Here is a 60,948-nt window from a genome sequence, read left to right as displayed (position 1 = left end):
AGGCTACAGTCCATGGGGTCACGAAGAGTCGGACACAACTAAGTGACTAACACTTCCACTTTTTCAAAGGTGTTTCCACATTACTCAGGTTCCCAGGGGTTCCCACCAGTGTGAATTCTCCCATGTTGAAAGCTGTGTGGGTTTTGAGTCAAGGTCTTCCTGCACTGCTGGCACTCGCAGGGTGTCTCATCAGTGCACGTTTGTGCATTTGCACATCTGCTGAGCTGGGCTGCACTGCGAGATCTCTCTGAAGGCCTTTCCACCTCACACCAGTTACGGTTACGAGTTCTCTCTCCTCTCCTGCTGTCAGGCTGCCATTGCTCCATGGAGGGACAGCCACGGGGCCATGTTGCAGCCTCAGAAACTGGGTTGTGCTTTGATGGCCTACTCAGTCTATATTTATGGACGGCCTCCTATGTGTCTTATGGCCTCCCTTTGTGGTTCAGCTGGTAAAGAATCTGCCTGTAATGCGGGAGACCTGGGTTCGATCCCTGCGTTATGAAGATCCCCTGGAGAAGGGAAAAGCTACCCACTCCAGTATTCTGGCCTGGAGAATTCCTTGGCCTGGGTCACAAAGAGTCAGACACGACTGAGAGACTTTAACTTTCACTGTGTGTCTAAGCTAGATGCTTTGGGCAGAGGACTTGCTTGCTGCCTCAAGAAATGTGCAGTGCTGTGGAACTCAGACCCGTATCAAGGCATTTAGACTAGGACTCAAGAGGGAGTGGTCCTCAGGCCTGTGCAGGAGGTCCCTGTGCATTTCTCTGAGGAGAGGGTCCCCAGCTTCTGTCAGGGGTCCCTGCTTTATGGGAATTAGGAGTCCTGGATCTTGACTGGAAGCGACTAGGGTCTGAATGAAGGTGTCCCCCCCGGGTTGGGCTGGGCTTGGAAGTTGCACCTTGGCACTTCTGGGGCTGTTCTTCCTCTGTTCTCAGGCATGTTTGGAGGAGCTGCCCGAGCACGATGACGGAGGGACTGAGCTCACAGGGTGTTTACACCTGGCCCCAAGTTCCCTCCCCTTCCCCACTGGGGTGGGGCTCACCTCCTCCTCCTCTAGAACTGCTTCCCTCAACTGCTTCCCGCACTCCTGGCACTTGCAGGGTGTCTCACCGGTGCACGTTTGTGCATTTGCACATCTGCCGAGCTGGGCTGCACCATGAGATCTCTCTGAAGGCCTCTCCACCTCACACCAGTTATGGTTACGAGTTCTCTCTCCTCTCCTGCTGTCAGGTTGCCATTGCTCCACGGAGGGACAGCCATGGGGCCGTGTTGCAGCCTCAGAAACTGGGCTTCACTTCTCGTGAAGCCATGTCTGGACGTGGCAAAAGCAGCAAGGGTCTGGGGAAAGGCGGCGCTAAGCGCCACCACAAGGTTCTACACGACAACATCCAGGGCATCACTAAACCTGCTATCCGCCGCCTGGCTCATCGTGGTGGTGTGAAGCGCATCTCTGGGCTCATCTACGAAGAGACCCGCGAGGTCCTGAAAGTGTTTCTGGAGAACGTGATCTGGGACGTGGGCACCTACACCAAGCATGCCCAACTGAGAGCTGGCATCAGGGAAGTGCCCTGCATGCAGGTGGCTTCGTTGAACTTGAGTTCTGTATGAGCCGTCATCAAGAAGCCATGGGGACTCCCCGGCCCTCCTGACAGGGGCGAAAGTGGCTTTCCATCTGTTCACTCAAAAACTCATATCTGCTCAAATGAGGATATTTAATCAGAAGTCTTTCTCCTCTCTTTCTCTCTCTCTGCTGCTCCCAATTCTCAGACCGTCTTCCTTTTAACAGAACTGGAGGAGGAAGATCCTGGAAGGAGGAGTAGCTCTCCAAGCATAACACTTCCTTCCCAAAGTTGGGAGAGGGTCAGGTCACCTGCTCAAGATGAAGTGATGGGCTCTGCAGTGTGATTAAGCAGCCATTTGTCTGTCCTCTGGACTCAGACGTTCCCACTGACCTGGGACTGCTGACACATGGGTGTGCTCTCTTCCCAGCCAAAGTGGGCTGATGCTGCCCCAGGGATGGTGATGCTCACAAGGCTACCACCTGCTTTTCTGGAAGAGACCCAAGGAGCATGCTATGCGGGCTTCCTTCAACACACACGCAGGAGAAACACCCAGGATCCCCCAAGGGTCTAGGAAGCCTCCTCTTCCTCTTCAGAGAGCAACCAGGGCCTGAGCCCAGTGTGCTGAGTGAAAGGACCATCCGAGCTCTGGGTCCAGGCTTTGGGGTAGCACCTTTTGAATGCTGTGTGCCAGGCCCTGTGCTAGGTGCTGGGACCCTGGGTAGGACAGAGGCCCTCCCTCACAGCAGCTCAGTCCCTAGCAGGGGAAGCCTAAAAGCAAGTTGGGGGTTATTCCAAATAAGTCCTTAGGGCTGTGATGGTGGGTGCACAGGGATGGAGGGAGGGGCTTCTGATGCAAGCATAAAGGATGAGGCTGAACAAATGGATTACTTCCAGTTTCTCTCCTTTTCCTACAGGCTTCTCAGTCATTGAAATTCAAATTCAAAATTCAGCATTCACTCAAAGCACTCAAGTCAGAAAATGCATCCTCCTCACCCCTCTTTACCTCTCCAGATTTAGGTCCTCCTGCTCAGGTTATTGATGACATGCATGTGGCCAGATCCCATGGACACACCAATGATTCAACGTGGCTGATGCTCCCTCCTTCTTGAAAAGCTCTCTGCTGGTGACTTCCAGTCCTCCTCACACAACTTCTCAGGCCCTTTTGTTGGTTGCTCTCCCTTTGATGAGCCAACCCCGGGCTCTGTCCCAGGCACCGTCTTTTCTCTATATTCCCTCACTAGGTGATTTCACCCAGTCAGTGTTTCTGAATAACACCTATAGGATTTGATGACACCCAACACCCCATCTCAGGTCTGACCTCTTCCCTGAGCCTGAGGCTTGAATACCTAAAAGCCTCCTTGACATCCCACTTGGATGTTTAACGACTTCTCCAATGTAAAATATACAAAGCAGAAACCTTACTTTCCTTCCAGTGGCAGCTTTTCTTCTATTCATTTCTTGGTATATACCAAAAAGAATTGAAATCAAGGCCAGACATTTGTACACCCACATTCATAGCAGTATTACTCACAGTAGCCAGAAGCAATCCAATTGTCCGCTGATGAATATAATTAATAAACAAAATGTGGTATATACACAATGGAATATTATCCAGCCTTAAAAATGTTGGAAACTCTGACACATGCTACCGTGAGGATGAAACTTGAAGACATCATGCTAAGTGAAAGAAGTTGGTCACAAAAAGAAAAATGCTGTACGATTCTATTTATATGAAGTCCCTAGAGTAGTCAAATTCATAAGACAAAAAGTCAAGCATTCGTTACCAGGGGCTGAGGGAAAAGGAGAATGAGGAGTTATTGTTGAATGGATATAGTTTCAGTTATGAAAGATGGAAAGAATCCTGGAAATCGGTTGCACAACCATGTGAATGTGTCTAATGCCACTGGATTATTCACTTAAAAACAGTTAAAATGGTAAACTCCATGCTATATGTATTTTACCACAAAAAAAAAAAAAAAAAAATCTGATCATGACACACCTCTCACCATCTCTCTCCCTCAACTAAAACCCTCCATGGCTCCTCATGGTCTGAAGGATAATGTCTAAAATCCTTACCACAGCCCACAGGGTCAGGCATGGTCTGACTCCCAGATATCTATCTCAGCAGATGACTCTTCTCTACTCCCCTCTGGCCACATGTGCCAGAGACTTTATGCACACTGTTTTTTCAGCTCAAATGCTCTTCCCTAGCCCTTCACCCTTCAGGTCTCAGTGTCAATTCGGCCACCCCTGTGATGAATGGAGCTCTGATGGCAGGGCCCTTGCAGCTGCCTGGGGGTGCAGGTGGCTCTATGGAGCCCGCCTCCAACAGGCCAGAGCTGGAAGTTTCCCATGGGGCAACCGTACCTCAGTTGCTCCCTTCCTCCTCACCCAGTCCTCTGACCACCCAGGAGTAGATGTGAAGAGCGAGTTATCTGTGCCTGAGGCTCCGTTTTGGGCCTGTCGGTCCACTGGGTGTGTGTGTGTGGGTGTGTGTGTGTGTGTGGGTGGGTGCGTGTGTGTGTGTGTGGGTGCGTGTGTAGGGGGTTAGTCCAGACTCCCCCAACCCCTACACTTATTCTCTGAACTGGCTCAGTCTGGGATGTGAACAGAGGACCCCGTCAAGCGGATGTGTTCCTTTCCTTGCCAGGCAGGGACGCCAGGGAGGCGGCCCCATTTGGCTTTTCGGGGCAAGGCATCAGGCCCAACTGTCATTCTGAGGCCTTCTTTTCTGGCTTTAGAAAGCTTTCTGAGCGCAAGATTCCAGGCAGCTCCGCTCAGACCATGACACTGAGTTATGGTTTCAGGCACAGAGGTGCTCTCCTCCACAGGGGAACTCCCCCTTGTCCCCCTTCTTTGCTGACATCCACGTGGCCAGGGCGTCCACAGCTGGTACTGACTCACTCCTGGCCCCCCAGCAGCAGGTGAACAAGTGGTGGTCTAGGCTGTGAAGGAGCTCCCAGGCCCCAGGGCTTCTCAGGAGGCCCCCTAGCACCTGTGTCCCACTTGTCCATGGCTGCCAGGGCTCCTCCTGAGTGGACTCTAGGGTGGGTGGGGCACAAGGGGTGATTAATTGTGCAGGGTCTGGTTTATGTTTCAGCCCCTACCTACACTGTGATCTGGCAAACTACTTCACCTCTTTGAGCTTCCTTTTCCACAGCAGTAAAATAGAGATTCTATGCGTCCTTGGCATTTTCAGGTGGCGCTAGCGGTAAAGAACCTGCCTGCCAATGCAGGAGAAGCAAGAGATGTGGGTTCGATCTCCCTGGGCCCAGAAGATCCCCTGGAGGAGGAAACGGGAACCCACTCCAGTATCCTTGCTTGGAGAATCCCGTGTACACAGGAGCCTGGTGGGCTACAATCCATAAAGTCACAAAAGAGTCGGACATGACTGAAGCAACTTAGCACACACACGAGTCCTTACCTATTTCACAGGGCTGATGTAAGAAACAGAAACGATAATGCATTTAGGAGCAGAGCCACGCAGCGGCCCCTCCTTTGCCCCATCACTGAGCTGGCCTCCTGTGGGAAAGGCCTGGAAAGCCCTGGGGCTTCAATGCTGACGGTCTTTGTGGGCCTCTCCAGCTCAGAGGCCTGGGAGCCTCAGAGTGACAGTGGGGAGTGAAGGGAGCCAAGCGGAGCCCCTTTCCCTTCTCCTCTGCCTCTTTGCCTGGTTGGGGCTCAGCAGGCAGGGCTCGAGTGGCCTGAGCCCCCTCCTGGCTGCTCTTACCTTCTGACACAGTAAGGACAGTGCACACCTCTCTCCGGGGCTCACCCTCCCTGGGAACATCCAGTGGCTGACCCCTTGGCCCTGGGTGTCCATCCTCAGATGGCAGCACCTAAGCTTAGCCTGAGTCTCTGGGAAATGCAGGGATGGGGATGTTTAGGACCCAAAAAGGAAGTCAATCCTCTTTGGCTGGGAGGGTGGCGGAGGGCCACGGCTGCGCATGGTTCTGTCACAAGGAGGACTATCCAGCTGGTAGAATGGACAGAGCCCCCCCTTCTGGAGGAGGCTGAGATGGGGACAGGGCTGGGGTCACAGGGACAGATGGTGGGGTTTGGACATTTTTAAGGAATTGTGTGGTGATTTTTGTTTTCCATCAAAAGGATCTTTAGAAGTTGCGCTAATAGCCTCTTTGGGTTCTGATGGCATCTTGTGACATGCAGGTGTGTGGATGTGGAGTCTCAGCACCACAGCTGCAGCACCCCAGCATGAGCAGGGCATCAGAGGCAGCGAGGCTGCAGGAACCCCTGGGGAGGGTGGCCGGACCAAACGTGCAGAAGCCCAACCCTCATTTCTTGGGACATCTCCCCAGCCTCCCGCAGCCTGACCTCCTCCCCCAGGTCAGCTCCTTCAATTCCTCCTACTTCCTCCCACTTCCTGGAGCCCCCGCTTGCTCAGATTCCTTCCTGCCTGTCACGGAGTCCTTGAGTCCATGTGGATGGGCAGGCGACAGGGAGTGCCATTAGCAGATCAATGAGTCTCTGCCCCATGAGAACAGGGCCTTGTCTGCTGACCAAACCTAACACTCATATCTAAGGAATGAAGGCATGGATGACTGTATTGGATGACGTGTAACGGCTGTCTTCCCCCAGACGTGGAGCCACACTGGGGAGGGGCTGTGTCTGCTCCTCCACAGCCCTATCCCTGGCAGCACTATCTCTGGGTTGTTAGGTCCCTTAAGTCAGCCTTGGCCGAGTGAAAAGGGGGAGGGCAGGACTGCCCCAGTCTCCAGGAAAAGCAGGATGCCTTTGGGAAAGACACTACTTGGCTCCCAGCTGCCCCAATCCTGAGCAGTTCCAGACAGCACGGTAAGAATAAGGATACGTAATGCTATGCTGAGTATTTTATAAGAACTATGTCCTTTCATTCTCATGGTGGACCTATGAAGTCGATGCCATGGTCACCCCCATAAACCATCCCTCAGGGCTTCTCGCCTAGCTGCTCCTGGTGGAATTTCAGTGGGAGGAAGGTCACAGCCCCAAGAGACAGAATCCCAACCCTGTGGATACCCAGGCCGGCACACTGTTCCCATCCACGTACGCGTATGTTTCTGTGGTTTTATTATTACAAACACACCATGGCTCTGCCACACCTGGGGACTCCTGAGCTCCGCGTGCTCACCAGCCCTCTCTTTTCTAATTGGACAGGGTCACACAGAAGGGTCCAAGCCACATGGAGGCGCGAAAAACATTTGGCAGAGCCATTCAACTCATGGCTTATAAGGATGCCACTTCTCCAACTGTGAAAGAGCTTTACAAACACCGTGCCACGTCGCCCCCGTGACGCCGGACGGCCTGATTCATGTTTTGTGAGCTTCAGAAACTTTGGCTTCCTTTTCCAGTGTACGTGGCACAGGCAGGAGATTCCAACAGGTCCTTGCTGGAAGTCAACGCCAGGCAGTGACATCCAGGACTCTGCACTGCAGTGGGCTAACCGCCATGTTTAGGGGGCAAAAATGAAAAGTCTATTTCTCTCCCTCCTCCCCCCGCCCCCACCCTCCCAAGGCTCAGATCTCATTACGGTGTGACCCATGGGCATCAAAGTGTGATCATTTGGTTTCAAAAACATTCAGTCTCTTTGGCAAAACGAGAGAAAGCTGCAGGGAGCTGCTGAAATGCATTCCTCCTGCGGTCCTTCACACTAGTGCTTCATCCTCTCTAATAACCGCTGATAGACAGGGGCTGAAAGAGAGACATTGCAGAGGTGAGAAAGGTGCAGACTCCCCACGTGTCTAGGACACTGTCACGAGGACCAACGGCCTTCCTCTGCCACCCTCTCCTGCACAGAGCAGATGTTTCTGGTCTGTAAAACTTCCGATCTTACTCAGTGATGATCAGGACTGAGGTATTCTCCGTTTCCCAGCTTGGGACCATATCCTCACCACAGGCTCCTGCCAAGTCTCCGTGCAATATTCCCAGGTTCCCAAAGCCAAAAACTCACATAAACCCTAAAAGGCTGGTATTCATCATCTCCATCTTATGGAGAAGGAAACCAGGGGTTCCGCGTCTGACCCCAAAGGCCATGTTTTATGGCACCATGATATTCTTTCTACAGACAGCAGATGGCAGGTTTAGGCCTGTTTCAGGATAAGACTTACATAAGTCTACGAGAACGTCAAACCCAGACCAGACTTACCTAGTTTCACAGAGCTCTGCGTGGCCTGAAAAGAAAACGCAAGGTGTCACGTTCTCTAGCGGCAGTTAGACCTACGCTTGCTCATGGCAGTGGCTTTGCCCATGGCCATCCTTACTCAGAAAAAATGGGGGGCTGAGGAAGAGGACGGGGAACTGTGGAACTGCTGGGTCCTGTGGAGCCCCAGAGCCAGGCTTCCCCCTAGACTATCATCTGGCCCTTGGGGAGCTAGGCCCACACAGTGGGTGGCAATCACGAACAGGAACTCTGGGCCAAGAACCCTCCTCAGGGAGCACTAAGGAGACCCCCCTCTGTCCAAACGTAAAGTGACATATTCCAGCTCCAGACCTTTGGGTTAAGGACCACCTTCTGCAGCCTTGTGTTAAAATGCAAACTTCCTGCAACATACCCCATATTCCCACCTGACCCAAAGCAGCAAGGGAGCCTGCATGGGATCCCTGGACAAGCTGGGGAGCAGGAGAAGCAGCACAGAAAGTCAGAGCGGCTCTGAGAGGGAGGTGGGGCTGAGGGAAAGAAGACAGGTTCTTCGAGCTGGCCCAGAATCCAGAACCCACACCACTGCGCAGCAGAGCATGCTGGGCTGTCACAGAAGATGGAAGAGTAACCTGGAGGCCCAGGCTCAGAGCAGGCCAGCCCACTATCAGGAAAGCTCAGGACGGGCTGTCCTTGGTCAGACGGATTCTCACCAGCTGCGGCTTCCCCACAGACAGAGGCTTGAAGGCCTGGGCTGTCACCCACCAAGGAAACAGGCTGCCTGGGTTTTTATTCCAAACTCCCCAAAGGCCAGAGCTAAGGATACTCCAATGGGATTGGGAAGAAATGACGGGAGAGCCCTGGTTGGACAGCCAAAGGAGACAGGAGAGTCCCCTCCATGGGCCCGAGCACAGGACCCACAGCTATTCAGGCCAGGGGCCCACATAGCTGGCATCATACCCTGGAGAATGCAGATGCCTGTTTGAAGATTTCAAGTGCAGAGTCTGCAAGTTCGTCGCCTCGTTCCTGAGGTCTGTTGGCTGCAGATAAAAGAAAAGGCAGCTTGGATGAGAGAGAGATGATTAGCATGTCATTCACAACTGCCAGGACTGAGGGGCACTGCTGGGTTTTCTGGCTTACATCCTCAGATGAAGTCTGCCTTCATAATGTTCCTTAACTCTCAGAGGAATTTAGCCCGTGGGGAAAGAGCTCAAAGAAAGGTGAATGCACAAGTGAGGGGAGAGGCCGGGCTCCACTGTAACTTGGTTGGCAGTTAAGAGAGCACAGCTGGGGCGGGGTGCTGTAGGAGGTGTGTGCTCTGCACCATGTTCACAGCACAAAGCATGTGAAAAACAACCGGGCTCTGTTTGCGTGGGGCTGGGACAGCGAGCCAATTCAGCAGAGAGACGTCTCTCCTTCAGCTACTGGTGTAGCCCATCCGAGCCGAGAGTTTCTAAGTCGCTTTTCAACCAGCCCCAGCCATGCTGTTCACAGATGCTCAGTCTGCATGTACCACATTCATTCTCATCTTTGCCGACAGCAGTGTTTCTACTGAGTGCTAATAGCCATGTGCAGACATAGGCCAGTGGTAGGCTGAATGGGGATGTGGTCCTTTAGGGCCTTACCTGGAGGCTGCAGGACACTGGAGATGGCGTGGACCACGCCATTGGTGGCCATAATGTCCACCTCAGCAACAGGTTCCTTATTGACACTCACCACGTTGTTTTTCTGGGAGAAACAGAGACAATGATTGAACGTGGAGCCTGTTTATCCCATCCACTCTTCAACCGAGCAAACCTTAACTGAGCATTTCTGGATGCCAGATCCTATGCGAATTGCTGAGAACACTCTGCTAACTGGAATAGACCCTGCCAGTGAGAGACCACTGGTCTAGTGGGTTCAATGTAGTTATTTATTTTAAACTTTTAATTTGGTGCCTGAGTATAGCTGATTAACAATGCTGCCGTAGTTTCAAGCGAACAGCAAAGGGACGTACACATACACATACGTATCTATTCTCCTCCAAACTCCCCGCCCACCCAGGCTGCCACATAACACTGAGCAGAGTTCCCTGTGCCATACAGTAGGTCCTTGTTGTGGTGGGTTCAGTTTAATCCCTTATGTGGACTCAGCACGTTGCAATTCACAAATGCTCTTTTGTATGGCTCATTTAGTCCTCACAGCAGTGCATAGTGAAGAGGGAGCTATTAAGGCCCCACCTGAAAGAATGGGAACTCGAGAGAGGCCAAGTGCCACCTTTAAGCTGAGGAGGAGGACAGCTGGGGACAGAAGCCAGGTGTCCAGCTCTGGGGGCAGGGCTCTTTCCACTTTTCCTCCATGTCTGACTTCAGATTTTCTCACAGGGTAAATCTGTCTCAGGCTTTCCTGAAAGACCCACAGATCAGACCCAAGGGGGACAGGGGAAGTGAAGCCAGAGACCGACAGGACCCCGACGCCCCAAACCAGGTGCTGAGAGACTCTCAGACAGCCTGCAGAAGTCACAGGTCAGGCCATCCCTGCCCCCACCTGCCTTCCCACGCTCCCGAGAGAAGCTGATGAGCACACGCAGAGCTGGGGCGAGGCGAGAGGCAGGAGGAGCAGAGGCTAAGCTGGCCACGTGCTGCAAGGCGCTCTGACCATAGGGCGGGGCGGGCCGGGGCGGTCAGTGGCCTTGGCCAGTGTAGGCAGGGAGGCCCAGCAGTTTCACTGTAAGGTAGGGACCTTCTGAGGCGGCTCCAAAGGGGAATGGGTATCATCAACGTGCAGAGTGAGGGACGGGGCACAGATCAAGTATCAGAAGAAAAGCCTCTTTTTTTTTTTCTTCTGGGCTGGTTAGGTTCATGGTACAGCTCAGTGAGGCCCTGGACTTGGGGGTGATGGAGTGGGAATGGATCTTTCAAGACATGTAAGTATTGCTTATCAGTTCCTTAAGAGGGGGTTATATTTAATAGCTTCTCTCAGATGCCAATCAGATGCTTTTTTCCCCTGCAAATCTGGAAGTGCTTATTCATGCCTAAGCACAATCTCCCTTAATTTCTTCGGAAGACTCTTTTTTCTTTTCTGATAAAATGCACTCAGAGATTCAAGATGCACCTTAAACACAGCGTGTGTCTAATGCCATCCTAGGGATGAGCTGTGTCCCAGAGCCCCAGTGGCAGGGCACTGCCAGCCCTTTAAATGTTACACACACTCACTGAGCTGACTTCCAGCTTGTCGCCTTGGAGAGACTTCAGCCGCACCAGGGCCCCAATGCCTCCGCTGACCAGGATTTCATCGCCAACATGGTATTTCAGGATGTTGGCAAGCTCCTTGGCATTGCCTGCGGGTATGTGGGAAAAGAAAGCAGAGTTAATCCTAAGGCTGGTAACTGGTGTGGTCAAGGAGGGCCCAAAGGAGAAGATGTAGGTAGTCACCCCTGTAACTGAGAACCCCCTGCCCAGGTAATAAGCACTTATTGAGCACCTACTGTTTGCTCAGCCCTCTACTCCATCATTTGCATAATGATCAGGGGAACAAGTCATATGACAGTGGCCATGAAGCTACTCGTGCATTTGAAGGGCTGCTAGGTTAAGTACACGCTTCTGCGATGTTGAGAAGGAGTTAATCCATACTCCTCTATGAGTGTGACTCATGTTTCCATGACTAAATAGTTGCTTGGAAAGCCAGGGGTCTTTCCAGCACCGGCATCTGAGACATTTCATCATCAGCATGGCTCCCAACAGTTATAACACAGCAGTGAAATGTTTACACATTCTGCCCTCAAATGCATATTCTGAGACGGCTGTTTCCTGAAGGGAGAACTTAAAAAGAGTCGACAGCTGCAGTCTGGAGGAGCTATGGAGCCGATGAAGTCAGGGCCGAGGGGGGTATCCCTCCACGGCGTCCCTCCTCATCACGTCTCAGCATTCTTTCCAGCCCACATCAGCTTCTCCACCAACTGGGGAAAGCAGCCAATTGCTCATAAAGGTGCACAGGCATTTCCCCAATTAAGTGTGGGAGGCAATTCTTAAAGCCACCAGCTGCCCTTGCATCTTCGTCATGGCCTCCCCAATACTCATATTACCAGCCAAGTGGCTGGATACCCCCAGGGCTCATGGATGGCTATTTCCAGCATCTTGAAACTGAGAACAGAGGAAGCTTGAAAGCACTGTGGGGAGTTCACTTGGTTATTGACAAATTCACATGAGTGCCATGGGATGGAGTCATCAGGTACCAAGTGATTTCCAAACACCCACAACTTCGAGCTGACAAGGTACTCTTCCACAAAAACACAGCCTGGAGGTGTCGAGCTGAGTTGGCTCCTGGGGTGGGAGGGGTCTCCTTCTTTAGAGATCTTTAACATCTGGGTCAACCTCGGACACCTGGATGGGCACCATCACCCCTCGGCATGCTGGGGTCTAATCCTGCCTGCAAGCCTGGGGGAGGGCACGTTTGGGGAGCCTTGCCCAAGCCCTCCCTCAGCTCCTGCACAACCGAAAATGAAAGGCAAGCCGAGCAGGCTGGGCCACCTGGGGAATATTCCACTCTTGCTGAACAGAGAGAGAATGGAAAGTTTACGTTCAGAATGAACTCCTGTCTCCTCTGGAACACATGTCAGCACTGTAGACACAGGCATTCATTTAGCAGTAAAGAAAATTGAACGGGACACAGACTCAGTTCACAGCTGCCAGAGCTTTCTATTCTCCACTCAGGAGTGGGGGCGGGGGGTGGTATAGATGATATGGGCCCCAAAGTTTGGCCAAGGTCCTTCCTCCTCCTCCTCAGGCTCACCTTTCTATGCTGGGGGGGAAGTCTGGTTCCCAGGCACGCATCAGCATACACACCGCAAGCCCACCCCACCTCCCATCATCATGGCCGTGATGCCGTTACTGATGGGGGACGCGTGCTCAACACCACAGGCAATGTTTATTGAATCCTCACAACACTCTAAGCAAGGTATTCTTACCACTCTTACTTTTCTAATGGGAAAACTGAGGCCCAGAGACACTAAGCAACTTGTTAGAGGTCACTTAGCTGGTAAATGCCAGAGCCAGGGTTTGACCTGCTTTTGGGTAATCCAGGAGCCCAAGCTCCTAACCACTAGGCTGTCTCTCAAACATCCCAACTCAACTGCTCAGGGCCTTGACTAGCTTCTTGGTAAAGCTTTCATCTCCAGGAGGGGTACGTGGTGGTGTAGGGCAATGGCTTCATGAGCAGCTCCTCACAGATCCTCAGGGGAAGACATGCCTGCTGATTGGGCTGGTTGTCACCTACCCTCCGTTCCTTTCTACTCTTCTCCATCTTGTTTGCTGCCCAGACAGGCTGACCACTGTGAAATGCATCATTCAGGCTCCCTTGTCCTCATGCAACCAGCTGCCAGGAGGTTGCTGAGGGAGGCTGTAGCACCTAGACGCCCCCTTGCCATGCCTCTGACCCCAGCAGCATGTGGTTGTCCTGTGCCCCTCGTCCTAGGGTCTCCCGGGTCATGCCCTCCCCTAGTCACCCTCTTCCTCAAGCACCCCCAGGTCTGCAGTGATAAACATCAAAAGGTCTTATCACCCCTTTGTATCATCACCCTTTCCTGGTCCCTTAATCCTGCCCACACCTCTGCAAATAATCTTAAATTCCTTTCCGTCAAACCCTTTGCCAATGGTCTCCTGCTGGAATCCTGACCGATATGATTAATTTAGAAAAGTTGACAAATGTACTTAGGTGGGTCTTTACCCATGAGTTTGTTCAGTTCTCCACGGGGCAGGGCTTGGAAGGCTTCATTGGTAGGAGCGAAGACTGTGTAGACTCCTTCCCGGTTGAGGGTCTCGGTCAACCCTGCAGACTGGATGGCGGCCACCAGCATGCTGTGGATACACACACGGAACATGTCACCTGCCGGTGGGCGCAGGGGGTCATCATGTGCCCAAATCCCGCACCACTATGGGCAGGTGGAGCCCACAGCATTGGCATTCATACCCTTGTTGGGTTTTGTACAAACAGGGAGCAATCCCAGTCTGCATCTCCTCTCCATGAATGCAAAGCTCAGTGAAAAGCCGTAAGTCATCAGCCAGAGGGGGAAGGAGGAAGGGAGAGGTCAGAGCAGGACTGACCTACAGACTGATCGAGCCACAAGGGCCCTGGGGGATGTGATTCTTGGGGCTGGGGGGTGTGGCAAAGGGTGGGTGGTCTCCCAGGTTCTTATGCAGGTGGCTGAACTCGGTGGCAGGAACCACTTGATGTCACGGCACCCAGTGGTGAGTCAACGGGTCAGAAATGGAGGGAGCAAGGCAAGGAAACAGAGCGCTGCAGGGAGTCTGGGAAGGAGAGGCCAGGAAACTGCCAGGGCCTGGAAGCTGACGCTTCACAGGGCAACTCCTTACGGGCACAGGGCCAGGCATGCTCGGCTTCCCTGGCAGAAGTGGGAAGCTTTCCTTGAACTTGGGAATAAAAGGGCAGCCCCTCCCTGTCCCCATGGACTTGAAGAATACCCTCCAGAAGCAACCCTTCTCAACCTAAGCTTTCAAGGTGACCCTCATCCTTTCTGAATCCCTGGCCAGGGAGGTCACATCAGTGCATGGCGAGTGTTCATTAAACCTCTGAGGGTGGGAAGCTTGACAGACAACTGGCACCCAGCGTCCTGCCCTAGCATGACCATGCGGCAGAAATCCCCTGGGGACAGGGCCAGTTACCTGAAACGATTGTCCCCCTTCAGGACGTCCATGACAGTCCCCATTGGAGGGGTCAGCATCCGGTCCATGGTGAACAGGGTCCCGTATCTCCCCCTCTTGTCATGGGCTGCGATGCAGCTGTTCTCAATGCACAGGCTCTGTAAAAGGGGCAGAGAAAGGCCAGGTTACCCGCTACCCAAAGCAGGGGCCTCCTGATTTGTTCAGGGCATATGGTGGTGGCTTCATCCACAGAGATCAGTGAATATACATGGGGTGCAGCCTTAAGACTAGGATAAAAGGATGTGCTTTCTCCAAGAAAGAAAAAAATAAAAATGGTGTTCCTTAAGGTAAGAAGAGCCATCGAGGCCCCAAGAAATTTACAGACAGGGTTAATCATGAGATTATTATGTGACACGAGAGGGCCATTGACAGTGATCAAATGAAGTGACAGTCTACTGATCTGAACAAATGACAACCATCTTTAGCCAAATGGTGCAGGCTGGTCCTGAGCAAGGGCTGTTGTATTGTACTTCCTGTTTGCTATGCCAGGGTAATAGGTGGGTTTGAAGAGAGAGAAGAAACAGTTGAAGAGAGAAGAGAAGCTTTTGGATCAAGGAGGGCTGTATGGTTAGTTCAGGTGACTTCTCTTCACAAAAGCTAAGAAGGATCCAAACCCTCCACACCTCCTCCCTTTGTTCATCACTCTGGGGTCAGGTGGACAGCTGCTTACCCAGCCAGGCCAGTCAGATGTGCAATTCATTCCCAAAGGCCTCCACAAAAGGGGGTTAGACACATTTGGCAAAACCCCATTTTGATACTTTGATATCAGATAGTCTTTCTAAAATTCATTCCTTCCTTATTAGAAACTAGTTCTCAGGCAAGCTCCTACTTATTAAGCACTTTTTTGTTTTTTTTAAACACTAATATAACTTCCATTGCTTGGAGCTGAGATAAAGAAACAGCGTGATTTAGGACCCAGAATTTACATTACGATAAACGAAAACTCTCAGTTTCCTGCCGCCCAGAGTGTCCAGGGTCTGTCCGTGGTACAGATACTTGGAGGCCAGCTGATCTTTAATCATGTGGTTCAGAAGCAAATTCTTTGTCCGGGCATTAATCGGAGGGGTTCCATCTGCAAGAGAAGGCGTGGTCAGGTCCAGAAACTAACTCTGGAAATGAAGAGAATCAGAGACCATGCAGCAGAAAGCCTGATCCCCCTTTTGGAAGTGGAGACTGAGAAATCCGGCAAGGCTGCCAATATTCCTTAACATCTGGCATCTTCTGAGAATTAAAAAAAAAAAAAAAAAAAAAAGTTCGAGCTCATCAAGTGTGTTTGGAATTTTGCCCTAAGAGGGAAGGGAAGGCCTGGACACAACTTGGCCCTTCTCTGCCTTCTCCATGGCCATGGTTCAGCTGTATCCTCACTATGACCTCCCGACTGTCACAGTGGCAATCGACCTTGCAAAGAGAATGACAAGGGAGCACTCTGCTTTCCCGACAGACGCACACTTCAATTCCGAGGACCAGATCCCCACATGCATCCTCTGCTCTGCCAAATGAAACAGCAGTGCCTCTTCACTTTCTGGTGAAGTCACATCTGCTTTCGGCTGAGCTGGTTGGAAGCACGAACAGTCCATGGGGAGCTATAAATCTGGCAGGGTGCCGCGGAGGTGACAGCAGAGGGGCGGCTGCCCCCAGGGACACATGTGCCAGGCTGCCTTCCCCATGATACCTTTGAAGACAGAATTCATGGGGGCCAGGAGGGTCAACCGCTCATTTCCGGAGAGATGAGAGCTGAGGCCAGCTTGTCGGAAAAGGTCAATGGCTGTGGAAACATCGGAGTCTGCAGCCAACTCAAATAGCGTCTTGGCTACAAGGAAGGAGAAAGTGGGTTCAAAAGTTAAAAGTACTGTTTTCATTTACCATTCATCCACCCCAGAGTATGACATACATCAGCAGGAATGTCATCTCTTGAGTCAACAACCCCTCTAAAACACTGCTGGGGCACAGAAGGTTTGTGACATCGGGGGAATGGTCCCCCAGAAAACCTTGCTTGATGGGGAAGTGCAATGAGGCTCGGGTGGGCAGGGGGCCTCTGTCCCAGCTCTTGGTCAGGGTCTTGTCTGCTGCTGGGGAGGAAGAAAGCACATGGTCTGTGCCATGGCTTCTGAAGAGCTGACAATGCCAGTGACCACACCCATGGAAAGCTTTCTTCTGGGTTGGTTTTTCCTCTGTGAAATCCTTTCATTTCTTAGGAGTAGAACTCCCTGGAAATCCAAGATGGCACAAAGATGCTGAATGGAACCCAAGCCAAAGTCCACTCATCCTTTTCTCCCTGGGCCAGTGACCCTAGGATGCTTGGGCACAACTGAGAAAGCAAACGCTCTGAGGTCAGCAAATGGCCTTCTGTGCCCAACCAGAACAGGCAGAGCTTCTGAAAGGCTCCTGTGGTTGAGCCTCCCTAGACACTTTCCATGGCTCTCCCCGGCTCACAAGATAAAGCCTGGACTCCCAAGCCTGCAGCTCTAGATTCTTCACAATCTGGCAAAACCTGCCAGGTACCCAGGCCATCTCTCCTGGGATGCTGTGAGCCAGGTGCAGGCAGGGAAACAGCTCCCAAGATCCCTGAATTCCCCTAGGCACACCACCATGGGTGGCACAGGGGACAGAGGACCGGACAGGCCAAGGCCCCCGAGGCATGGCTCACCTGAGTCAGGGATGAGCAGCTCGTCGATGAAGTGGATCACCCCGTTGGTGGCCAGGACGTCTTTATTGGAGATGATGGGTTTCCCGTTGATTGTGAGCATGTCCCCGCTGCAGCCCACCTCCAGTGTGGTGCCCTCCAGGGTCTCCAAGGACAACCCTGCCACAATGGCTTCGGCACACATGGCCGATTTCAGGATGTGGTTGTTGAGCAGATCTGGGGGCCGAACAGGACACAGGTCAAGTCAGTACCAGCCAGGCTGACCTCAGGTGTCACCTCGCTGCCTGCCCACAACTGGGAGGATTCCATCATCTCTGAGGCTAACAATCAGATGAGCCTGGGGCACCACACAGACTGGATCCTTCTCCTCCTCACTTCCTAGCCTAGCCTCTAAAACTAGCCAGGGCTCTGTGGTCAGACTGCCTGAGTTCGAATCTCACCTCAGCCACTTAGCAGCTGTGGGACCCGGGGCGAGTCACTGAGTCTCTCTGAGTCTCAACTTCCTCACTGGTCAACAGGAAGCATGCACAGCATTCATCTCTTTGGGCTGGTGTAAGGATGACATGAAGCTAAATCTAAGCACCCAGCACAGTGCCTGACGACAGAGTATATGCCCAACAAATGCTAGTGATTAGGTGGCGCTAGTGGTAAAGAACTCATCTCCAAAGGCAGGAGAGGTTAGAGACGTGGATTTGATCCCTGGGTCAGGAAGATCTGCTGAATGAGGGCATGGCAACCCACTCCAGTATTCTTGCCTGGAGAATTCTGTGGACAGAGGAGCCTGACAGGCTGCAGTCCACAGGGTCACAAGGGTCGGATGTGATGGAAGCAACTTAGCCCACAGCACGCACCTGAACTTCAGGGTGAATTCTCTTATGTGTATCTGAACCACCCGGATGGAAAACCTCAAATGTGTTTACCGTGGGATTTTTTTTATCTACTGATCTTTCATAAAAATGAAGTGTGGTAGGAAAAGATGAAAAACTGTAGCATGTGAAAGTTCTGAATCATCTGAAGATCTTGTTTGTGTTTATTTGAACCCAATTCCCTGGTGGCTCAGACAGTAAAGAGTCTGCCTGCAATGTGGAAGCCCCGGGTTTGATCCCTGGGTCACAAAGATCCCCAGGAAATGGGCATGGCAACCCACCACAGTATTTCTGCTTGGAAAATCCTATGGACAGAGGAGCCTAGCAGGCTACAGTCCATGGAGTTGCAAAGAGTGAGACACGACTGAATGACAATCACAAACACAAGGGTCTGCTTAGTTGCTGTGGTCTGCGAGAGGTTGGGGGTGGTGATCAGCAAGCCATGGTATCTGCTGCCCCACTCACCCCACCAGTAAATCAAAAATAGAATCGTGCTTGTTCAAGTGCCGCTTTGGCATTAGGGCAGGGGCTGGGGGTGCTGAGGCTACAAGGAACGGTGGAGGGAGATGTGGCCAGCCCCTGCCAGGCAGAGCTCGTTCCGGGACTGGGGGTCATGGGGGCCCTCTGTCTTGTGTTCTCAACACAGAGGCAAGTTTCAATGTGTCCTGAGTGTGGGAACCAAAACCACAGTGTCACACACAGGAGGAAGCTCTGAGACCCAGCACAAGTGCTGAAGGCCAAGAAGACCAGCAGGGACCCGTTTCAGCCGGTGAGGAAGACAAAGGACTGCAATACTGCTATGGGAACTAGGCCTTGGGGATTGAGTTTCTCCAGAAAGGAAGGGAAGGCTAGGGTGGGGTGGGGGCACATGACGAGAGGGTGAGCCAGGCCAAGGCTGGAAGCCAGTCTGCCAATGGGCACACCACCCCAGGGCCACTCCTCACCTGTCTGCTAGCCCGCTAATAACCAGCCTTCTGTAAGGTGGACCAGGACTGCCTGCCTTGGCACTTGCCACCACAGCCCCTCACACGGGCCCTGGCTTTGAGCAGTTTCCTGAGCAGGAAAAGGCAGGAGTGCAAAGGGGATAAACCTGGGGAGTTTTCTCACTTTATAAGAAGGTGTTCTGATACAAAAATAAAAAGGTACTTGGTACAAAACATGTTTTAGGGGGAAAACAGTTCTAAATAAAAAGCTAAAATGCTGCGCTGCACCCAAGTCCCATCTCCTAGGAAGCCTTCAGGACCCTCAGGTTGCGGGAGCCACCCCACCCCACCCCCACCCCCACCCCCGCCATCCTCATCCCTGTGACCTTGGGAGCATCTCCATCAATGCACTCAGCACATCAGATTCCAATGACCTGCTTTTAAGCCGTCACACCAACTAGGCTTAACCTTCCCTGACCTGGACCGCATTCACTTTGGCAGCCTGGATTCCTGGCCCCACAATGTCTGGACACAACAGTTCCCCATCTGTGCTTTCAGAAATGTGCCCTTTTCCATCCCTATAGAGCTGCAAGGAGAACGTTTTACATTTATGGGGTGTCTGAAATGCATTAGGCGTTTTATACAGCACATTTCAAAGGTGGGTTTAAATAGATTCAAAAGAAGTGAAGTCATCCCTGGATTATATTTGGGAGGAGCAAGTGTGGTTGGAGGGTTGGGGTACACAGGGGACTGGGGGCCTACTTCCCTTTGCAGGGAACTCGGGGACCCACAGGCAGCGTCTTAGGAGTCCTGGAGTTGGGGAAGGGTGGCAGAGCCTGGCCTCCCCTTCTAACCTCCCACACAAGCTTGGTCCTTCACCCTCCTCTAGGAGTAACCAATGCTCCACCTAACTTACCAGCCTGAGAAGGTGAGGAAGGATGAAGAATGAAGACGAAGCAAAGAAGAATCAAGAGCTGACTGTTACTGGTTTTTAATTATAATTTTGGACTATCCCTGAGGCCCTTGGCCAGACACAGGAAGAATTCAAGGGTCAGCATGATGATTCCATTTCAAAGATGCCAGGACAGACCACCCCCTCCCCACATCTCCAAGCTGCTGCCCACGCTGGCAGCCTTGCCCTGGCTTTGATCATCTGAGCCTTTAACTCTTCCTGACTCTGGCCAGACCTTACTTTGGACCTCCAGCAATGCATCCTTCCTCAGCCCAGCTGTCCCCCTAGACAAGGCTGCTGGACTCCTTATTGGCCCCTCTGACCAGGGTTCTGCTCTGACCTCTGCGGAAACAGGGCCAGCTGGGAGCAATGGGACAGGATGACAGGTGGCACGTCTACTTGGACAAGAACCAGCCTGGGGCTCAGTCTGCCTACTCTAATGAGGCAGCAGCAGCAGCTCCGGGGTGCTCACCTCTCAGGGCCTCTGGGTCCCCCAGGATCCGGTTCAGGGTCTCAGCAGGGATCTTCTCGAAGGCCTCATTGGTCGGGGCCAAGAGTGTGTACTGGCCATCACCTTCGAGCAGGGTGTTGAGCCCTGATGCAGCCACGGCAGCCTGTGGGCAGAGAGCAGATGGTGCGTTCCCTGAGGGCTCTGGGAATCTCCGCACACTAGAGGCACACGAGGTCTCACCAGTGCCCCTCTGGAGGGCTCCCGGCTTTTGCAGAAGCCCCAGATGTAAAGACCGAACCAGGGCTCATTTCTCCCCATCCCTCCGGTGAGCTCTGCCCACTCTGGTCATCCTTGGCTGCTGCCCTCTTTTCCTCCTTTCCAACCCTGGGCCTTGGACCTGCAGCATTCCCTCTGCCCTTCCCTTGCTTTTCTGACTCCTATTCCTTCTTTGGGCTTTGACTGAAATGTCATTTCTCTAGATGGTCAGCTTGGCATTGCCCTCCATCCTTACCCCAGCCTGCCCCGCCTACTACCCCCTGATGAAAACAAGTACCTTTCTATTAGACACACTTGCACAGCTTGCTGTCCTCATGTTGCAATTCAGTCGTTGGGTGATGATTATTTGTGTGAGCTCTGTTAGCGTAAGGATGACATAACTCCTTCTCTACAGAGCAAGCAGATGGCTCTTCTAAAAGCATCCTACTGCTATCAGGATAAGCCACAGTCCTCGCTCAGTCTCCAAGGCCCCACAGGGTTTGGCCCCTCCAGCCTGGCCGCTCCTACCTTACCTGTTGGCTCCCTAGTGCTCTTCACTCAGTCCTGCAGGCCTCCTTGCTCGCCCTGCTTCTGAGCCTTACTTCCCCTCTCCCTTCTACCAACTTAGCTTTTGTCCCCATGTCTCATATAACTGGCCATTTCCAATGTTCAGGCCTCAGCTCAAAAGTCACCTCTTCCAGACAGACCTTCCTGGACCAACTAGACCCTATGGGTCTCCCCTGCTCACCACTCACCGCCTGACTTCACAGCACTTAGCACCATCTGTGACGGCCTTGTCTGTTTCTTGTCTGTGTCCCCCAAGAATGTAAATGCCAGTGAAGACAGAACTTTGACTTATTCTCCTCTATTCCTCTGAACACACTAGGGAAGTAGCAGGGGCTTAATGAGTACATGTCAGCAGAAGGAAAGACGGGTATTAAGGAGAGCCAAAGGGAAGAAGAAAGCAAGGAATATTTGCAAAACCTGAACAGTAAGAGGAGGTTACTCAGTGGGGACCAGCCGCTGCTAATCAAAAGCTGTGCCACCAAGTCTGTGGGAACAGCAGCCCCCTGCAGACCCCCAACCTTTGAGTGACCCAGAAGGAAGGCAGGGGAAGAGGGTGGACAGTGAGGTCCCCAGGAACCCCCAGAGCCTCCTCCTGAGTTTACTCAAGTGCCAGCCCAGCCTGGGGGTGTTTGTCTCTCTGTGTTGGAGATCTCCAGGGGAGGAACCACCCCACTCCCACTTGGCATCCTTTGTGGTCAGGAAGTTGTCCTTGAATCAGGGCAAAAACCCTGACGGGGCAGCCTGTGCTAACTTCCTCTGGGCAGCTGTGGCTAAGAGGAACGCCCGCCTGCCACCACAGCTGTTAGATAAATGCCTGCTGGCAGCAGGGCCGGAGCAGCGTTCTGGGACCCAGAGCAGGCAGAAGCCAAGCCAGATGTCAGTTCCCAGGCTCCCATGTCTATACTCGTGGCCTCTCTGCTGGTCTGGGCTCCAAGGAAACAGGGGGTATGAATGGAACAAGGATCCCGTGGTGGGGACATGTGATCCAGAAGACCATGCAGCCTGAAAGGCCATTTCTCTAGTCCCACAGGTAAACACCAGCATCTGGCAGGAGGAGCTTCCCACTCCGGAACACATAATGCATTCCCAGGCTGCAGAACTGCTGCAGCCACGATCTTGGAACTTTCCAGGGGAGTCAAGGAAAAGAAACTTTACAAGGGAGAAGTCCGGCAGGGGAATGTTCCCAGCACAAGATTATGATGTCTTCCTATGGTCAACCTGACCGCCTGATTAGTGAATTCACCATGTTTATAGGCAACCAGTCCATTCTGAAGGAGATCAGCCATGGGATTTCTTTGGAAGGAATGATGCTAAAGCTGAAACTCCAGTACTTTGGCCACCTCATTCAAAGAGTTGACTCATTGGAAAAGACTCTGATGCTGGAAGGGATTGGGGGCAAGAGGAGAAGGGGACGACAGAAGATGAGATGGCTGGATGGCATCACTGACTCGATGGACGTGAGTCTGAGTGAACTCTGGGAGTTGGTGATGGACAGGGAGGCCTGGCGTGCTGCAATTCATGGGGTCACAAAGAGTCGGACACGACTGAGCGACTGATCTGATCTGATCTGATCTGATGGGCATCAGAGGAACTTGCTCCATGGTCACCTAAATGCCCATGAGCATAGAGACATGCTCCACCTCTCCCACAGAAGAAGGCCCTCATGGGAGGCGGTGTATCCCCAGGCCTTCCCCCGCCCAGAGGTAGTCCCTTACCCGCAGGGTCTCGAAGGTGTCCTCGATTTCAATGATCTGCTGGATGTTGTTGGTGACGGTGGAGATGACCTTATCAATGAGATGCACCACGCCATTGGTTGCGTGGTGGTCCGCTTTCAGCAGGCGGGCACAGTTGACGGTCACGATCTGCCCAGAAAACGAGTGAGCGTGAGCGGTTAACACCCTGGAGGCACAGCCTGTGAGCCCCAGGAAGGGAAACCACAGGACAGAATGTGGAGAAGCAGGTGTAGGAGGCAGAAGACTGTCCATAGGTGACCCCGCCTGGAGGACACGACCCCAGAAACCCGCCCACACATGCACCAGATGCGGCTCAGGGTGGGCACGGGGCAGAGCCGTGGAAGCAGGACTCCCTACCCCGTTGGGATAGTGGTGGATCTGGATGTTGGAATTCTGGTACATGGAGGTGAGGGCCATGCCGTGTTTCAGCTCGTCTGTGAGCACCCGTCTGTCCACCATGTGATAGCGGAGGGCGTTGAGCAGCTCGATGTTGACGTTGCTCACCAGGGAGTCCAGCACTTCCTAGGAGGAGGGTCAGCGTGGCCATGAGGGGGCTGCAGGCCCCACACTCAACAGATGGGTCCCTGCCACCCTGGGAAAGGTGCCCCGGGGACTTCCATTTCTCCAGAGCCCTCTCCTCTGTGAACACTGAGACCTGTCTGGCCACTTAAGTGGATGGAGCGTTGGGAGCCGCCTGGGGAGGCATATTTTAGCTCAAGTGTCATGGCTTTATCTGAGGGCTTAAGGAAGATGTGTCCTGAGATGGTAGAAACCACCACAGAGTCTCAGTAAGACGGTCCCCAGGATGAAAGCCCTGGGCATAAGAAGGTCATCTCACAGCTGGCAAGGAGGACCAGGCCTCGTTGCTGGGGGCGAAGATGGTGAAGCTGCCAGGTCCTTCCATCTCGGGCCTCAGCTTCTCTGTGCGGTCCGTGTACAGCTGAGTGGTGGTCGCACCGACAACTCCCAGGGTCTCGTACAGGTTAGAGAGTGGCAGGGCTGCAGAGGCAGACGGTAGAGCAGGGATGGCCTGTGGGACTTCCCCGGCCAGATCACACCCTTCCTCATCTGAGCACACCCACTGGAGGAGGCCAGACACAGCCTGCTATGGGGAACCGGAGAGGCCAGTCACCTGCTTCTTAGAGCAACTCCACAGCCAAGGGCTTCCCTATGTGAGCTCAAGGGATCAGTCATGTTTAACTACAGCAGAGCAAAGCTTTTGTTCATAGACAATCAGATAACACAGGTAGGAACACACACCAGAAACAGATAGCCCAATTACAAGCTAGTCTTAGGGACTTATCTAGTTGTTTTTGAAACTGGTTCCCTAATGGCTTCCACTGGAATGAAAGAAATCTCAGAAGTGCTGTGGGTATTTGCAAGTAATAAAATGTTGTTTCCTGAAATAGCCTGAAGCTCTGGAGGACCTTCCTCTCACACCCAGAGTTTCTCCTGTTCCTTTTAAAGGAGCTGAAACTAAGGCCCTGAGGCACTCCCCCACCCAGTTCCTTCTCTTCCCCATCCCACGCTTCCCGCCTGTCCTGCTACTCAGTAAGAAGGCCATGGCCCCTGTCCATGCCACCCTCTTTGTGACCTTGGTACCAACGAAATCACCCCCTATCTCCTAAACCTCAATCTCACACTCTCAACTAATGAACTAGCAAAGATTTCCAAGTTAAAAAAAAAATCTTCCTAGCACAGTCCCCAGAGGTGTGCAGGACCAAAGGAAAGGATCTGATTTCACACAGGTGAATTCACAGGTACCACACTGTTTGTGGGCCCCGATGGCCACTCATGGTACCCTTGGCTGACTCTGGGAAAGCCAGCCTGCTACTCCCATCCCTACAAGCTCCAATGGGCCAGGTTCCGACAGTTAGGTGGGGTGGCCTGATGTGCCCAGCCCAGCCGGAGGCCTGGCCTGCCCTGTCTGCTCTCCAGCAGGGCTGCTCAGCAATGCTAGATGTATTTAGAATCTCTTGCAGCCAGAAACAACAAAGGCAGGAGCCTGTGCCTGGTGTGGAGGGCACAGGCAGGTCAGGACCAGAGTATGTTCCCCCAGCGTGTTAAGGAGGTCAGCTTGCACAGGAAGGACAGCGTGGGAAACTTGCTGTTTCCAGCCTTCATCCTCTGGACCCCCATTCAGACTCTGCTGCCCCTCATGTGGGTGCTCCTCTTTCCCTCCCTCCTCCCCTCCATCTGCGCCAACAGGCAAGGCTTATTCACCTGCAGGACAGCCCTTCTCTCCCGGGACCTTCTCATATCCAGGACAGCACTCGTAGCTGATGACTCTGCAATGAAGACACGCACATGTATTAGGCAGGGCTTCCCTCCCCTCTCGTGTCATTGGTCCTCGCTCTGGGAAGGGACATGATGCGGTGAGCACATAGCCTGCTCCTGGAGGAGATCACACGCTCGGTCATCTCTCACCTCTCGTCAGCAAGGAGCTTGTCACACCTCCTCGGCTTTGCACATGGTGCCAGCGATGCGGTCACTCACAGTCATGCAGCTGGGATACAGCCAGAGGACTGCGGCAGCATATTCACAGTGGCAGTACACGTCCTCACCTGAAACTTATCTCCAGCATAATCCACGAGGAACCCAGTGGGAAGAACTGCTGAGAGGCAGCAGGAAGGAGCAGGAGGAGCTCCGGAGCTTTCTGGTTCTGAGTCCGCCACTAACTAACCAACCCAGGCCTCGCCAGCCAGTCCTGTCTCCTCTCTGGGCCTCAGTTTCCTCATCTGTAAGATGTAGACATGTACCGTGTGATGGTCATTGAACTAAATAGCACATGAACTTCTAGCTCTCTGACTTAGTAACCAAGAAGGGTAGCATATTTATGATCAAGTCTTATTCCATCTTCAACCAAACTTTACAATAAAAACAAAGCTCTTTAAGATGCTTACTGTTTCCTTAAATTAAAAACAAAATTTTAATCAACGAAAATCTTTATACGGTTTCAAAATCTACAAAGGGTTCAATAGTAAAGTGTTCCCCATCCCCCCTCATCCCTCAATCTTCCTTCCAGGAGGCAACTGATATTGCCAGTTTGTGAGATTCTTTGTATTTGGATGAACAAGACTGGCAGTTTATAGTTTTAAACTTTGATGTCACCTGACATTAAAACTTAGACCAGCCCATCATGGCTTACTCACCACCTTCTGGAGGTCTGAAACGTAAAGCTTCAGTCAACCCAACATCCCAGGGAAACCCAAAAGACTGAGGATTTCAAAGAGCAACACAAGGAAGTGTTCCAAGAAAGACTAGCTTCACATCAAAACCCCCTGTCCCATCGAAGGCCACTCCTGCACCAACGCTGTGAGCACAGACTCTTCCTTGGCAACCCTGGGACCTGAAGCCAACAGCCATGTCCAGCCACTTCCTTTCTTGCCATTTGTCCTTCAGGACAGGAGAGAACACAGCCTTGAGTCACAGCGGGCTTACTACAGAACTGCTCACCACAGCCTCTCACAGGCTGTTTAATGACATAGATAGAAGAGAAGCAGGCAGATGGGGCAGAAGTTTGGGCTTTGGGGGTAGGAGGGAGCAGGTGCTACTCTCAATGAGCCGAGAAATTCTCCTCTCACTAATTCCACTGGAGTTGTCTCGAGGAAGCCCTGGGAGTCATGTGAACATGAAGCCTGGTTCATCTGTCATCCAGGGGGCTGTCTCAGAGACAGATGAGGATACTCAGGCTGCCAGGGAGCTACAGGTGTCACTGTGCCAGAAACAAGCCCCTAGGACATTCCTGAGGAGCGACATCACACGCTCTCTTCTCTGCCCTTCTTTCTCCTTCTGACTCCTTCTTCTCCACTTTTCTCTCAGCCCTCCTCCCATCCCATTCCTCTTGAACCTTTCAGCCCTGCTTAAAAGGGTGAAACAGGCTAGTGGTCTCAGGACTGATCTCGACTGACTCACAGTTTTATTTTTGGAAACCAGTCATCGTCTGCAACAAAAGTGAGATCTGATTGCCTTTCAAAGGCAACGCAATAGGATTAGGAGACGAGGCTTGTCATCTATCAGTAACTCGCAGGGTGGCCTTGAAAGTTCATTTCTCTCTCTGGGTCTCAGTTTCCTGATTTACAGAAGAAGGTGAAGCTAAACTAGATGATCTCCTTAAATCTCACACTCACAGTTCCAACCAAAGGGATAATTTCTAGGGAGCAGAAAAGCACTCTTTCAAAGGAGGAGAGTGTCTGCCAGCATCTCATAGTTAAACGTAGGGAGAGCCACAAGCCTCAAGCCCACAGGACTGGGGACACGCATGCGTGGACTCTCAGGCTTTGTCTGATAAATACCGGGGCTCTGTGGTGGGGGTTGAGGAAGTGGGATGGGGTCAAGTCTCACAAAGCTTAGAAGAGCTCACCACAGGAGAGCTCAACGGCTCACCGGGATTCCACTGAGAACAACAGAAAACCAGCTCCCCAAGAGTAAACTCACGGGTGGCCACATATATGTGGAGGGGAAGGAGGGGTGACGATGACAGGAGAAATGGAGGCTGTCAGACAGGTGGGGGAGCAGGGACATCTCAGCATGAAGGAGGAAGTGAGGGATGGAGTCAGAAAGCTGCAAATGTTTTGGGGGTGAAGGCACTTCCAAGGCTTCCGGCTGGGGCGGGTCAGATCCAGGACTCTCCTCGCAGTTCACCAAGTCAAGACCCTTCTCCATTGCTGCTGACAGTGTACATATACAGGGGGAAGTGGACTAACTGGAAAAGTCTAACATTAAAAGGACACTGGGGGTCTCTCCGATGTGATGAAAGCTAACCCCTGGCAGCACTCGCTGCCTCTCCTCTCCAGGTGGGCTCTCTGGACATGGGGGACACACCAACCCTTGTGGGGGCACAGGCCCCCAACCCCCCGCCCCCACAGCCAAAGGCTGTCTGCTGGTTAGCCCAGTGTGGGTGGTTCCTGCCAGGACACCTTCTGACCGTCTCCTAATCCTCTCATGCTGCTGGCCTCTCCCTCCTCTTCCTGAGTGCTACCCACAGCCTGGCATCCCCAGCACTTTCTGGGTGCACGAGGTGAGCAAGCCTCTCACCTCAGCCTAGTGGCCTTCTGGGTTGAAACACCTCCACATCTAGCCGGTTCCCTGCTTGACCATCCCAACAACACAAGCTCTTAGAACCAGTCCACCTGGCCCCGGAGAGGAAGAGGGCAGCTGGAAACTGCAGCCCAAGAAGATAGCCCATTGAGACGATCCTGACCAAATCTTTCAGGACTGGCACACCCTCTTCTCAGCCCTGTGTGTCACCTTCCTGGGGCTCTGGCCCTGGGGACACACACGCAGAGCTGTGGGAGACGGGGCTGGAGTAGTCACACAGTTGTGGGTCTGAGGGTGAGTGCAGAAAAGCATGAGAACCGCAGGGAGCCCCCAACCATGTCTCCCCAGTTCCCTGGCTTTCCAGCATAGAGGGGACCAATCTGCTGGTCTCTGACTTGAATCTTATCAGCAAAAGCTGCTCTGACTAAAGACTCCTGGCTTCTCCTTGGCCTGAAACAGTCCAATAAGCAGAAACCTCAGAAAAACAACATCCTCTAGGGCAATGAGACACAAATTTTCTTGTTCTAGCTTCTCAGGTCAGAAGAGCAGTTTGAGGAATAAAATCAGAGAAGGTTCATGACTTAGAAGGGAATTTGAGGGAGGTAGGGGGTGGGGGGACAAAAAGTAGTGCCCATCCGAGGTCTAAGAGTTCAAAGAGAGTTTGAGAGCTCTCCTCCATTCCCCTCCAAAGTTCTACTCACAATTGGACAAAGAGAGAAGCATTATTTTTTTTTTTCTGTCCTCAGAATAACTGTCTAAGGAGTTAACATAATAAGTTAAAGCAATCACTCTCTCCCAAGCATGCTGCACAGTTTTGGCGGCTGGGACAGCTGTAAATGCCCAGGGACTGACGAAACTCTGAAACAGTGGAATAAGGAATGGGGCCTGAGAGCCAGTTTCCTGTGACCGAAGGTAAACCATCCAGCACATCATGATTTCCAAGGGAATTGCAGAGCAAATGCAAACTGAGGTCGTCTAGACATGCACCTGCCTGGATGGGGGTTCATTTTCTGCACTCGACTGAGCTCTCTTAAGCCTCCCAGGAGAAAATCAAACTCTTGAACTCCTGGTAAGAAAGGGTTTGTTTTAACCTGCTGTCCAGCAACAAAAATTCCACTCTCACCCCATTTACCAGGGTCCAGATGGTGAGTGATGAGATAGAGCCACTGAAAAATACACTGACATATTTGGTGACAGTCTGTCTGTATGTGGCATGTGAGGGTCTTTGGGGGGATCCTGGATGCTGGCTGTGTCTCTTCAGCTCCCATGCTCTCCATCTGATTAGAGAGGGAGCACCCTTGCAACAGGGGTTCAGAATGACTGCCAGGCTGGGGGTGAACAACCAAGAAAAGGTTGGTGGCTCTGGGCCAGAGGGCCTCTGCGAACTCCAAGGAGGCCTCCTCTGCTCCCTGCGACCCAGAATCATAGGCTTCAGGGCTGAAGAGAGAGACCTGGGGCAGATGACCCAGGTCCTCCAGGGCTGCTCACTTGACTTTTCCCCATGTCACCAACGCTAGCTGCTGTGCTCAGTTCTCCTTGGGGGCAGCACATATCAATAGAATAACTGGGCCGCCTCCACCTGCCAGCAGATGACTTAGGCTTTCTGAGCCTCAGTCTTCCCCTCTGTAAATGGGCTAATGATCATACTGATCTTAAAGGGTGACTGTGAGAACCAAACAAGCTAACCTGTGAAAAACACTTACCAGATGCTTGCTATTTACTAGGCGCTCAGTCATTGAGCTGTTTCTTAAAAAATCCCAGGTATAAACTTTATAAAGTTAGGTTAATAATTTCATTGAAAGCCGTGCCCGGCATGAAACCACTGATCAAATCACATGTAATAAATAAATTCCCCATAACACAGCTGTCTAAGTTAATAGATAGGGCCCATCTGGAGAATCCCATGGACAGAGGAGCCTGGTGGGCTACATACAGTCCATGGGGTTGCAAAGAATCAGACACAACTGAGCGACTAAGCACATTGTGGTTGTAACATATTATCACAAGTTTAGTGATAGTGACTTCAAAACCACAAAAATGGTTCGATGCATGATACTGGATGCTTGGGGCTAGTGCACTGGGACAACCCAGAGGGATGGTATGGGGAGGGAGGAAGGAGGAGGGTTCAGGATGGGGAACACATGTATACCTGTGGCGGATTCATTTTGATATTTGGCAAAACTAATACAATTATGTAAAGTTTAAAAATAAAATAAAATTTAAAAAAATGTATTATCTTATAATTCTGGATAATAGTGTCAAAAGCTGGCCTTATGAGGCTAAAATCAAAGGCTGTATTCCTTCCCTAGATTCTAGGGGAGAATCTATTTTTGTCTTCTCCACATCTGAGAGGATGCCCACAGTTCTTGGCTTGTAGTTACACCACTCCAACTTCAGTTTTCATTGTCATATCGCCTTCTCTGACTCTCACTCACCTGCTTTCATCGCATAAGGACCCTTATGATTATATTCGTCTCGTCAGATAATTCAGGATAACCTGCCTTCCGCCACACCCCCACCCAGTGCCTTCACTTAATCAGATCTGGAAACTCTCTTTTCCCTTGTAAGGCAACATCTTCACACATTCAGGATGAGGATGTAGACAGTATTAGTGTGACATCATTCCACCTACCACTTACCCAAATGGTACATGGACTCACGTACATACTCAGGAGAACAAGGTTTCCTGTCAGCTAACCTGCCTCCGAAGAATTGATGCCTTCCAGCTGTGGTGCTGGAGAAGACCCTTAGAAGTCCCTTGGACAGCAAGGAGATACAACCAGTCAACCCCTAAAGGAAATCAGTCTGGAATATTCATTGGAAGGACAGATGCTAAAGCTCCAATACTTTGGCCACCTGATACGAACAGCTGACTCATTAGAAAAGCCCCTGATGCTGGGAAAGATTGAAGGCAGGAGGAGAAGGGGATGACAGAGGATGAGATGGCTGGATGGCATCACTGACTCAGTGAACATGAGTCTGAGCAAACTCTGGGAGGTGGTGAAGGACAGAAAAGCCTGGCATGCTGCAGTCCATGGAGTCACAAAGAGTCAGACACGACTAAGTGACTGAACAAGAACAACAAAGCTGCCTGCTAGGAGAGTACAGAATGGGACAGAACCATCAGGAAACCCTGCACAGTCGAGGCATTTGGTAAAACCCTGGAGTTTGGTGTATGTAAAATCTCAGTTATTTCAGAGCAGGTTGGCCATGGGGATCCAGCGGGCTGCACAGGGAATAGGAAGCAGGGGAGGAGGTGCTGCTGTGGGTCCAGGGGACAGCTTGCCATCCCTAGATGGCTTCTCACCATCCTCTTGTTTTTCCTTTTGGGACCAAGGTTGTAGGATACAGGAGGGCAAGGAAAGGAAGGGTCTTGCTCAGCTTCATCACAGATGTCCCTGGGTGCCCTGCACAAATGAGATCTATAGCAAATAGCTCTGCTGTTTTCTATAGAACTGATGGAAAAGTTAGACCATACGCTGGCTGGCTTCAGTAGAAGTGAAATGCCTAAGCCTGAACACAGTATTGAAGAAGTGTTAATATTTCAGCCTTTGGGCAAAGCCACGCTTGCTACTGGGGAAACGGGAATGTCTTGCCAGCTCATCTTGGCTCTAGAGAATGGCTACAGTTGCCTGTGAATGATGTTGCTTGTGACACAGCGGCAAGCTTCTGGAGTGCAGAATGGCCACCCCCACCTGCTGGCTCCTGTGCTGGCCCTCCCTGTGCCACGTGGAGGATGCCTGGACTCCTGCTGTGATTATTACATCTCCATGATGTCAGCTCTGACTTGGCTGTTAAACGGGCCTCCCTTTCATGGGGGTTCATACAAAGGAGGCCTGTTGGGCTTCCTGAGCACCATTTCCTGCACCATTGCTTCAGCTGCTGGACATAAAAATGTTACGGTTACTGATCAGATGGAGACGCGAAATCACCCTCTTTGCTTGACTGGTGCTCTTTAGGATCTGAAATAAAATGAGTTTCTAAGTAATAAAATTCACTTGCATCACTGAAGAGGGGCCCACTGGTAACTACTTCCTGTAATAAAACCCATGTATCAGGCTTGACAAGTAGCACCAGGACTCTTCTGGGACAATGCAGACAAGCTATTGTCTGCAGAAGATGGATGCAGTGGCCTGACAGGCGTGCTGAGCGCACACTGTGACTCTGCCCCTCCCTCCTCTATTGGAGGTGAAGTCAGGGCCTCCCAGCAGCGGACACTTGGCTCCAGGCTCCTGGGTCCCTGTGTGACCTGAAATGGCAAAGTCTTCATGCCTTGATCCCGTACTTAGTGCTACTTATCTGCTTCCAAGTTTGCATTCTCCTGTGGGTCTGGGGTCCCCTGGGGACCTGTGCAACCCGTTTCCCGTGACACTTGGCTCCCTTTCACGCCAACAAACACCCCTGGCTCAAGCCTTGCCCCTGAGAAAATTCCTACTGCCCAGGCTGGCCCCATGCTGAGATGGCGCTCTCTGCTCCGACCACCACTGTGCTTCCCATTTCACAGTTTGGTCCTCACCCAGGTAAGTGTACCACAGGGCCCATTCTCACCAGGATGACATCATCTGCAGCCCGCACAGGCCTCTCTCCTCCCCTGCTGACCACCTATGGGCACTGAATTCCCAGGACCCAGATGGCAGTTCCTTCATGGGTTTCAGCCTTGGGGCACAAGCAAACGGCGAGGTTGCTTCTTCTCAGCTCTCTCGGGGACAACAGAGATGAGTCCATCCACTTCCCCTTTCCCTCCCCAAGTTCTCTGGCCTTCCCCCCAGTCAGCTTCACCTTCCTGCTGCTGCACGTGATGTTCCAGGGAGGGACCTTCTTATCCTGGATCATAAGGTTTTTTTAATCAACTCATGATTTTCTATCCCCATTTCCTCTTTTATAAGCTGCCCAAAGCAACAGCAGATTGCTTGGTAGAGTTGTAGGTTCAGATTATCCCCTGTGGGTTTGTAAGATCTGCCCTACGGCTGGGACTGGGCCCTGGGCCCCACTCTGCACTCTGATTTCCCCACCCACACCTACGTCTACCCCTCCCCCTGCAGCACCTGGGCTCCCCCTATGCTCTATGGTGCTGCACCATCACGTCTTCAAGAACATGATGACTCGTCATCAAGAACATTTGGCCAACACGTGGATGCTGCCCGCGCCCATCCTGACACATCAGTGGAGAAGGAGGTAGGTACCCAGAGCCAATCAGCCAAGGCGACTCAGAGCAGCGTCAGCCGGGGAATGCTGAAAATGTCCCCAAGCTACTGTTAACTGGTCAGGCAAATGCTTCAACACGGGGCCACGCTGAAATACCATGGCCAATACCACCCACTGTCAGCTGACATTACAAGTGGCTCCCATTTTTAGGGAAGCCAGAACAAACAAAATGGTAGCGTCTTAAAACCCAGGGCTCGGTCATCTTCCAAGATGCAATTATGTGGGGCCTGGCTCTGTGTTTAATTAAGTGTTTATTTTAGTTGATAATATACCTACATGGGAAAAGTCAAAAAGTACTGAAAAAATTTTTTTTTTTTTTTAACTTGGGTACCAGAGAAGGACACGTGGCATATAATTTGCATAATCTCTTCTTGTCCACAACAGCAAGAATTCTGGCTGGGGGTTTGTTGCCTCCTTAAATCTGGGAGGTGGATCCTCTTAGCTCACTTAACTCTTGGCTTTGGGGCTGGGCTTGGTCAAGCAGGGAACCAACTGTCATTGCCCTGCCCTTGACAGGCTCATGGGATGCTACTGGTCTTGCCCCACCTCTGCTCAATCCACAATTTCCCTGATCCATACTAGGATTGACAATTGTGTTAGGACACAATCAGTGTCACAAGCTGGGATATTTATTTCTATGTGCATTTCACGGAGAGAGTGTTTACCCTTCCTTCAGTTAGAGGAGACATCTGCTCCAAAGCAAGTCACAAGCAATATGTTTAAAAACCTCTAATATGGGAAAGGGTTCAAGATAGTGGCTCAGCATCTCTTAATCCTCTTATTACACAGACAAGAGGAAGCCCAGGTCCTCACGAGTGTCTCAGGGAGCTCTGCACAGCACATTTTTCCATCTTTTGGAGAGAGCCAGCTTTGTGATCTTTTGATGGTTGGTGCCAAAACAGATTAGGCTTCCCCAGAACTCTGTCAGAACACGCAGGCTGCAGGGCAGTCATGGTGAACGCCACCTCCCTCCATGCTGTTCATGATGCTAGAGGCACCAGAAAGCTCTACTGTAACCACAGGGGGCCACAACCCCTGGCGTCTCACTTCTGTTTATGCAGCTAAGATTTGCAAACAACAGCAACTAGCATTTACTGAGTACTTACTATGTGCCAGGCTCCAAATTTAGCCTCTTCTGTGTATTACTTCATTCACATGAACAATCCCGTAAGGTAGTCCTATTGTTATATTATGGATGAGGCAATTGAGGCTTCCAAAGGTGAAGCCAACTGCCCAGGTAGGTGGCAGAGCCAACCTTCGAATCAGAGAGTCTGAGCCTGTGTTCTTAATATGCTGTGCTGCCTCATTCTGTGCATATCTCTAGGCACTCTCAGTCTTTTGGAGGGTATTTACCTTGAAATGCTAGAGATAAATAACCCACCTGCCAATGCAGGAGACATAAGAGATATGGGTTTGATCCCTGGGTCAGTTAGACCCCTTGGAAGAGGGCATGGTAACCCACTCCAGTATTCTTGCCTGGAGAATCGCTAGGACAGAGAAGCCTGGTGGGCTTGTCCACAGGGTTGCGTAGAGTCGGACATGACTGAAGCAACTTAGCATGCACGCACTTTGAAACACAGAGCAAGAACCCTGTATAAGTTCACCAATGGCTTTTCTTTCCCAGAGTCAGAGGCTGGTGGCTTCTACACTGAATCATTGTATTTGTATCATTTAGTGAGGATTAAGAAGTGCCCGCACACAGTTTCATGTTTCTTGCGATCCCAAGTCGGCCCTAAAAAACATATCCAAGTCTTGTTAGGCGCCTTAAAAGTGTAAAACAAAATCGGCCAGCTTACTGAAAATGCCACTCCCAAGCACACAGTTCTCTGACATGTGTACACATGCATCTTTGTGGCTCTGCACACGGTGCCACCTTCCAAAAGGCTGGCCCACACCCGGGGGGCACCTGCAACCCACGCACACCAAGGGTGGCCTCCTGGGTGGCTGGTGGGCATCGGTGGTTACGGATACTCACGTTGATTTGCCACAGATCTTCCTCTGGTACCACTGCTTGCAGTTGGTGAAGTACTTCTTGTTGGTCCCAATGAGCTTCTGCACAGCGCACACGTTGGGGCTGAAAACAAAAGCTGCAGTGTTAGCAAACGGTCGGCATGTCACCTGCCTCCTCGTCCTTCCCACCACGTGGGCCCTCCTGGGTCACCAGAATGTTCTAGATACGGAGAAGATACAGTCATTTCGGTCAGCTTGGGGGTACATTCTGGTCCTCGTGATCCAGACTTCCATCATCCCTCCCAAAAATATCCCAAATTCAAAAACTGTCAAAGTATATATCATACAGTGACATCATTTCATTTAAACATTCTTCTTTGACACTGACATTTAGTAAGTATAAATAAAAACATCTTAAAATTTTTAGGCTACATGTTTTATAGATGGAAAACACCACCTTAAAAAGAAAGTGGTGTTTGCTAAGAACAGCAGCAGCTTTGAAGAGAGGCCCCCAGACTTTGTTTGTACCCCCACTCCACACATCCACAGGATTGAACCTGGCCTTCCAGCAGGCATCGCTGGTCCTGTGGTCCAGGCCCCAGCACTCCCCAGGCAGCTCCACACACACACATCCTCTGCATCCCCAGGCAGCTGCCTGGCTCCCAAACACAGCCTATTTGGTATGCCCAGCCTGGAAACTAGCGGGCATGGCCAAGCTAGCTGCTGTCAGGACCTCGGAAGGAGACAGTCACTCACTGAACTAAGTCGTTTATTACTGGGGCCCCAGTTTGCATCCCACTCCCCCCAGAAAGCCCTCTTTCGGTGCCCCAGGTGATACTCTTCTGTCCACCGCTGACCTGTGTGTGATACAGCCATTGTTTGATGCTGGGTATAGAACACAACCCAAAACTAATCAGGGTGTGTGTGACCTTTCAGCTATCCTGCAAAGAACCCTGGGGGCAGGTGTTCTGATTTGTTTCTTTTATATTCTAGGTGGGGCTAAGCACCAGATTGGATGCAGAGGAACTTGGAATAGCCTTGTCAAAAATACTGCTCCCAGGACTTCCCTAGTGGCTCAGTGGGTAAGAATCTACCTGCCAATGCAAGGGACATGGGTTCAATCCCTGGTACAGGAAGATTCCAACATGACACGGAGGAGCAGCTGGGTCCATGCACCACAACTACTGAGCCCAGCTTTAGAGTCCTAGAGCCACAGCTGAGCCCGCATGCTGCAACTACTGAAGCAAGCCAGCTCTAGGGCCTGTGAATAGCAATGAATGAGTCCCTGCGTCGCAACTACTGAAACCCACGTGCCCTAGAGCCAGGAACTTGCAACTAAGTCTGCCTGCTGCAGCTACTGTGTGCCTAGAGCCTGAGCTCCGCAATAAGAGAAAGCACCACAGTGAGAAGCCCACGCCCCGCAACTAGGCATCGTCCCCCACTGTTCGCAGCTACCGAAAGCCTGCATGCAGCAACAAAGACCAGAGAACTTCAGGTATATCAATTCTAAATATCAATTCCTCTGATACTTTACAAATATAATCAAGAGCCATCATTTGAGATGCATGGTCTTTTCCAGGAACTTGGTCAACTCTCAAATACTCAGAGTCAGCTTATTGGATGGGAGGGAGGGCACACGGACCCTTTAATTCTCTGCCCTGTCTCTTCCACCATGTGGATGTCACCTCTTGTCCAGTCTGTGGTTCACCCCAGGCAAAGCTGAGTGGGCCAAGGAGGCATAGCAAATATTTGTGAGTTACTGTAGGGACCTGAGGGCAAGAGAAGCGGAGGCTGGAGAGGAAACCTCAAGCCAAGGGGGAGGACAGCTCCTACCCCCTTACTCCCTGTTGGATCTGACCAAACGCCCACAGCCTCCAGAGGGTTTTTACAGAAGCCACCTTGTTTCTCAGTTTGCTGCCTGGTATTCATAGGTTACAGCAGTCCCCAAATAACCCTGAGAGAGTCCCTGCTGGCCACACTCCAGCTGGAGGTTCTATTTATTTCTGTACAATTTCAGAAGTTCTATCTGACCAAGCAGGAAATAATTACTGTCGATGAATTCTCCACAACTCTCCGTAGGCGTTTGGCGAACCTTCAGAGTCTCTGGTGGATGTGGTTCCAACATTCCTCTGCAGACTGAGTTTCCACTGCTGCTGCCCTCTTAGACAGGAGCCGAGGCTGGGGGTCTCTGTGACCTACTCCCTCTCACATCAGGGTGGGATGGGTGGGCTGTGTACATAGGAAATTTATACTGAAGTTTAATTGACATGAGCACCCTGTTTCTGGGCCTTCTGCCTCAAGCACAACAGCTCTGCTATTCAACTTGGATTTGAAAACCAAGCGCTTCAGAAAATGCAGTCCAGTTCTGGTTGCTGACATTTGGAAGTGTGACTGCATTTTTACTTCTCTTTCAGTATTGTTGTTTTATTCTCTATAGCAACACAGATAACAACCGGGAGTCGAAAGACAGCATCACAGTCTCTACTTTCCCAACAGCTTTCTGTCTCTGGACTAAGTCACTCCACGTCACAAAGCCACAGTTTCTCTATCTGTAAAATGGGAACAGCTACCACAGAGCTCACTGGGTTGTGGTGAAGATGAAAGTAAAAGTGTGATGGATAAAGGGTGAACATGCTTGCTAAGTCATTTCAGTCATGTCTGACTCTTTATGACCCCATGGACTAAAGCCCGCCAGGCTCCTCTCTTCATGGGATTCTCCAGGCAAGAATAGGAGTGGGTTGCCACGCCCTTCTCCAGGGGAGCTTCCCAACCCAGGAATCAAACCCATATTTCTTATGTCTCCTGCATTGGCAGGCAAGTTCTTTACCACTAGTGCCAACTGGGAAGCCAAATGGTGAGCAGGACCCACTTGTTATTTCTTCCTTGACGTCTTGTGAAGCACACACACTACATTTCTTTAACAAAAGAGCTTCCCTTTCCCTTCCCACCAGTTCTCACTTTGAAAGAGGGCTGGAGTTTGAACAAGGTTGTCCATTTTGCACAGGGTGCCACCCCCATGGGCTAAGCCAGGCAGCCTGTGAGTTTTCAGGGACCGTTAGATCAGAGTAAACGCAGCTGCATCTGCAAACCGTTCGTTTTGTTCGTTACAGTCCACCTGCCCGTGTGTCCAGACTTTACTGGGGGAGGAGGGGAGCACACCTGGGAATGCTTAGCCCATCCTGCCCATCACAGACCACTATAGGCTTTTCCAGTTGCCCTGCAAGATGATTAGCCTGCAGGGTCGGGAAGGGAGGGGAGGGAGAAAGCTGACCTAATAGCTGAAACTTATAATAAAGATTTGCATTAAAAAAAAAAACACACACACAACTATTTTCCAGCTTGTCTGTGACTTTTCTGGGCTTCAAAGGGAAGGAGGTTTGTTACAGGGGTGGTTCCTGCTGGAGACCCATCGGCACCTTTGGGAAGCATCACTGTGGAGCGCCGGGAGCCACCATTCCAGGTGACAGAGAATGCTGTGGGTGCCTTTTCCTGACTGAGTGCCTAAGAAGACACAGAGGGACAGAACCCTCCCAGGAGGGACTGTCGCACCCAAACAGGACATACTCCATTGGCAGGAAAGGCAGAAGGCCAACAGTGCGCTGGGCAGAGACCATGGACATGCCAGTGGCTCATATTGTGACTTGATGCTTCGTTCCCTCCTTGTCTTTCTGTCCTGCCCCCCTCACTTTTCTGTACCCAGCAGAAGTCAAAAGTGAGTCTCTCACTTCCTGAAAGACCCCTGGACATCCCCCGTGCTCTCCTCTCTCCTGCAGGGTATGAGGCTGCAGCATGGCCTGGATGGCTTTCACTCTGCAGAGGGGCCAGACTCACTGCCAACATAGTCCCCTCCCCATAGCCCTGGGCATCTGAAAGGCCAAGTACGACCACAGGCACACACAGGCAGAGGAACAAGGACACTACTCCCAACAAGGGGCCATTTCTAAGGGCAGGGAGTCAAGGCTTTCTAGAACCCTATGAAGTCAACTCCAATCACTTCCAACACTGCGTTCTGATCTAAGTACAGATCTGCCCAGTCAAAGGGTGGTCTGGGCACCAACTGGGAGCAAATGCCAGACCCAAGGGCATTTGGGCTGCGACACAACTCTATCCACATATGCGCTAAGTCACTTCAGTTGTGTGACCCCATGGACTATAGCCCACCAGGTTCCTCTGTCCATGGGATTTTCTAGGCAAGGATACTGGAGTGGGTTGCCATTTCCTTCCTATCCACATATAGTTCTAACTGTCACAGAGGAGTTGGTGCACCCAGGTAGGCAGCAAACCCTGGCTATATGTCAAGCAGGATGGTTGAGTTTGGGATATGGAAACAAACCCACCTCTGCCTGGGTCTGGGCCAGGGTCTTTACCAGGTTGGACCTGCTGCCTGGGTTTGCCCCCAGAAAACCAACACATCTTCAGTGTCTCAAAGGAATACATGCAATGATAATGTCCCAAATTTACAAACTCAGACAGTGTTTTAAGAGCGGTTCCAATCCCAGCTCCCATACATACTGCAGGACCGTGAGGAAGTGATGTGGCCACTCCAGACTCAGTTTCCCCATCTGTACGTGTGTGACTCCCAGCACACTCTCCTGTCTTCATCCAGCAGGGGAGCAGACGCTGCCCTTGGTGTGCCTGGTGCCAGGTGGTGGGTTTAGGGCCTGGCCGGGTGACAGGGGCCTGGGGGCCTTGGATGCTGCCAGCTTGTGTGGTCCCAGTGTCACATATGAAGGTGCTGGACAAGGACCTGGCTGGACTGGAACCTGCGCCCTGCTGGGTGGGCTCCCTGCCTGCCCTGGCCACCTTCCCACGGTGACTCTGCACAGACAGCCGCCAACTCCTATCTGCCTGGAGAAGCTCAAAGCCCGGGATCCCGCTCACGCTCTCGGCCTGAGTGGAGGTCCCAGGTCAGCTCTTCCATCCGTTTCCTCCACACAGTGCCTCCTGCTGACTTTTCTCCACCTTCCCCACTCCCCTCCCTCCATCTCCTGCAGGGCTGGTCCCTCCAAGCGTCCCACACAGAGGCCTGCTTTTGATTCGGGCTTTGTCCCCTACGCCCCCAGCCCGCTCCGACGGTCGCCCCGACGCCCGGTCCCTCCGATCCCGACTGGGCGCCCGCTTACCCATGCTGCCGGCCCCGGAGGCGGCTGTGCTGCAGCACTAGCTGGTAGGGCGACCTGGCGGGGCCCGCTGGGGTGGCAGCGGGGCCCAGGGCCAGCGCCAGAGCCAGGGGCAACAGCCGCCCGAGGAGCGCCATGGAGAGAGAGGACGCGCGGAACCTATGGGCAAGCGAGTAGTGGGGGAGTGCGAGTGCAGCTGCGGCCGCGGGCAGGTTAAGTAAGCGGAGCGCAGGGAGCCGCCCGAGGGGAGGGGCGGGGAGCCGGAGGAGGGCGGGCTTCGGGCTCCCCACGCCCCCGCCTCCCTGCCGCCCCTCCCCTCCCCCGGGCGCTGACCGTTCGCAACCAGCCCCTTTCCCTTGTTCCCCGGCGTTCCCCAACGGGTTCCCCGGCACCCAGGACCCTACAGGGCCTCACTACTTCACTCCCTCCTCGAGGTCTGTAAGGTCCTGAGCTCAAAGATGCCTCACCGGTCTCAGGCCACGCTGATTTCCACAATAGTCTATCCATCACGTCTGCTTCTGCATTCCAGGCCTCCTAACTTTAAGACGGATAAGGAGTAAGTCTTATGACTGACAGAAGCCAAAGCAAAACAAAACAAAGACAGGTTTTGTTAGACTTCAACTGGAAACTGCGGGGTAGGGGGCGGGAATGCCACCTTAGTACACACTCATTGTCTGTTTTATTAAACATCTGTATAGCACTGTATGCGAGAAAGATGCTGCAAAGAGATAGCAAAGATTTTTGTCCTGGAGGAGCTCAGAGCAAGTAAACAAATAGTCACCTGGGAGGGAGGTAATTCACTCAAGTGCCTATTAATCACCCACCAATTATCTGGCACTGCTAGCCCCAGGAGACAAAGATGGATGAGTGAATGAGATCCAGCTTCTTTTCTTAAAAAGTTCACAGTTGGGAGACCTGCGGGCCAGTCAACAAAGTACTCCGGAGAGGGGCATCTGCGGCCTTGGGTGGAGGGGCAGGAAGTGACTCCTGTTCCCTCTCTCAGCTGGAGTGGTGAGAAGGAACCAGGCAAAATGGGGACATTCTGGGTTCTCAAGGTGTCCTATTGGCTGAAGCATGGGGAGACAGAGATAGAGAGAAGGAAAGGCATGTCACAGGACGCAGACCTGAGCTCAGAGTCCTGCAGGGGTGATAGAGGAGCAGGTCAGTGTCAGGAGCCGGCTAGGAGAAGATGACATAAAATAAGGCAGGAAGTGGAGATGGGCGTGAAGAGGGGTAGCACACTGAGGTGTGTCTAGGAGGTACCAGCCTTGGCAGAACTTGGAGGCTGTACCCAGGGAGTGTGGGAGGAGGAGGACTCACGGATGACTAAGGTGCTGTTGGCAGGGCCACCTTGGTGGCTGGTGGTATCCTTCTTAAAATGAGAGATATGGAGGGGGGCTTAGATTCACCAGGAGAAGGTAAGTGGTTCTGGACACGCTGAGTTTAAGTGCTTGTGGTTCATCCAGGTGTCCTGTGGGTGGCCGGATATAAAGATCTCGGACTAGAGTGAGGGTTCTGGGGTAGAGATCCAGACATGGGAGTCCTCCTCAGCTACAGGCAGCTGAAGCCGTGGGAGTGGGTGGATCCTCTAGGTAGGCATGTGGGAGCAAGAGGTGGGTGATGACAGATGATGGAGGGAAGGCAAGGCAGAGAGCAGCCAGCAAGGAGGGGAAGGAGTGCTGACAGAGAGTCCCAGAAAGAGGGGGCTGTGAGCAGTGAGTACCGCTGAATACCAGAGAGATCTGAAGGCGGATGCTGTGAGGCAGACAGGCACTGGGGACTTGGCTGTGGGGAGCAGGAGGAACAAAGCCAGATGATCGTGGTTTGATGGAGTGATGGGGTTGTTCAGAGTGTGGACGACTCTTCCAAGAAGACTATGTGAGAAAGGAAGGGGAGAGTCAAGGTGGAAGACAGGGGACACCGTCCACAGAGGCTTGGACATGTTTAGGACATTGATGGAAAGGAGGGATAAAGGAGGGGGTCAACGCAACTGGAAAAATAAAGAGAGATAATCAGAGTGGGAAGAGGGGAAGCAAGGAGGGGGCTGGAACACAGCAGCTTGGGGCTGGAGGAGGGGCAGAGTACAGAGGGAGTAAAAGCTCCGGAGGACCTGACTTGGGGGGATGGTAGAGGATGGGTCAGGTTTCAGGGCAGTTACAGTGGGTAGCAGGACTGGGAAACCCGAGGGCAAGGAGGGGAAACGGGGAGTCAGGGACAACACAAGGTCTCTAGCTGGGATGATCAGATGCAGGACGGGCACCCAAGGGAAAGTGCGCACTAGACTAGCTGCCTGGGGGAGCGAGCTGGGTCTCCAGGTGTGTTCACATGGCCTTGACAGGCCATCCCAGGGGAGATGTGCAGGCACGAGCTGTCTTCAAAGGTCTTGAGTTCAGAAGAGGGGTGAGCACTGGGGATGCAGGTTGGAGTCACCACCCTAGCAGGTGGTGGCTGAAGTCCTGGACTTGCAGGTTCCCTTGAGCACGTGTGTGGGAGAAGAGAAGAAGGAGACGGCAGGCCTTGGGAAGCACCCATCTGGAGAGACTGAGCAGAAACAGAGTGGAAACCCTGATGGAGGCCCTGGGAGACCCCGAGAGGCCACCGGAGAGGAGGCTTTCAGAGAGCCACCAGCACCACCAGGTGGGGCAGAGTCCAAGCTGGACCCTGTCACTGAGCAGTTCCTAGGCTACGGTTGGTGCTCAGGAAACTAAAGACCATGAGACCATGGAATGTTTTCTGGAACATTCTAATTCCAGCTTGTATCTTCCTCCTTGAGGACTAGGAGATGTTCTGGGGTGGTTTTGACCTTGGAGAGAAGCAGGTCCTTTCCTGACATTCGCCCTCTTTTCTCCCCTCCCCTCTCTCCCCTGGAGGGAGGGCTGGGATAGTCCCTCCCCTGGCCACCTATGGAGGCTGCTCCCTGGCTGGGACTTCCACCACTTTGGGGGAGACGTTCCCTTTGCTTGTCTCTGTTCAGACAGGCTCTGTCTGAACAGTCCTCTGATGAGGACTGTCAAACACATCCTTCAGTCTGCAATGAGGGGACTTCCCTGGAAACAACTTTCTGAGGGAGCACGATGTCTCTCTCGTGGCTTTCAGTGCAGCATCCAGGCGCCCAGGATTTAGCTTCACTTTATCTATGAGTCCTTTTCTTCATTGTGGGGTTTATCATCATTTTCTGGTTTTCTGGAGCCTCACAAAGCAAAGCCAGGGATAGGAAAAGCTGTTTTGATGATTTCCACATCAAAAATCCTATCTGCTGACTTTGTTCTTAGACAGTGATCTGATCGTGCAAAGAAAGAGGTGCCTTTACAATGACTCCTCAGTGAGTCAAGGTGGGTAGCTGTTAAGATCATAAGCTGGGAAGTTGGGCTGAGGTCTAAGAATGCAGCAGCCCCCACAAATAGTCTAGTCAAAGCTGCTGTGAAAGAACTACTTTATAAAATCGAGGTGATTGTGACCAGGGTAAGGGAAGAAAAGAAGCTCTGGGGAAGGTTACATGCTGAGAATTGAGGAAGCAGCCTTTGGCAACTTTGCTTGATGGTTTTGATTCAGCTTGGGTCCCCCTGTCAGGGTCCATCAGGTAGACTGCCAGCCTTGCCTGAGTGATGGCATTGGTAAAACCAAGTTGCCAAGTATAGGCTCTGGAGGCAAAGGACCAAATCCTAGTGCTCCTACTTACAAGCTGTGTGGCCTCAGGCAAGTTGTTCAACCCCTCTGAGCCTCAACTGCTAGTTTTCTCATAGAATTGATATTAAAACCTACCTCACAGGACTCTAGGGTAGATTACATGATATAATTCAAGTAAAGTGGCCAACAGATATGAGTCGCTTACCTCTTCCAGGACCTGCATTATTTAATAAAGATCACTGAGATGATGTGACAGGTTAGCAGCTACAGAAGTGTAATTGTCTGAAAATAATCATTTAAATGAAAGCAAAACATTTCTCCGTTTCAACACGACTGTTTGGCATAGGACATTGGGAAGGGCTCAAAGAGGTTCAAGCTCAGGCTTGATGTCTCCCCCGAGGAGGGAGCACTGGCAGCAGCACTGTTTTAGGAAAGATGCCCCTGTGTGTAAAAGCCTGGGAGCCCAGCCTTCCCCAGCCCAGCTCTCCCTCTAGCAAGATTTACAGGCTTCAGGGCAAGTCAGGTAGTCTTGTTGTAAAACCTCCCTCATCTGTAAAACTAACATTCGATGACTTGAGTTTTTCCACGAGCTCAGGAAAGAGATTACAGTCATACTTCATTTACTGTTTAGATCTAAAAAAAAAAAAATTCCACCTCTACATCCCACCACTCACCCTCCTCCAAAACCAGAAAATGCAGAGCCCTGTGAACATAAACACGTTCTTCCACCAGAAAAGACCGCTTCTGGGGGTTGTTTTTCTATAGGAAAAATGGCTGCTGGGGGAAGGAACAGGGGTCCCCCATCTCAGATGGCTTGCCACCAACAAGGGCTAGCCCTGCTCACTTTCATTTAGGAAAGGTTTCCCTTCTCTTTCCATGTTAGACCAACTAAAGAGAAAGAGAGTCTTGTCTGGAACAATAATTACTAGACTTTTTCAGACACTTTATAAATATGACTCCTTTCTCGTCTTGTGGCTCATACGAGATCACCACGAACAGTTTAGTTTTTGAAAATAACCCTGTTGTGCTTGACAACAGGGCCTCAACCTCAAGATGAGTGAGCAGTTCCAGCAAGTTCTCCACAAAGGAAATGCGGAAAGAAATTGCTTCTGGGTCTGAGGGCAGGACAGCTGGCATTTGCAGCCTGACCGACTTCAGGCCGCCCTTGTGCCATCCTCCCCAAAGTTGTGGGTGATGTTGGGCATCAGTGAAGATATATGACATGGTTGAAATACTTTCCAGAGGACACTCAGCCTTTCTAACCTGCCACCACGTAGTAAATCAGAGAGCTCTTACAATTCAGTTCCCTACTACTTGCCAGGGAGAAAGAAGGGTGAGTTTTGGCCCAAGATATCCAATTTTTAAGAGTACTTAGATTAAAATTGGGGGGAAATTTTCCATTCCTTGCACAACATTCAGCACGTAGAACGTTACTTTACACACTGCAATTATTCTATCCAGCTAACAAACAAATACAAGAAATATCCCTGCTTACTAAAATTAAGGAATGATTATAGGGATTCAGATTTGGCTTTTCAAGGATTTTCCATAACCTTGCCACTCAGTGTGATTTGCAAACAGGAGCATCAGTGGCAAGCTGGAACTTATTAGTGATGTGGAATCTTAGACACTGCCTCCTGTCGCCCCCACTAAATCAGACCCTGCATTTTAAATGGGCTTCCCTGGTGGATCAGACAGTAAAGAATTCATCTGCAATGCAGAAAATCTGGGTTCGATCCCTGGGTTGGGAAGATCCCCTGGAGAAGGGAACGGCTACCCACTCCAGTATTCTTACATGGAGAATCCCCATGGACGGAGGAGTCTGATGGGCTACATAGTCCGTGGGGTCCAAAGAGTTGCTAAGTCATCTGTGTGCACTTCAAAGTTTGAGAAGCACAGGCCTACAGGTTTCGGTTAAATAGCCAAAGCTCAGATGAGTTTAAAATAGGATTCAATTTATGTAAAACTTTTTAAGAAATATAGCCATTGACCAAATAAAAAAAAAAGTCTGAAAATCTGTACCAGCGACCACACTGGAAATCTCTGTTCTCACAGAAGCCTGGCTCACCCTGTGAATGGCAGTCAAGGTGCCTGGGTGGCTCGCAAGCGGCTGTTTCTCTAGGTCCAGCTGCTGGGTGCTTTGTGGCTTCTACACAGTGACCTGGGAAAGGAAACTGTGTTCAGTCCAGGTCACCTTCAATTCATCTCCCCTTTCAAAGTCCTCAAAAAGGGCATGTGTGATCTACAGGTTTATAACAGTAAGAACTTAAACCTGCAGTTTCAGGCTCTACAATCGATGGAGACAGAACCACTGTCATAGCCTGAAAATGGCATTAGGGGCCCCAGTGTTTACTTTCCTCAATGACTTGCCATTTTCACAACTTCTCTAAACACTGGCTTACTTAATCAGGGCTTGCCAAGTGCTATTTGCTGGCCAGAACCCAACTTTATTTTCTAGGGAAATTGATTTTTCACAAGAGAGTTGCATTGATTTGGCTCATATAAAATATCTTAAGAGAGAAGACTTCAGAGGCACTTTTGAGGTTGCTTCAATTGCCTGACCACAGATACTGTCAGTGGGAGTGATGCCCACTGTAGGGAACTGACCAGATGCTTGTTGACTCGAGAAGCAAAGCTTACCCATGCCTTTCCTCTGCTCCCCTCAAGTTTTCCAGCATGGAGGGCAAAGGCCTCAGAGAAGCAATACCTCCCCAAGTTCAGTAATCCTCATACCTCCTCTGTCCAGCTCCTTTCATTTCTTTCTTCTTGCTAGTGGCAGCGCCAAAGGTTGGAAAGCTTGCCTCCAGTTTTGCCTCTCCCCTACCCCCTGATCCTTAACCCCCACGTGCAACTGGTCAGCAAAACCCTTTCCAAATTGCTCCTAGATGTTTCTGTCCCCTCATCGAGCACTCAAATCCCCAGCTCCCCAAGGCCTCGCCTCTCACCACCAGCAGCCCCCAGCCAGTCTCCGTGACATCAGCCCCCACCCCTCCTCTGACCCCCGGCCATCCATCTATCCCAACACTGCTGTCTCATCTTCCCCAAACACCACTTCCACAAAAACACTGCTTTCCATGGACACTCCCAAAGTTTTCTGTTGTTTATGAGAGAAAATCCAGACATCTCTATTTTCCTTTTTTTTTAAATGAACATCTTTCTTCCCCTGATTTAAACAGAAATACACACATATTAAACAAAGCTTAGAATATGCTGAAAAGGCTACATGAGAGCATAAACTTGATCTACCCTTAATCCCTACACCAAAACATTTCCCATGTGTTGCCTCCCCCTGTTGTGCCTGGCCTCTAAGTCCTCGGCAGAATTCCTCTTTGTCATCCATCTTGCCTGCTCTCTCCTGCATCCCAGGGTCAGCTCTGGCTCCTGCAGAGCACATGATTCTCCAGCCTCCCCACACACAGCTGACACAGCCCCTTTCTACATGCTCTGTGCAAAGCCCTGGACTCCTCTTTTACTCTCCTTACCCATATAATTCTCCCCCTTCTAGACCAGCTTTGTTACTGTGGAGCTGTGTGTCCTTAGGCAAACTCCTTAACCTTTCTGGGCTACTGTTCTTTCAGCTGGTTGCCTTTCCATGACCTTCCCACTTCACAGAGACTCTCCTTTGCCATGTCCAATACCTCTAGCTTTTAGCCTTTGGGTCTGCCATCAAAAGTTGGCCCATGCATTTACATCTGTGCTTCTTTTATAACCTCATTATAAGTCAGCAAGGAGCCCAGTTAACATTTACAGATTCATTAAATTTGTGTTTTGAAAGGTCTAGCCTAAATCCCTGCTGGTACAGTTCACACCTTTTCTAGTGGATTCTAGACAGAAACCAGCATTGCCTTAGGTGCCTTCTCCACCCCACACCCTGGGCTAGACTGACTTGTGTGGCCCTCTGGGTCAGGCAGAGACTCTGATGGGCCTTAAAGAACATTGGTCCCGGGTCATCTCTCCACCTTCGCTAGCCAGGTGTTCAGTTCCCTAGCAGTAAGGCATCAGTGTCTCTGGGGCTGGTGCACCCCAGTTTACGGAACATTCCCCCATGTCAGTTGGCAAGAAAGCCTCCGCTTCCTTAGCTGCAGAGTTGCGCCAGCATCAGAGAACAGAAAGAGGAAGCTGCTGGCTCTGTAGCAGCCATTCTAAGAGTCACACTGAAAGTGCTTAAGAAACTTCTCTTAACCTGATACCACCCAGCCCACAACAAAAAGCCCAGACATTTGAATCCACGGTACAGAAAGCAATCTGTGCAGGCTGGGCAGCTTGTGAGGTGACAGCTACACAATTGAGACTGCTGGTTTTAACATTTTGGAACAAACTCACTCTCATTTACCCTGGAATGAAAGGACAAAATTACACCCCATACGTATGTCCCATGATACAGACCTCAACTCCTTTGCGCCCTCTGTACACCCTCACCCAGCAGGCAGGGTCTAGGCCCTCTAACAGGACAGGCCCAAGGGCATGCCTTTCCGCATCAGCAAGTGCCAACACTTCTTCCCCAGCCTCTTTCAGCATTTTCCTCCTTATTCTTTCATTCAGAGGGCTCCTGATATTTCACCGATATGAATGGGGTGTGTGCTAAAAGGAGGCACATTAAGGGGCTTGGATGGCTGTTTGTAAGGACTGCAAAAGCAGAGAGATCTCTGGCTCTGAGCTCCCCCCAGGTAAGGCTGTGTCTAGGAATGGCTGTGAGCTTGACAGTGATGCAGAGAAGCAATCAGAGAGGAGAGTGGACACATGCCTACAGGTGCACAAAGAATCTGAGCCTAGAGCTTACCAGTGGCAGGTATTCTTCTAAGTACTTTTCATACATTAAATCATTCCATCCTGAAAATAATCCTGTGGGTTGAGTATCATTATTTTTCCTGTTACAGATGAGGAAGGCAAGGCCAGGAGAGGTGAAGCAACTTGCCAGAGCAGTGAGGAAGACAGTAAGCAGAAGACAGGGTTTGAGTGGGAACAGCCCAGCTCCCAGTACTGCCCCATCACTGCATCACGCCCCTCTCCAGGTAGTGTAGTTGCACATTTTTGGAAAACCCTGGAACCTTCTCTCCCTTGCACAGATGTTCATTGAGCAAACCCCTCCAAGTCCCCAGAAGCCATTCTGGAGGAGGAGGCAGCCTTGGTGAGGGAAGCAGTGGGCACAGAGACTGCCCACTCTCCTAGACAGGCAGGGGAACTGAGCTGCTGGAACCGCGACTTATTTTCACCAAGAAGTCAATATTCCTTGGAACAGATCAACTAGAGTTATTTAGTAATCCTTAACAATCTTGCCACAGCCACTCCCAGCCTGCAAAAACAGTACTCTGTATCTACCGCTCAGTGATCTGAGGGGCCAATGCTTCTCAGGCACAGAGGAGGGAGGGGATGGGGAGCCCAGCTACTGATGTTCTGGCAGCCTTGACTTTCAGCTCCTACAAATCATCCAGTTGCAGGGTCTCCCTGTGATGAAGTCTCTAGGATTCGAGTTAAACAGATAACAAATGTTCCTCAGCTAGCCTCAGCAACAGGGGAAATTTTTCCTTGAGTATATGGGAAGTGCAGCCCTGTCTTATCCCAGAGATACCCAAGGGAGCCTGCAGCTCTGTCCCAGGTCCCCCCAGCCACACCCCATTCAGGTTTCCTCTGGGCTCCAAGGGCTCATTTATGCTCTCAGCTCACACAGGAGTCTTAAACCTACTGCAGCAGGAGCTGGCAAGTTCCCACCCTTCTGCCTTAACCATCTAGACCTCTCTTACAGCCTTCTATGCTTCCACAGAGACCCCTGTCTGACTCTGGTGGGCAAGATGAGTCATTTTCTTTATTTTTTAATTTTTTGACTGTGAGATCTTTTTGTTGCAGCATGCAGACTCCAGAGCACATGGGCTCAGTAGCTGTGTCTCTGGCTTAGTTGCCCTGAGTCACGTGGGATCTTAGTTCTCTGACCAGGGATTGAACCCAAGTCCCTTGCACTGGAAGGCAGATTCTTTTTTTGTTTTTCTTTTTTATAGAGTAGAGCCAATTAACAATGTTGTGATAGTTTCAAGTGAACAGCGAAGTGACTCAACGATACGCATGGAAGGTGGATTCTTAAGCAATGGACCACCAGGGAAGCACCCATGGGTCAATTTCTTTCCTAATGTATTTCACTTTGGTGATGGACAAAATGTGAACTCAGGCATTACTGTCTCTCTTAAAGCACCCTGAAAATGTGTAAAATAAGAAGTGAAAGGCAATTTTCTTCTGGTAATTTGGCACAACTCCATGTGACAACACTTTGGCAAGGCACATTAAAAAAAATTTTTTTTCCTTTTATTCCCTTTTAAATTACCGATAAAATATTAATTATCTGTACCCAAGAATTCTTTAAACAAGTGGTATGATCGCTTTAATTATTATAACATTTAATACAACAATATTCCAGGATGACAAAAGAATTAAAATGACCCCCAGGCTCTGTAGAAAAGATTTGCCTACATTAATTAGCACATTTCTAAAGTCACAGTTGAACTATAGTGTGAGTTAGTCCTACTGGTTTACATCATATAGAAAAATACCTCTGACAATGTACGGACAACCAAATCGCTCTAAGACAGTAGTTCTGGGCATAGTCTACAAACACTCCCTAAACGCACGCTATGAGCTCGGCATGGATGAGTCAGGCATTCATTCTCTAAACACGAGGCACTCAGTCTGGTCGGGGAGCCAGGCACACATACAATGAAATAAGTGCTTAATACATGGCTCTATATGGAAGGAACTTCAAAGGGAAGTACCCAACCACACGGCGGGGGGAGGGGGTACAGAAGGCAGAAGAGGAGCAGGGAGCGGAGGGCGGGAGGGGTGGCAGGGGATCAGAGATTCTTCCCAGAAGAGGTGATTCATCATCTGGTTGAAACAGAGGCCAAGTCATCAAGGTGGACTGCAACTCATCAAACCAGAAACTGGAGACGGCGTTAGTAGTTTCTGGTTCTCGTTAGGGCTTTCCAGGGCCCGAGACAGAAGAGCCTGAAAGAACTGCTTTTCTGTGGGCCCATTCTTAGTGGCCAAGAAAAATGCCATCTTGATTATTCTATTTAAGCTCATCCTGGGGTTTTTTCCTCTGTTATTGAGAAATCGACTAAATATCCTAAGGCTTAATGTTTGGTCCCTCTTAAAAACAGACCAGGTCTTCTTTGTGAGCCTTTTTCACATTTCAAAACCGATAAGCACAGGAATGGGCCCTAGCTTCTGGGCTCCATTTCACCTCCAGGGCACCATCAGCAGCGAATGGCACTGGTGACGTGCAAACGTGTTCAGGCTCCTTCCAAATCCTCTACTTGCTTACATTTTAAAGGAAGCGGGGTGGGACAGGGGGCAGGGCAAGAAGTGTGAATCTCTGAGTGTGTTTTTGTGATGTGCAAACAGTGGGCTGTGTGTGTTCAGACCCACGAGGTACGGATCCTATGGAGTCCTTGAGACAGATGTGGCGAGTTGTGCCGAGTTGGGGAGAGGGACACCAGGCTTAAGACAGTTTATAAAGGCTTGGCTTGATGACTGAAGTCCAACACAGCACGCAACTTCTACATCATTTTTATTTAGATACAAAGTTCATCCAAGACCCCATAAAAAGACCTTGGCCTGTTTTCATAGAGTATGGAGACAGTCGTGGCCTCTTTTTAACTTTGGTTCCTATAATTTATACTGGGGACCCAAGCTAATCATTCCAAACCAGTAAATTAATAAATAGAGCAGCAGAAAGGAAGACTGCAGGGTCATGAGGCCTGGGCTTTCATGTTTCTTCTTTCCTGGTAACTGTTTCCAGATGTGGGGGCTGGCATAGTGTCAGCTTGGTGACAGTAACTAATCAAAATCCTTCCTCCCTAGCTCTCAGCACGCAGCTACTGGTCCCGGCAAAATGGCCTACTAGTGTGTTCCTTTCAGAGGACTTGCTGGGCTGGAAGCATGGCCCTTGCAGGGTGTTTAGTGGGCACAGACCATGGAGTTTATTCCTGTCAAACACGAGAACCTCAGGGCAAGGTATCTCTTGAAAGAACTGCATCCTTATCACAGTACCCTAAATGATGGAGAACGATGGGAGCTGGATTTGGGACAAACATCTCATTACTAGGGAAATGGCACACGTGTAGTCGTTAGCTCAGGACTGTTTCCTTACCATTGATGAAATGTTTCCTCTGTAGCTACTGAGAGGAGAGGTAAGAAAGCAGGCTTGCTCCTGACTTCAGGGTGCTTACAGTCTGAGGCGAGGGCTTCCCAGGTGGTACTAGTGGTAAAGAACCCACGTGCCAATGCAGGAGATGTAAAGAGATGCGGGTTTGATCCCTGGGTCAGGAAGATCCCCTGGAGGAGGGCATGGCAAGCCACTCAAGTATTCTTGCCTGAAGAATCCCACGGACAGAGGAGCCTGATGGGCTACAGTCTATGGGGTCGCAAAGAGTTGGACACGACTGAAGCAACTTAGCACGCAGCATGCATACACCATGAAACTAAGTCAGAAGTGACTAGGCCAGTTGAGATTTAACAGGGAGGACATCCTAAAGAGCATGCTCATGGAAGGACTCATAATGGACAGCTGGGCCTCTTTCAACAGCTGATTTTAGGAAATGGCAGGTTCTGGCGTAGTCCAAGTGGCCAGTCACCACACATGAGGAACTTCGCCTTGGACCTTCAGATCATGGTCAAGGTACCAGTCAGGCTCCAAGAGGCCCAAGGCAGTAAGGCCAGGCCAGTGGAGCCCAGGCTTCTCACATCTTGTTTCTATCTGTCCTCTTCAACTTTTTGGGGAAAGCCTCCTTCTTCTGTTGATATTTACTTGCCAATCTTGCTCATCCAACCACAGGGAAAGTCAACTCTGAATATTTTAAGCTGGAAGCATATAAATTGATTTGACATCCCATTGGCCTTCTCCCACAGGCAGATAGGGAGTAAGCTGGACTGTGTGGTCGTTGACCACCTTGGGAGATAACTGTAAGAATGAAGTTCATTGCTTTCTAAACTGCAAGGAGCACTTACTTGTGGATTTCCAGAAAAATGCCACGACTGGGAATCCTCCGAAAGATCACAGAAAATCCTCGCTTTTATGCCTCAAAAGATATCTGTTCTCAGTTGGCTTTGATTTGTCAGTGACCTAGAACTTGTTTCCCTGAGTCATCAGCAGGAGTAAATTGTGAGGACTTGAACAGAAAGCCCTGAAGCGTGTGAGGGAGCAGGGGGAGAGTGTGTGTCCAGGGCCAGTGTGGGGAAGCAGGAAAGGCCGAGACTGTCTGCTGGTAATGGGTTCGGACCTGCCAGGGAAGGAGCCAGAGGCTAAATTGATGATCCTGCTCCCCCGTCCCTGCTGCTGTCTCTCTGCCCTTCCCAGAGAGGCAAGTTGACGCAAGCCACACATTTCATCCACCACCCAGGCCCCTGGCCTGAGTCCCAGGACCACTGGGGGTGTATACTCCCTGAAGATGAAATGTACCTATATCATCCCTATCTTGGAATAATGCATGAAATGATATTTCACAGCATGGCTTCCTAGGGGTTCAAGTCTTAGAGGCCAGTGCATGGGGCTCTGTTAGCCCATTTCCTGGTTAGACTGGGTTCCGTGCACTGCTACCCAGGCTCAAGGAGGTATGAGAAGATCTGCAGAGTGGAGCATATATGGATAAACAGAAGATGTAGAAGACCCTTTGTGTTTTCCAGAGCATTCCATCATATGGGTGGACCAACAAAAGGGAAGAAAACACTGGGCAGCCTTCATCTCCACAGCCAAGTTTACGGAGCCTTTTCTGTTCTGAGTTTGGCGTGCTCTTTCTTACCTCCGGGCCCATGAACCCACTGCTCAGAAACAAGCCTGCTGTCTGGTTTCCACTTTCCCATTATATTTTAGTTTACACCACACCTCCTCCAAGAAGCCTTCCCTTCCTGCCTGCCTTTTCTGTGGGCTTGCATGGCTTCTATTTTTTTTTTTTTTTTTTCTTTTACTACTGTGGCATCTATTGGTGTTGTAATTGTCTGGTGACATGTAGACCATGAGTTTGGTGAGGGTGGGGGAAATGCCTGCCTCATTCACTCCCCTGTTTCCAGTACTCACTGATGCATTGACTTATTTATGGTGTACCTAGAGTGAGCCTTCAAATAATCAAAGAGGGGAAAGGTCCATCATGAGGCTTCCTTACTCGAGGCGAGGCCTGTTGGGGGAGACGCACTGTGAGGTCTTCTTGGAAAAAGTTGGAAAAGGGGAGACCAGAGAGGTTGGAACCTTCCTGCCTCACACTCCCAACCTCCATGAGACAGCTGGGCTCCATGGGGATAAAATCTGGGAGCCATTAATAAGGGGGAAGGGCGCTCACATTGAAGGAGCCCTGACCACATGCCAAGATGGTTTTCCAGATGCCAACCATGCAAATAACATCCGCCATTCACCCAGGGCTGGCTGCAGGCCAGGCCACTTCTGGGGCTCCCTCATTTGATCTTTCAACCATCCTGCAGAGCAGAGCTGGTTGGCCCCATCTTTACAGAGGAGGCAGGGAACCTCAGAAAGGGTGGGACAGGGCCAAGACCGCAGAGTCACAGAGCCAAATTTTAAAGTTGATATTTAAAGGCTTCTTTTTATCATACGTTTAAGTAACTGCCAAAGATGCAGAATACTGTATTTGGAGGATGTGCAAGGCAGTGGGAGCGGGGAGGTGGACGGGAGAATCAGTATTGCGTAGGAGGGCGCTCAGGCAGACCTGTGTTGGATAGTGTACACCTGGAAGCTGAGAAAATTGATTGTGCTCACACTTTGTGTGCCCACACACCCCCTGAAGGGCTTCCTGGGGACCCACAGGTCTGTATGTTTCAGCTTAAAGTCCTCATTTGCCCTTGAAGGTCAATGCCCAATCAGTGAGCATGACTGTCCTTCCTCGGCAGGGACCCAGCATTCCAGAGCAAAATGGTCAAAGAGGCAAAAGCTTTCCTCATTTTTTCCTCACAGGAGGGGTAAGCTGCAGGCAGGTGCTCTGCTGATGTGGTGTGGCCAAGTTCTACAGACCCTTGCTACACAAAGATTCGGATTCAGCCCCACCTCACTGAATCACCATCTGCCACAATCCAGGGGTTCTTCACCTTGACAGCATCTCTGAATCACGGCTTGGGGTGGGGTGGGGGGGTGGGGTCCACAAATCCTACTGCCTGGGGCCAGGTAAACCAGAGCTCTGGTCCTGTGGTCCCAACACAGCTTCGAAGCTCCCAGGGTGACCCCATGTGTAGTCAATGCTGAGAGTCACTGTCGTGGTGGGCCTCACATCTGCACACTCACCTCCTCTCCCCAGGGCTACTGTGGTGGCCACAGCCCTTTCCCTAAGCCAGACTTTCCCAACCTGGCCCTGACTTCTCCACCCAGCCTTTGCTCCAAAGGATCTCCCATCTACCAACAAAACTGGGGGCTTGCTCTTTCCCAGGCATACCTCAAAATTTCCCACATGCTCACCCACTTCGATCTATCCTCTGTACTATTGCTCACCCAAATCCTGCCCATCTTTTGAGGCACATCTGAAATAGACCTCCTCCACTTGTCTCCCTCTGTGTGGTGGTCATCTCCCCAATATGTTTTTTATGGCTTTCACATGGCCTGAACTATTTTGTACTTTGGATTCACATTCAGCTATCTTCTTTCCCCTTTCCAAGCCACCCCGCTTAGGCTGAAGGCTTCAAGGGCAGATTGGGGTCGCACGCATCCTTGTTTATCCTGGCTCTTGGCTCGGCACGAGAACCTCTGGTCCGCAACTGTGCCCCCTGCCCTGTTCCTTTCCCAGGCAGAGGGCAAGCCCAGGACAACTCCAGAGCATGGAAAATTCAGACTGGGCCTGAGAGCTTTTCTAGCATTGCAGGGCATCTCCATCACAGCTGGGGATGGTCCGGCGAGCCAATTTGTTCCATTTAATTCGAGCTCTTTAAAATTACTACTGTAAAGAGAGTGGACAAAACCCATATTAGGCAAGCTGTTTTGGTCTCTGCAACATAAAAGTTGCCTAGAAACAAAAAGTTTTCTATCATCTGTAGCAATGTTAATACAGAACTTCAAATGTGGGCTCCCCTCCTTCTAAATAACAGCTTTACTTTGGTGGGATAAGATAGGCTCACTACCACAGCCAGCAGAAATCTGACCACCAAACTTCAAAAGAAACAGCCTCCATCTTTCTGCCCAGCTCATTCTGGCAGCCTGAGCCTGGCCTCAGTTCAAGACCCGAATAAACGCTCTTTTAATGCAGAAACTTGCATTAGCATTTGGGCTTGGACTGCTCTTCTGTTTTCCCCTCATGTTATGGGAGTCACTGAGAGATTTGCTCTTATAAAATTCAGGCAGGGAGCCAGATATTCGGTGTCTAGAAACAGGATATGGGGGGACCCCACCTCATATCACTGCCATCCCTGTGCTTCTGAGCAGGGCTGACCACGTGCCTTTCCTCCCCAGGGAACCGGGGTCCCAGCTTCTGTTCCTTTAGTGTTGTTGGCCTTCTTCCCTTTATTTCCCACCCTTTGCCAAGCACCCACTCTTTTTTTTTTTTAACTATAATTGACATACAACAATGTATAAGCTTTAGGTGTACAACATAATGATTTGAGAGATACATATACATATATACATACATATATCTATATACACATATATACTGTGAACTGATCACCACAATAGTCTAGTTAACATCCATCACCACACATAGTTACATCTTTTTTTCTTGTGATAAGGACTTTTCAGATCTACTCTCATAGCAACTTTCAAATATATCAAGAAAGTGAAAACACAACTCACGGAATGTGAGAAGATATTTGCAATCACATATCCAGTAAAGAACTAGTAACCCAATGCAATCTAGTGTCACTGACTACGGTCACCATGGTGTACATTAGAGCCCCAGGACTTACTATTATCTTTTTATAACTGGAAGTTTGTCCCTTTTGACCCCTCTCACCTCCGCCCCCACGTTTGGCAACCACTGATCTATTCTGTTTCTAGGAGTTGCTTTGGTCTTATTTTAAGATTCCACGTACAAACAAGATCATACAGTATTTGTCTGTGTTTATCTCACTTAGCATAGTGCCCTTGAGGTCCATGCGTGCTTTCACAAACGGCAGGATTTCCCTCCTTTCTATGGTTGAATGATAATCCATCATATTACATAAATGTACATATCACATTTTCTGTATCCATTCAACCATCAACGGACATTGAAGTTGTTTTCATGTCTTGGCTACTGTAAATAATGCTGTAGTGAACATGAGGGTACAGACATATTTTTGAGTTAGTGCTTCGGTCCCCACTCTCCCTATGGCTCTAACAGCCCATTTTTCAGATAAGAGTTTGATACATATCAGTGTCAGTTCAGTTCAGTCGCTCAGTCATGTCCGACTCTTTGCGACCCCATGAATTGCAGCACGCCAGGCCTCCCTGTCCATCATCAACTCCTGGAGTTCACTCAGACTCACGTCCATCGAGTCAGTGGTGCCATCCAGCCATCTCATCCTCTGTCGTCCCCTTCTCCTCCTGCCCCCAATCCCTCCCAGCATCAGAGTCTTTTCCAATGAGTCAACTCTTCGCATGAGGTGGCCAAAGTACTGGAGTTTCAGCTTTAGCATCATTCCTTCCAAAGAAATCCCAGGGCTGATCTCCCATACCAGTGTCGGTCACATTCAAAGTTCACTTTTCTCTGAGATCCAAATTTGAACTGACAAGGCTGTATGGTAGGATTTACAAAAGAGCTAGCAATTTTTTTGCATTTTTATCTGCTTAGCACCAAATCAAAGATCTCAAAAGGTGTTTTAGAAAAATATTGTTTCTGAGGAAGAATTTTGACAAAAATGGAAATGAGTCAGTCTCTCCCTGTGGTTTACCTAGACATGTGGTAATAAGGCACCCCACAGGGCCCCAGATTACAGCAGGGCAAATTGACAGCATGTGTTTAAAGGAACCCCTTGAGTATTAGGCTTGGAACAGCTTGCAAACGCTGCTGGGAGGTGTCCTGAGGTCTTTAGGAGCATGCAGCCACCTTGTACCCTTGGCTGAGGACAAGCACAGAGAGCAGAGGGGTTGGGGAAGGGACCTCTGAAGACTCCTTCTACCCTGAGACTTGTGACCTGTGCTACTGGCCTTGTCCAGAGCCAGGTCAGGCAGCTGTCCTCCAACTTTTGCTCAAGTACCTGTATTTCAACAACAGTTTCCAGCATGCTGTATAATTCCCACTCCCACACAGAAACTTCAGCCCAGAGGGGGAAAGAAATTGAGCTTTGTTCCCCTGGGCCAAACACCTAGAAACCATTGTTTGCGTGTGCCTATACATTCAGCTCTTCATGGATAATACAATCGCCAAAGATCTAAATGCTGAACTGCTCCTTGTTCCCAAAAACATTTAAAGAAAATGCCACCTCGTGTTCCGCGGCTCAGGGGTAAAAAATCCACCTGCCAATGCAGGAGACATGGGTTCAGCCCCTGAGCTGTGAGGATCCCACATGCCTTGGGACAACTAAGCCTGCGTGCCACAACTATTGAGCCTGTGCTCCAGAGCCTAGGAGCCAAATTACTGAAGCGTACATGCCCTAGAGCCTGTGCTCTGCAAAAAGAGAAGTCACCGCAATAAGCCCAAGCACCGCCGCTAGAGAGTAGCTTCTGTTCGCCACAACTAGAGAAAGTCCTTGCAGCAATGAAGACCCAGCACAGCCAAAACTAATAAATTTTTAAAAGATTATTAAAAAAAGAAAATGCCACCTCAAAATCTCTGGGCACTCAGAAATTTATAGTTTGAGTTCAACGTTTCTGATGAGACTGCAATTTTGCTATTTTTCAGGAAAAGCATGAATTAGACACTTCTAGTAAGAAGAGGAAATGGCTTACCAAATATCAGCGTAATTCTTGAGATTCTGTTTAATTACACAATACTTCACTTCCTCTTCTTCATCTAATGTGAGCAAGCAGTTGTCCTAAATATTAAATATACAAAATCACAGCAAACCCTATAATAACTAAGAAATCCTAAAATGATATACATGTGCTCTTTATGGGCAAAGAAAAGCCTATAGGAAGAAGAGACTAGATCATGGAGAGATTCTTCACCCTCTCTGAGTTCCTTGGAGAACCGAGCAGACCGTTTTCTAAGTTTATTTCTGATTTTCAAGACCACAGCCTAATAACAATAGTTAGCTTTTATATCTTTGGCTACAACTAACTCCCCAGAGTAAACTGTTTCTTAACCTAGAAAGAATAATTATCAAGTAAAGATGCTCTGTTATTTCTCAGCCATGCTTTGTTTCAAATGCCTCTATTCAGTCCACATTCAAGTTTTTACATGTGTGAACACTTAGACATTGGAAAAAGTTTCCTACTAGCTGTCACTGTGCACTGCATTTCAGTTTTTTAAAAGATTTAAAAGATTATCAAAAAACTATTTCAAAGCTTAAAACAAATCCTCTTATTGTATTCCCAAGTACTTAGTATCTCTTATCACCAGGTGAGATTAAACAATCCTTTTGGCTGTTTGCCCAAACACCCAGACATCTTTTATGTGAAGTGTGAGTCATGGCAGCATTGCTTTCATGGTTTGGGACAGTCTCCTTGGAACGAAGAATAAACGGCAGTCTTAAGTTATTGGTGATGATGGATTGGGAACCAGACATTTATTCAAGGAAAGAAAAAAAGACATAGGAAAATGTTGCCTGCTGATTTTAAATCAAAAGAGCTAATTGTCTTCTGTGAGTTGTGTCAGCTAAGAAGTATGGGATGGTGGGAGAGCCTGGAGAGAACAGATGTTGGAGAGGAGCTCTCTTGTAAATGAAAGAATTTAAACACTAGAGTGAAATGTGGACTGGTAAGACTTCTCGGAGGGAAAGATGTAGTGTCTTTCCTCCATCCAACGTTGTTTTCCATGTTGTAAAATTTTATGACAGCAATTTCAATAAACAGTGAAGTCTGTTATTTCCTAAAATGTCTATTTTGATCCAAACACTATTTAATCTCTGTGTGGTGGGGCAAAGATAATTAATGTGTTTGTATTTCTTAGAGCCTCTGCCCTTTGACATCTCCATCTGAGGAGAGTTTCATTTCTGCCAGACCATTAAATTTTGTGCTTTTGAAACAAAACATCAGAGCAAGGAAAAAAGAACCAGAGAAGAGGAGGAAAAGGAGAAAACTAGAAAGGTTTCATTGATCTGAATCAGCATCGTCCGAAAGAAATATAACAGGAACTATGTTCATTAAGGGCTGATACTGAAGCCAAAGCTCCAAAACTTTGGCCACCTGGTGGGAAGAGCCAACTCATTGGAAAAGGCCCTGATGTTGGGAAAGATTGAAAGCAAATGGAGAAGTGGGCAGCAGAGGATGAGATGGTTGGTTAGCATCACCAACTCGATGGACATACATTTGAGCAAACTCTGGGAGATAGTGGAGGACAGAGGAGCCTTGTGTGCTGCAGTCCACGGGGTTGCAAAGAGTCAGACACAACTGAGCGACTGAACAACAACAATATTTATAAATATGTAATAAACATATATAAACATGTAATTTAAATTTTCCTGGTGGCTCAACATGAAGTATCTGCCTGCAATGCAGGAGACGCAAGAGATGTGGGTTCAATCCCTGGGTCGGGAACATCCTCTGGAGTAGGAAATGGCAACCTGCTTCAGTACTCCTGCCTGGAAAATTCCATGGACGAGGAGCCTGATGGGTTACAGTCCATGGGGTCACAAAGAATTGGATGTGACTGAGCATGCATACACACGTGTATGCGTGTGCACACACACACACACAGTAGCTATATCAAAAAAGCAAAAAGAAACAGGTAAAATCATTTTCAAATATACATTTTATAAAATATTTTTAAATTATCATTTGAACATGTATGCACTATAAAAAATTATTAATCAGATATTTTACTTGTATTTTATATAACAAGTCTTCAAAATCCTGTATGCATATTACACTTAAAGCACATCTCAATTCACTGTAGCTTTCATTTCAAGTGCTTACTAGCCACACATGGTTTGTGATTACCATACTGGACAGTACAAATCAAGATAAGAAATTACCGGGAAAGAGGAGGAGAAATGAAGAAGAAAAGCCCAGCAGCCATGGGTTTAGGAGTTCACTGCCAGAGAAATGTAGGGAACAGCTGTGGATTGTACATTGAGATCCCTTTCAAATTCTTCAAAATGTAAAAATAAAGTATTTGAGTTATTTTGAAATTAATGTGGGTAGATGGACTGTGTTTCTTCAAATTGGACCACTA

The 60,948-nt window shown here is 50.3% G+C and overlaps 1 protein-coding gene across 1 annotated transcript; it reads right to left on the bottom strand.

Moving 5' to 3' along the window:
- Positions 1–6,609: 6,609 nt before the first annotated feature.
- Positions 6,610–40,306, bottom strand: TGFBI (transforming growth factor beta induced). Its single transcript, XM_005890391.2, has 17 exons — positions 40,100–40,306; positions 35,002–35,100; positions 25,005–25,069; positions 23,620–23,780; positions 23,139–23,303; positions 22,764–22,910; positions 20,248–20,389; positions 17,038–17,250; positions 16,063–16,200; positions 15,317–15,462; positions 14,352–14,488; positions 13,396–13,526; positions 10,887–11,011; positions 9,318–9,420; positions 8,653–8,732; positions 7,702–7,726; positions 6,610–7,247 (listed from the first exon to the last, which is right to left on the bottom strand). The coding sequence occupies exons 1-17, from the start codon at positions 40,231–40,233 to the stop codon at positions 7,207–7,209; spliced, it is 2,052 nt and encodes a 683-aa protein (XP_005890453.2). The 5' UTR covers positions 40,234–40,306; the 3' UTR covers positions 6,610–7,206.
- Between the last annotated feature and the right edge of the window lie 20,642 nt (positions 40,307–60,948).

Source organism: Bos mutus, chromosome 7 (genome assembly GCF_027580195.1).
Source record: "Bos mutus isolate GX-2022 chromosome 7, NWIPB_WYAK_1.1, whole genome shotgun sequence".
NCBI lineage: Eukaryota > Metazoa > Chordata > Mammalia > Artiodactyla > Bovidae > Bos > Bos mutus.
This window is presented reverse-complemented; position numbering and strand designations above follow the sequence as displayed.

Bases quoted from the DNA above. Each gene is read 5' to 3' on its own strand.
- TGFBI (XM_005890391.2), bottom strand. From the start codon at position 40,233: ATGGCGCTCCTCGGGCGGCTGTTGCCCCTGGCTCTGGCGCTGGCCCTG. The intron at 13,527-14,351 runs GTAACTGGCCCT...GTGTATCCACAG, and splicing joins AAGGGGGACAATCGTTTCAG to CATGCTGGTGGCCGCCATCC. The intron at 9,421-10,886 runs GTGAGTGTGTGT...TGTTTCTCCCAG, and splicing joins ACAAGCTGGAAGTCAGCTCA to AAAAACAACGTGGTGAGTGT.